The sequence below is a fragment of the Clarias gariepinus genome, chromosome 16 (genome assembly GCF_024256425.1).
Source record: "Clarias gariepinus isolate MV-2021 ecotype Netherlands chromosome 16, CGAR_prim_01v2, whole genome shotgun sequence".
Classification (NCBI taxonomy): Eukaryota; Metazoa; Chordata; class Actinopteri; order Siluriformes; family Clariidae; genus Clarias; species Clarias gariepinus.
Window position 1 is genome coordinate 6,491,712 of NC_071115.1, and position 72,089 is coordinate 6,563,800.

Below are 72,089 nucleotides of genomic sequence, written 5' to 3' on the forward strand. Positions count from 1 at the left end.
CATAAACACACAGTGGAGAACGACATGTCACACCACATACAAATCCATCTCCTTCTCTCTCTCTCTCACACACACACACACACACACTGTATAGATGAACGGCATGCATTAAAACAAGAGCAAATCACACTCAGAAGCCTTTCTTGTAAAAGAGACAGGATTAAATTGAAATGAAAAGAGTGAACGAGAGTCACAGAGGAGTGGAAGAAAAGAAAGATGGCACCGACAGAACATTTAATTAAATCCATCTCTACTATCATGTCCGAGTGTTGGCATGATTTGATACGGAGTATTCATGTTTATAGATTGTCTTCTCGATTTCACTTCTAAAAAAATGTTTTTTTCTTTATATATATATATCTAACGAACGTGAGGCGTGCTTAAAAAGTAATTTAATGAAATGAAATTTAGTATCAAGATGATTATATTGAGCAGTAAACAGTAAAACAGGTAATAAAAATTTAAATCAAGTCATTTTATGCCTGGGCAGTTTTACAATTGGAGCCCCATTTAGCCATTAGAACGATTTACTTTTCATAATTTTTTAACATAAGTCTTAAAGTATCTTAGATTTAGCCATTCAAAATATGTCTAAACCATGTCAGGCAGAAAGTCTTTCTTTTTCCCTGAGCCTTGAATTAACAAATAGAGAGCTGGGGTAGCTCATGTGCATTAGTGGCTCAGTTGAAAGTTTTTTGTCTGCAGTAGGGAAGGCCTGGGTTCAGTTCCCATCCACTGCCCAAACCCCAGCCACTGGATGCAGTGGATCCTAAGCCTGGATGTAATGGGAGGGTTGCATCAGGAGGGGCATAAAAACTTATGCCAATTTTTGTGTGACTTTAATGGCCTGTTGGCGAGCACTCGATGGGAGCAGCTGAAAGACCAACAAACAGAGCAAGTGTATCTCAGTGATTAAAGCATTGGACTGATTAAAAGGTCACAGGTTAAAATCCCACCTCCACCAAGATTCCACTGTTGGGCCCCTGAGCAAGGCCCTTAACCCTCAACTGCTCAGATATATAATGAGATAAAAATGTAAATTGCTCTGGATAAGGGCGACAGGTAACACAGAGGATACCTAGAATCATACTAATAGCACACAACATCAAGAATGTTTTTGTTTTTTACTTTCAGTGAAATCGTAGTTTGACAGCAAAATGAGATAAGAGCCATTTTTTCGTATTTTCACTCACTTTTGCAAATTATTGCCCACAGAGGAATTCAAATTCAAATTTTATTTGTCACCTGCACAGTCATACACAGTACGATATGCAGTGAAATGCTTATATGACCGGCAGTGACCTTTAAAATATATATATATATATATATATATATATATATATATATATATATATATATATATATATATATATATATACGTAAGGAATAAATATGAATAAAAAGAAATACTAAAGAAAAATAAATTTAACTAGTAAAATAAACTGTACAGTAAGGGCATAATAAAAATATCACAAAATAAAGAAATATAGAAAAAAGTATATATAAAAATTAAAAGTGCCAGTGGTTGTGCAAATATGCATGAAAAGTGACTTATTAAAGTGACTTGTGCAATGGTTCAGATGGATAGCTATGTAGTGCAAGTGTGTATGAATGTGACCATGTCTATAACAAAATATTTTCATTGCAAAATTGCTTGATGTACAAAAGACGTTTGTTTCCTTATTTCCTCTGGACCTCATGTGGGCCAGTCAGGGACAGCCAGAGGCTCAGATGTAGCCTACAGCCCGTACAGTTCCCAGGTCTGTTGTACGCTATCTGTGATCTAGTTTGTGTTCACAGTATAGAAAAGCAATGACACTGATAACATATCAGAATGACCTCCTACACAACACACAGCCCACACACAGAGTTAACACACTGATAGGTGGTGACACAAAGCTTGACAGTTTCCTTAAACACATTGTGTTTTTGCAACATCACATTGACAGTGAGGTTAAAACCTGAAATCATAACATGGTGTGTGTGGTATTCCAGCTCAATATGATGAAATCTGTTGAAACTAAATAAATTTAAGAGACAAAACGTTAAGGTTTTCTGTCATTCTGTCTCTCTTGCAACCTGCAGTACATAATACATCCAGGTAGGTGATCTTGGCATCTATGGCATGTAGTATATTGCTAAATATTTATATTGCTATAATTACATATTTAGTCATAAATGTGGTAGGCATTAGAGGAATGTAGTATTAACTTAATGTGGTGTTTGACAATGTTGCATGAAACTACACATCCTATAGGATAAGGAAATACACTCAGAAAAACGTGCTATCTGCCCTCTTCCACATACATGAGATCATAGATGTCTACAAGGATCATGTGATTGACAGAAAAAGCAGCGTATGCCCCTCCCACCTAAAAAGCACAGCAAATTTTGGAGCATTTACAAACAGCATTTATTTAATTCCAGTTTTGAAAAAGTAAACTATAAACATTAATATAAAAGTTATCATTTTAAATATATAGATCCTTGCTAATTAATGTTAATCCTGTAATTTGCAATAAACATTATTTTATAAACTGATTATTTTGTAATATTTATAACACATGGTCATTTCATACTAAGAAACCAAACATGGAAATAAAAATCATAAATTGATAAGTGTTAGAATATATATGCACACATATAACTGAGACAACTGATTTTATCGAGCAGCCTGCGTGAAAGTGAAATATGATCTGAATGTTCTATTTACACACAGCTTTATTCATTTTTTATTATTATAAAAATGCATTCTATTCATTAAACACAGCCTGCTTTAAACACAGATAAACTTTGATTGTTGTCTTTTCCTGGCTAGCCTCTGTTGAACTTTTTCCGGCCCTAACTTGCATAATGATCAAAATGTTTAAGGTTGCGATCATATCACACGTCCTTACACTAGTTTCACTAAACATAATCAGCATGTTATCGCTCAAGTTTGTTGTTTATCCTGACATTTGTAAGCCTTATATTTTATGTACCTGGATCGTTCCAGATTTTAGTGTATGATAAAATCAGAGTAGGCTATAAAATTCTGAGCTGCTGCTTTAAGAGCAAAAACAAACTTTGCCGTAAAACATCGCATTTTATTTTGTTGGGAAGATAATTGAACGAGGTCCGTCAGATCGTAGACACGACACCGATTTATTGGATTTGTGTCTCAAAATTATTCTTATTTTCATTTGTCTTCCTTCGCTTCGTTTCCATGATTCTCTTTCTATCGCTGCTCTCCTCTTTTATCACTCTGCCCTGTTTTTTTCCTACGCCAGCTTCCAGCAGCAGTACGCTCACACCGTCCTCCCTCCTCACCCATTATTACGGCTCTGTCTCATTTATCTCCTCCTCCTTTCCTGCCTGTGGAAGCGTTCCCTGTCCCTCGCTCCTGCCTTTTCTAATTAGCTTTATTTGCGACCTCTGAGCAATCCCCAAGTCAAACCGCGACGAGAGCAGGAAAGAAAAAACCAAGAGTCGCTTTCTGATTTCTGATTTTGCGTTTCACATCTCTCGTGTTGTTTTTGTCATCATTAGCAAAGGCTTGGGTTTTTTCCTCCTCCATCTCCCCCTTCATCTGTTTTTTTTTTTCTTTCTCCTCTGTGTAATCAATCTCACGTTTACTGAAGCAGCTCTCGGTCCCAAGAGAGAACAAAACTCCCTGCTAATTTTACCCCGTTTTCTATCTGTTAATTTTCCTCTTGACTTTTTCGTTGGATGATCCTCTCCTCCTCCCGTCTATCATAAGATTTGTTCAGACGTGCAGATCAAATCCCTTTTGTTATTGATGGAGGAGGCTTTAATTCTGACTTGCATGCCATTTCAAAAAAATAAGATTTTGGTTGACGAATCAGATTTCATGTTTACGGATCATCTTGCTTTTTCCTGGAAATTCCAACAACTTGATTGACTTACTCAATGTGAAATCCACTCAAACCTGTATGTTATCATTAATCAACATTGCAATCTCTCTCTTTCTCTTTCTTTCTCTCTCTCTCTCTCTAACTAGCTAACCATTCTGCACTACCTAGCATCAGACATCCTTGCCGTTGCTATAGCAACCGGTTGCTTCTATGCAAACACAGACATATTTAAGCTCTTCACACCTGCTTGCTATGCACGTCTTGTGTCTGGATAGGATCCTGATTTAAAATGTAACCTCATTGCATTAACATGTTTAATCTTCATCCTGCTCCTGGTTGCTACGTCGGATTCTGATTGGAACGTATGTAAAACGCGAATACACTCATTACACACGCACGCATATCAGACTACTTCCTGTGTTTTTTTTTTATGTTTTCAGCTTGAAATAGCTAACACTTTCATTTGTAATCCAACCGACGCACATGGACGTTGTTTAGTTTGATGCAAAATATCAGGACAGAGGTGTTGGGTTGCCAAATCATATCATTATTCATTTATAAAAAAAAATAGATCTGAAATATCATTATGAATTTATCAGACTTTCACAATACTGGCACAAAAATGGCATGGTTCGAATCAAGGTACTTTGCACACACCCACATCTCCTTGACACTATTTCAATAAGATTATTATTTAATATACACACTTTTTTTTTAACTGACAAGCGAGTATGTGATTTTTGAAATTATGAAATAAATCAATTTTTTCTTATTATTAGTTAAAGGAAATCAAGCTTGCAAGTCATACAATGACCTGTCTTTACATTTCTTTTTTCTTTTTGCATTTTAAATAATTTTTTTTTTATATATACCGTATCTTAATATCTGGATATACAGTATGTTTCTATCCTTACCCTTGAGATGCATTAAACATCCCGGTGTAAATACAGTTTAAAGCTGGATTTCATGAATAAATCAGAAGTGTGTTTATGTGGTTTTCCCCGGGCATCATATACACTCGTACACTCCTCGAGAAATAGTTCATTAAGAGTCTTTTTTTCTTCCGATCTTTTTAAATAGCGCACTAATAACTTTTAACCTTTAACCTTTGACCAGCTGTAACCTTTTTGTTCTAACATTTATAAATGATATTTTATGCTGTAAAGGCCATGAGGTCTACTCACACTCTCTCTCTCTCACACACACACACACACACACACACGTACTCCTGGGACTTCCTACGTGTGGTTCCTCACATCTCTGAAACCAACCACCATCTATTGTACAATGCAAAAATCTCTCTCCTTCTTTCCTTCTTTACTCCTTTCTCTGTGCTTTCAGACATGTATTCCCTCCGTTCCATTCCATCTCTCTAGTTCCACATCCATCCATCCATCTATCCATCCATCCATCCATCCAGTCGATCGGGCTTCTCGCTCCTCCCAACCACACCTCTCCCCTCCCTTACTGCATCTCCACTCACTCTGGATCTCATTGAGATAACCACTAAGCACACGCTAACAATGGACCAGCAGGCACAATATACACACACACACACACATATTTAAACCACTCACACAATTACACAAACACACACGCACAGATTTCCCCACTTCTCCATTCCATAACAGACATCCAGCTGTAGGGACAGGTGCAAAAAATACAAGTAAGGGTTCACATGCCTTGGGATGGTGCATTTCCCATAATGCCGAGTCCGTGCTCCGCCGCCGATGAGAAAGACACCAGCCTCCTCCCTCCGGGTCCTCTTGAGCTTCACGCCGAGAGTGGTCCACACTTCCTGTTCACTCCTTATCTTCTCCCGTTCTTGCCTTCCCTTTGTCTCTCCCTCTCTCTTTCTCTTGCTATCTCGGATGCTCTCCTCTCTCTCTCTCTCTCTCTCCCTCTCTCTCTCTCTCTTTCTCTCTCCTCTTGTGAGATGGCTTCTCTCCAGCTGCTCTTCACGGCTCTGCTCAGCACCGCCTGCACACCAGAGTGAGAGGTAGAGGGTGTGTGTATGCGTGTGTGTGTGCGTATGTGTGTGTGTGTGTGTGTGTGCGTCAAGGAGAGTGAACCTGTGTGCAAGCGTTCCTCAGCATCTTGGGAATGCTTGGATTGTTGTGTGTGTGTGTGTGTGTGTTTGAGAGAGAGAGAGATTGTTACAGTGGTCCATGCACTGCTTGCAATGAGTGAAATATATTAGCTTATGTATCTCCCTCTCTCTCTCTCTCTCTCTTTGTCTTAAAGCTACAGACTCTGCACCAGGAGAAACCCTGGGCTATTCCCTCTCTCTCTCTCTCTCTCTCTCTCTGTCTCGCGCGCTCTCTCGCACTCTCTCTATCTCGTGCTCTCTCTCTCTCTCTCACACACACACACTCATTCTAATTCCATTGTCAAAGATGTACAGCTTCCAGGGAGCCTCGTCTCTCAGGATGATGTCTATACAGAGATGTGAGACCGAGGAAGCGAGAGAGTCATGAGGGATCCGTCCAAAAACAGACCACCAAGGTAACCGTGAATAGTGAATGGTTTCCCATGTGGCATCGCTCCAGACTGCGATTTAAAGAGACGTGAATAGAGAAAGAAAAGAACAGAAGGGAAGAAGTAAAGGGAATAAAGGCAGTAACTGAATACAGGTGGAGATACAGAGGGATAGACATGGGGGGTGAAAAAGTGCAACAAAAAAAGGGATGAAAGAAACAGGTTGGGGATTTTGCTCATCCATAGGCATCAAAACTCAAACATTTCATTCACTTTTTATAAGGAGTGTAACAGAAGTAACCAGGCATTTGTGGTGTTGGTTTTTTGTTTGTTTGTTTTTGTTTATTTCAAAAAAGTTACATCAAGCACTTTTTACTTTCTGATCAATCAGATCACAGCTGATATTTTTCATTGACTTTTAAATTAACCATTCATTAGTTAAAAAAAAAAAAAAAAACAATTACGAATATGTTTTTGTGTAAAGATATGTTTTTATTTAGGATCTGTGGAAGGAGTCTCCAATATCAGAGGTAAAGCTGCACGTTACATTTTTAGAAAGTACATTTCCAGACTCAGGAAAGTCTTCAGGACAAAGAAGGTTATTCTTTTTAGTTTCCTGGTAACAAAACAACAAGCTGCAAAATGTGTTTATAATAGATCGACTTGTTACAGCTAGATCGTACGTGGTAAGAGATGTCACAGATGTTTATATATTAGGTTGTTTTGGAAAGTTATAATTACTTTTGATAAAATGATGTCGGACCAACTTCGAATACAACGTTCTGAAGGAATGACCCGTCAGAGAATGTATTTCAGGTGAGAAATATTTGTATTATTTGTATTATAACCTTGGAATATTTCTAATGCTTATACTGCATTCTTGAATTGTTAGTTTTGTTTTTATTCCATACGGGACTCTAACATAGATTCATGATAGCAAGAGTGCTGAATTCTAACCACTAGTCCACCAGGGAATCTGTTGTTGTTGGCCTCCCAGCAAAGAGGTCGCCACAGCTGACTGGTTTTTACGCCGGATGCCCTTCCTGACGCAACCCTCCCATTTTATCCAGTCTTGGGACCGGCACTGCATCCAGTGGCTGGGGTTTGGGTACTGGTTGGGAATCGAACCTATGCCTTCAGCATGGCAGGCGAGAAACCTACCAGTGAGTCACCAGTGCTTTCCACCAGGATAATAAATGAACATATCGTTTCATTCTCAAACAACGAATGCCATGGATTAACTCCATTAAGTAAAAAAAAAAATACTAGATTACTGCAATTTACCAGACCATTAATAAATAAGGAAAAAACGAAGAAAATGTTTGGGCATTATGAGCACGTACAGGATGTAAACTTATTGTCTGATATCCAATGTGAGAACGCAGTCGTTCTGCAGATGTTAAGCAGAATAAAACACTACAATTAAAAGCTGATGTTCTGTCATTTTATAGGATGTATTTGTTACATTCACTTAATGTTGTCCCAAGATCATTTTAGCGAGTTCATTGTTCATAACCAATGCTGGTCCAATGTTGCGTTTCAGTGGTTGACCATGTGATCCAGCGTTAGGGCTCCTGCTGTGGAGTCTCCAGTGTCGGCTCTGTAACAGTCAAGCTGTAAATGGAGTTTTCTGTCTCCTCCAGACCAAAATGTTTGTGCTTTTTAATGACAAGTTAAATATTTACATCATATCAATTCGAAGAGGAATTAACTAATAATTATTATGGCTAATATAACATATGGTAAGTAATAACATAAGCAAAGTTGTTCCAAGTATGAGAAGTCCCAAGACGACAATATGCTTTTTGGGATCTTCGGGGTGGTCACATCATTACAACACTTGCTCACCTATTTAATGTGTTATTATTCATCCAATCATGTTATGAAGGGCGTTCAAGTCAAACCGGGACATTTGAGCCGTGCAATCGTTTTAAAGGAACATGTATATTCGTTAATGACAATCCCAACCAAAGTGGCTCAAAGTTCACTGCGGTCGTTGCCGTGAACCTTCAGCAAGTGGAATCCCTGATCCTTGAAAATCGAGACTCATCTGTCTGTGTGAACTGTACACAATCATTCACCAACACCACTTGCACATCACAGGATCTTAGCTAAGAGCTATTGGCCACATTCTCCGTACAGTCCTGACCTCGCTCCAAGCCATTTCCCAATGTTTGGGCTATTAAAGGAGTTCCTGGGAGGCCAGTTCCAGAGTGAGTTACAGACATGATGTTTTCTGAACATGGCTCAGAGAAACAGAGACAACTTTCTACCTTGATGGTATCTAAGCACTAGTGAAACACTGGGTTAAGTGCATTAGTGTAGCAGGGGATTATATAGAGAAATAAAGAGACTCTCATAACTGTTTCATGTAGAATCAAAAGCCCAAGTTTGAGTCGAACACCGTATATATATATATATTGAGTGTATGAGTATATTGAAGTATATTATGAATCTGAGAAATTATCACACATGAATCACTTGCATACATTCAGGCTAAACGATAGTTTTAAATCAGCACAAACTCGCTGCTGTGGCTATTTTTCTCTTTCAGGTTTTGTTATAATGAAGGGGCTCCCAAATGGTTGTTCAGAGCCAGTCCTGAGGCAAATCATCTAAATTGTGCTCCTAATATATTCTGTAATGAAAAAAATATATTTTACAAGAACAAATTGCATGTCTGGCGGCTTCTTTTGATTATTTGCAATTAGCAAAAAAAAGGCCAATCAATCATGAACCTAGCTAGCTTGTAGAGTTGCATCTATATTAAAGGAAAGCGGTGATGCGCTGTGCGCACTGCGGCTCCGAAGGATAGTAAGACGAGGCTCGCCTGAAAGCTTTTTCTCACTGGGGACTGTGAAGGACAGCACGCTAGCAAATAACTCTATCCCACAGCAAACGGACACCGAGAACCAACTCAAACACGGCGTTCTGCAGAATATCATCCTAGCGCAGGTGGGAGGAAAGCACGGGGCGCACGGTACACAATCAGGCCAGCCCACGTCGAACAGTTGCCATGGAGACCATCAAGGTCGTGATAAGGTCATGCTTCAGATCATACACCAATATGTTTGCAGCTTTGGCTAGAAAGCCTACGAAAAGGCGAGGCACAATAGAAAAATATTAACACATAGACAACAGTGTATTACAGAATGTGTGTGTGTGTGTGTGTGTGTAGTGTGAACATGAGGACATTCCAAGGTCATGCTCTTTGGAATTCCATGAATAATGTAGAGTGTTCTCAAGAAGTTACCAGTGCATATGTGTGTGTGTGTGTGTGAGTGTGCATAACCCCCAAGGTGAGCGAGAAGACGATGAAGAGGATGGACACATGAAAGGTAGATGACGAAGAGAGCGAGGGAGTTCTTAATGACTGATATTATTAATAATTTATTAATTCAGGAAACACGGCCGCCTGCCTGCAGTCCATCTGTTCAACAGCACCAACCTGCTGCCCATGAATAGTTTCAAACTCAAATCCGTTACCCAAAATCAGACAAGTCGTCCTGCTGGGGAGATGAAATTCCATGTTGTTTCAACATTTTTTTTTTTTTTTCGATAAAAATGATCCATCTTGTTTTTAGGGTTTTTAGTCATCCATGTAGTCGAGTGGTACCTTTCAAGTAGTATGAAGTGATCTGCGGCGACAGCACTTTTATCATTCATTTTTAAAAGGATTTTTTTTAATTCCCCAAAATACTTGGTTAAAAAACTTGGCCAGCATGTGCTTCGAACTGCGGGTTTGGTTTTATTTCAGTGTTAATCAATGAGCTTGACAGGGAATTACAAACAGGGATTGATTATGTAATTATATTGCAAATTAACATACAACCACCACAACCACCACCACCACCCTTTCCTGCTGCAAGTAACACATGTTCAAGCATGAAAAAATACAAACACAAAAAAAAAAACATTTGAATGGATTAGGAGCTATTCTATAAGTCACAGAATAATAAGACTAAAATCCGTATATTGTTGAAAAAAAAAAAAACGTAACATTTTTGGCATACAAGTGACCGAACCAAATACGAACCGAATGCTGGCTAAGTTGTGCATACTATATGTCTGGGAACCAAGCGAAGAGAAATAGAAAGTGCCAAGAGGAATCATAAATTAAGGTTAAGTTAGGTTTAATGTCTCTTTATTTCATATTTCACTTAATTTACATGAAATTTCTTTATTTTCTTTTGATTGTTTGTATATAATATTTGTGAGTGACTAGAACAGATTATCTGTATTCACATTATTTCCTACAGTGGCCAAGAAGTGGAAAACAAAATAACAAAACCGAAAACAAAATAACAAATTTTAAAAACAAAAAACAAATCCAAAAACAAAAAAAGAAAGTGCTTTTGTTTAAACGTTAAGGTAAGCCTTTATTCGACATATATATATATATATATATATATATATATATATATATATATATATATATATAATTTTGCACGGTGAAAATCTTTCTTTGCAGTTTCCCAGTTTGGAGGCTGGGGTCAGAGCCAGCCAAGATACGGTACCCCAGGAGCTAAGAATAGGGTTAAGTGCCCCACAATGACTGCTTGGTGGAGCTGGTGCTTAAACCTGTGACCTTCAGATCAGTAACCCAAAGCCTTAATACACTGAGCTACAACTACCCCATGAAAAAAAGGTGTGTGTGTTTAAAGGTAATGGTCAAAATGCTCAAAGAAAAAAAATCTGTGCCTTATGCTTTAACTAAAGTAAAATCTGTCAACCCCAGAGGTATACCCTATAGGCAGGTGTACTAGAAATGTTGCTCGTGTGAATAGTGACATAATTTAAGTTGCAGCGGTAGATGAACTGAACAGTCTGACTATTTCTATTTCTCTTTTTTTATTAAATAATTCAGTTGGAGGAATTTGGAATTGCTAGAGTATAACAGACACCTTAAGTGATCCAACTGAAAAGGAGATGAAGAGTGGTCTGCTAGTTTTATAAATGAGAAAAAGGCATCACTTTAAATTCATTAAAAAAAATCTGTTTAGATCCAGCCTCTTGCTTGGTGATGTATGAAATTGTAATTTAAACCCACTTTGAAATCAAAGTCAGGGTTTCTTATTTAGAAGACTGTACATGAGTGTCTACTGGGTGACGTATCTTACTGGGTGACGTATCTTGCTGGATGACGTGCTGCTGAAACAAGGGACATTCAAAGATCGCTGCCATTGTTTGGATTTATGCAAAAGCAGAAAGGGTTTAATTAACATCTGAAAGGGTTGAAACACAAGTCAATGGCCATACACACACATGCATGTAAACACTACGTATTGAATTGATCTGCATTCAGTCACCAAGGCATGAATAGAGCTAAAACACACATATGTAGAATCACAATCAAGCTTTCTGATTTCACTCCAATAGAGAGCTGAGGCACCACAATGATGACAACGATGATTATAATAGCAGAGTAATTTGCAAGGTCATAATGACTATAGTGAGAGAGAGAGAGAGAGAGAGAGAGAGAAGGAGAGAGATGCTGAGGCGAGCGACTGGAAGGAAGACGAGTGATGCATGACAGGAGGAAAGGAGAGAGGTATGAGACAGAAATGAGAAGGGGGAAGGGAAAGAGAGAAGGAAGGACAGTGGACTAAAATTAGATGTAGTACGCCAAACCATCGTGCATGCCTGATCGGCAGGAAATCGAAGGCACAGAGTAGGTCTTTAAATAGACGCATGTTGCGTGACTTATTTTGAAGCCTATGGGCTAGGTTTGTCAAGCAATGTCACGATACCGTATGTAGTCGACAATGTTTTATAATAGTTATACACTGACAGACATAGGATCAAAACCATGGACAACTGAATTGATCACCATTGGTTATTGGGACAATCAAAGCTAATTAGGTTATATTAGGCAGCAAGTAAACAGTCAGTTCTCGAAGATGATCCGGAGGTATTAGGAAGTAAGAAAATGGGCAAGTGTAAGAATCAAGCATCTTTGACAACGGATAAAGTACAGGTCCTTCTCAAAAATTTGCATATTGTGATAAAGTTCATTATTTTCTTTAATGTACTGATAAACATTAAACTTTCATATATTTCAGATTCATTACACACAACTGAAGTAGTTCAAGCCTTTTAATTGTTTTAATATTGATGATTTTGGCATACAGCTCATGAAAACCCAAAAGTAGCTTAACTACTGGGTCAAAGCATCTGCAAAACAGCAGGTCCTCTAGGGTATGCAGTGGTTAATACATATCAAAAGTGGCCCAATGAAGGACAACCAGTAAACCAGAGACAGGGTCATGAGAACCCAAGGCTCATTAATGCACCTAGGGAACAAAATACTGGCAGATCTAGCCAGCTCATCTTCACAGCAGGCCATGAGGTCTTGTGGATCAATAGGACACAGCTGTTTTGATGGCACAAGGGAGAGCTATATAGGTGTTTTTTATTGATATGGCAGATTCCAAGGCTAAGTCAAATGGGATATCTACTTTATTTTCATAAGAAGCCATTTAAACAGTCATAATAGTTCCATTTAATTAAAAAGGCTACAGCCTCAAATAAGTTTAAATTTGAAATGCCTAATTTGGCAGGGCTTTTAATTAAACATGAATGCTTCCACTATAACTGCTGAAAACCAAAATCTTCCATCCTTCCATTGTCTGCAATGCTTATCGATTTTTAAACCCGCCTAAAGAAACATCATACATCATAAAGCCATCAATTATTTTTTTCCCCAGATTCTCTTCTAAATTTAGTCAAGTCCAATTCCTCCCCGTCATAAGGGGGCTCCCACATTAAGGCTACTATTACCACTCACGCGGGAGGGTCGAAGACTATCACATGTTTCCTCCGAACCACGTGACGACCACATCTTTTTACCCACCGTTGTTTGGGGGGGTGGTTGGGGGGTGGAAGACACATTCGGAGGACAGCGCTATCCGCTCCTTTCACTTGCCCCTGATTAGCTAAGTACCTCTTAACCCTCCCCTCTAAGAGAGCTTGGCTAATCAGCTCTCTCTAAACCCCCGACTGCGAGAGGTTACAGCATCAACTGGAAAACAAACTTTAGCACTTTGTACCACTGCGCCCCTCGACGGCCCAAAGCCATCAGTTCTATAGAAACTGTTCATGTACATGTATGGCGTCTCAATAATTTTTTTTTAAAAAGCACGTTTCTTGATTGGGTGGTGTTTTCCGTGAGTAGACATGTATTATTTTGTGTAAGGAGTCTCTAGTGTCAGTGCTTTGTAACTGTCCATCACTGATTATTTTACTGTAACGTCTAACCCCAAAGTGTTTTATTATTTATAAATTTCATCAGCCAAGCTGCAGCAGCTGCTATATACAGAGCAATTGACAAACGGCGGGGTATGTGTATGCGCATGTTAAACAGTTTGTTGTCCTACTTTCCCGGAATAAAACTAATAAACCTCACAGTACGGCTTATTGGAAGGCCGTACTCACACTGATTTGCAGCCTGGGAAATGGCAGAGGGGGGAATTTAATTTCTAATATGCAGGTAGAGGATAGAGAGTATGATAAGAGGTGCTGGAGTGCTGTGGGAAAGTGAAAACCCGAAGAGCTGAACCTTAACTGTCCGATAGCAAAGACGGAGAGATTAGAGATGGCCAAAGTCCCTCTCTGATGCACTGCCAGTTGTGCGTATCATTGCATGCTTTCAGATAACCACTCAGGAGCCTTGGGAGCTTCGACGTTGCTGAATTTTGACCCGAGAAATGCATGAATGCAGCCCAAATTTTAATCTTTGCATCCTCATCTGACTAGGTTGTATGAATTGCTTCCAAATTCGAAGCATGAGGATGATATGTAGCTGAGCTCACCATTATAGTTTTTCTTGAAGGTTTAATGTGCATAATTGCAAGTGACTCTTTCACAATATGCCTTTAATTTGAATGCACCAGCTCCCTACAGTGACTTCTCCGCCAACTGTTCCAGCACCAGTTGGTGTTTCAGTTGGTTCCCATGGATTAGTTCACCAAATGTCAACCACAGATTTCCCCGAACCTTCCACTGAAAATTGTACATTCTTATTTTGCTATCATTGCATGATGGCAGATCATGATAATATCTTCTCAGTTGTAGATCCTGAAATACCAATATCCATCCAATCACACACACACAAAGATTATTTTCAATGTCTGGGCAATTTAGGAAGCTCCACCCACTATTCAGGTGTAGTCCAGCCAGTACTGTAGTCCAGTGCATGGTTTTTGGGTGTAGCATTGGAGAGAGCATTGAAGACAATTTCTAAATTTGATGTCATTGACAAATCTTTAACAAGCTTCAGAACAGTGCAAGAGTTTTACACCCCTTTCATTTCTTCATATTTTGCTTTCAAAGACCGAGATTTCTTGGGAAATGGTTCTCCAGGCTTCCTTAAGCTCTTTTCTGCTTTCATTTTCAGTCCAGTATATTTGTCAAGCAAATATAGCAAATACAGAGTCTTCTATAAATTATTCAAACATTAGAAAACATTTAACTTCAGGCATGATCCAGTAAGAAACAGGTGCAGATGATGACAGATGATCAGGCCAGTGATTATTACTGTATATTGCTGATGCTGAATGCTGAGTGGTTGGAACAGATGAGAGGGGAAATGAGGTCGCTGCTGAGGTTGTTACATGAACAAACAATTTTTAAATTGTGTCTTTAGGCACTTTACAGTAAAACAGTTGTTCCTGTTTCTTTAATTATCAGTTATTTTATTTGAATTTAATTTGAAGAAATGAGGGATGGTTTAAGACTTTTCAAGGCTACAGCACATTGATGTACTTGAACATGATGTACTTATTTATGATAAAGTTTGTCATATTTAAATAACTTAAATGGGATTGCAAAGTACAATTTTTTTTTATATTTGACACGAATAAGAGTTTTGCAGTTCTTTTCTTTTTAAGTTTGTAATTTTGTACACATTTGCTATCAGACAGATGGACAATTAAAATCCAAAATTGTTTTTTTTACGTAACAACCTCAGCAGCAACCTCATTTCCCCTCTCATCTGTTCCAACCACTTCAGCATTCAGCATCACCAGTATACTAATTACTAAAAGGTCATCAGTAAAGGCAGGTAATGATTGGAGAGAGAGAGAGAGAGATAGTGATTTTTTTCCTCTGGTGGTTTCGTGGTATATGGGTTCAATTCCCACCTCGGGTCTGTGTGCATGGAGTTTGCATGTTCTCCCTGTGCTTGGTGGGTTTCCTCTAAGTATCCTGGGATAAGCTCCGGGAACCCCCCCCCCCCCCCCCAACCCCGAACCTGGGGGTATACGAGCAGTATAATTGATGAGTGAGTGTTTTATCTCCAATTAAAATAAAAAAATTAGATTGAGTAACGTGTAACACTCCGATTTATTTATTTTTTCCACAAGAGCGAAAGGGGCCTACAGAATTTTCTAACATTCTGCATCAACTATGACATTAATATAAAAAGAAGCAGAGGTGTGTTCATGCTGTAAGTAATCTGGTATTTTATGCCTGTGTGAGAGAATGAGAAATGCCAAGCGAGAGAGAGAGGAAAAAAAACATGAGAGAGCGAGAAAAAGATTCATCCTGCAAATTTGACACTTTTACCAAGTACTCAGCTCATTTGCACGTGTAAATAGGCATCATGTTCCTCTTTGTAGGTGATAAATGCCAAATTTGCTCTCAAGGACAGCTGTGGAGAATTTAGAGCAGAGCGTTTTTATCCCTTTCAGGATTAGCATGCAGGATTTTCTCACTCCGAATGCTCAGACATCAACGACTGGTACGTCAAGAGAAAACAAAAGGAGAAAAAAAAAGACGAGCGAAGAGTGACCTTTTCAAAAACTGTGCCTGACTGATGAGTCAAAATGAACGGAGGCAGCCCTTTAACTCAGAGGGGCGTTATTTAAAAAAGAATCGAAAAAAAAAGAAGGAAAGGAAAAAATAAAACTTTTGGAATAACAGGATGATGAAACATGTGTGTCAGAGGCTCATAGCGTGTAAGCAGAGACTCTGGTTTATGACCATAAATCCCAAATGGCCTGTGTACTCCCGAAATACAGTTGAGTGCATAGTTTGCACACTCAATACTTTTTTGTAGTGGGGAAGGCTGTGGTTTATGTACGTTCCTACAAACAAAAGTTGAAATGCTCTTTAATGAGCTGTATGTGTTTTATGAGGCAAGAGGACACCAATTCAAAACAACAAAATTCCAAAGCAAAGATATCTTTAAAATGGGTGGAATTTGAGTGAGCAAGATAATTCAAGCGCTTGGTGAAGTTTCATCATAAAAAATGGACAGTAGAAATCAGGGCTATGTTTAATAGTAAAAGTAAGAGCATTTCCATTAGTGAAGGAAGTTTGAATCATTTTAGTGACTCGGTTCTTTGAATCTCGATCATCAAAATGAACTAATCTTTTTTTGAGTCATTTAGTTCATTTCGTTCTTTTGATCAAAAAAACTAAATAAAGTAAAATGTTGCATTTTCAATAAACAGACCTCCAACACGTCTACTTACACAAATTTTGGCTATAGTTCCAGTAATGAAAATATTACAATGCAGCTGAGGACACATTATAATAAACAGAACGAGTAGCTCCCCTCTCATATCTTCCAGTCTGAGTCGTTCGTTCTTTTGAATCTCTTGCACTGCATAGCGTCTATGGGAGTCACGTGACAAAGGGACGAACGACTCGGACTAGAAGAGTCAATAAGAAAAAATCGCTCAATTCTGTTTTCATGTACATAACCTACTGAGGTTTTATTCCAGAACGATGGGTGCATCAGGGTAAAAAAAAAGAAGCACATGAAGTGAAGTATCCATCATGCATAGTACCCACTGTTCATAGTGCAGTGTTATGATCTGGGGTTCTTTCAGTTGGTCAGATGTAAACTCAGCAATGTTACAGTATGTGGCGATAAAATTAAGTCAGCTGACGACTTTAGCGGAGGCAGTGGTGGCTCAGTAGGTTAAGGCTCTGAGTTACTGATCAGAAGGTCAGCAATTCAAACTCCAACTCGTCCATGTTCCATAACCATTTTCGCTTCAGGACCACCGTGTCATAGCTGAGCCTAGCTTACTAACAATTATGGGTATGCAAGAATGTCTGGGACTTTTCTACCTGTAAGTTCATAATTGATTCATTCAGTGCCTGTAGTGTGATTTACAACGATAGCATGCAAATTGGTATAAATATGTCGTACAATTTTCAGATGAATTTTGTAAGATAGGGGTAGACGCTAGGGGTTGCCCAGTGGTTAAGGCATTGGACGATGGTTTAAAAGGTCCCAGGTTCAAATCCCACAACCAGCAAGTTGTCCCTGTTGGGCCCTTGAACAAGGCGCTTAATCCTGATCTTCTCAGATGTATAATGAGCTAAAAAATGTAAGTCGTTCTGGATAAGGGTGTCTGCCAAATGCCTAAATGCCTAAATGTCTGCCAAATGTCTAAATGTCTGTACCGCTTTATCCTGTATTGAGGATTGCGGAGGCCTGGAACCCTCAGGAGAATCTCAGGAGACTTAAGGCATGAGGCTGGGTACTGTACACAGAGTTATTAAGGCAGAGTTACCAGTATTACCCCAGAGACAAATTTATTATAAAGATGACATCCTGAAGCAGCAGCTATAAACAGTCATTCCCTAAGCAGATCTTTTTTTTACAAATATGACACAATATGCATATCGATATGTGGTCAGTGTATAAAAATACATTGAATTCAGTTATAAGAGTTAAGCAGGTTAGAATAGTATGGAGGTGATAACACAGTGAAGGGTCAGAGTCTCAAAAGACAATCTCCACAATCTCCATGGACTTTTTAGAGACATTACAGCCAAGAATATGTATAAAGCCTTCATCTGAGTCAAGTATAATTTGCCAGAGAGGAAAAAAATATCTGCCTTTTCAAGTCTGATCTCCCAATACCAGTAGCACACACCCAGGCAATATATATAAAATATTTTTTAAAGGGCTTTGGGATGTTAAAAAAAATATATGGAAATAAGATTTAGACACTTCAACATGTCAGGAACATCATAGAGATGGGGAGGGGAGGAATAATGTGTTTTTTTCTAATTTGGAAGGACAAGAGGGTATGGAAATAGGAATGAAGGAGAACATTTTATCTTTTTTTTTTTTTTTGATCTTAAGAAGGCTAGGTTAGCCATTTGCACTTACAGTAGCTACAACCCAGTGGCCTAGTCTTATTTGCAGCAGCTCTTAAAATAGCACACAGAAAACAGCAGAGTTGGGTGGAGTTGAGCAGAGTCTACCCTGACAAGGGGGTCTTTTGTTATATGAGGTATCTGCTTACGCGCTAACACCTGGGAATGTTTTTTGTGAGTTTATGAAAACTGGAGATCCATCAAAATGTCTAAAAATTACTATTTTTGCACAGCAGGTCTCGTTTAAATAGCCGTACCAAATAAAATATTTTTCTTATCAAAGTTAATAGAGGAGGAGGCATTATGATGCTGCTAACCTACTGAACGCTTTCATCCTCAAAGCTACTATTAGATCAAACTGATTCGCTGAAGTTTTTCTGCACTCTCATCCATCTAATGCGTTTATATGCACCAGTAAGGTTTGCCAGACTGATATTTTTATGTTTTTTGTAAACAGTATTTTTCACGTAATTTTGTCATTCAACAGCACTGTCGAGGTTTTGACATTTTCACCTGCAAACAAAAAAATCATTTGCTTTTGTGACCAGTCTCTTGGCTTGTCTCTGAATACATCAGAATAGCAGAGCAGCCATGGAACAAATCAGCAGGGTTTTGGAGTGCTACCAAGAACACCGCAATTATTCTTTATTCTGTTTTGCGCATTACAGAGGGTGAAAACAGGCATTTATAAAGCAAGGTTTTCTGGCCCCGACTTATATATTGTGTGTCTCGGTGAGTTTGAGAGCAAAATGAAAATGAATTTTTTTGCAGTGATTTTGCAAAATGCTATAACTCCATCTCCCACAGTCTTGTCAGAATGAATAAATCAGCCTGCATTTGTGTTTAGTGGGGTACCTTAAGTATGCAATTTTATATTAATAGTTTGCTGGTTGAATTTTAATGTATACGATTTTTTTTTTAACAAACTCATGCTTTGAATGTGAGACTGTAGTGGTCACCACCTACCAAAAGTGGCCCAAGTAAATATGGTTGGTGAACTGGTGAGTCATAGACGGCCACGGTCATGTAGTCCGATCCAAAAAAAGAGCTACTGTAGCTCAAATTGCTGAAAAGGAAAATGCTGGTTGTCACAGAAGGGTATCATAACACACAGCACATCATGTTTTGATGGCAAAAGAGGGGAATTACTCAATATTATATCCCCTTGGGGTTTTGGTTGATAAAACATCCAACCGAACCAAAATGGTCGTTACAAATCAAGTCAGAATGCTCCCTTCACTCATTGGTTGAATGGGTCTGGGGCAGGAATGAGAATGTTATCTCAGGGAGATGATCCATGCTCGGTACAATGAATGTTCCTATGCAAGAAATTGGTTTAGCCACATGGAGAAACGCCATAATGGGAAATTGCTCAAAACCACGGAAATTATCAGGGCAAAATACTGTACAAAACACAACTCTGCTATCAGACTACTGGATGGACTTTGGAAAAACGTCTTGAAAATGCAATACTCTTTCAAACTTTGCAAAGAAGACATTCATCCTGCAATTGACTGAGCAGAACTAGGGGGAATTGGATAATGAGAATGCTGAGCTTCCATGCTAAGGTCACTCAGATCTTTTAAACAACTTATTTATGTCCCTCATTCTCATTTAAACACCAGAGGTGACAAGGCTGTTGTCATTGCTGACCCCAGGCTCTGGAACAGTCTTCCGACCAACATTAAGTCTGCTCGAATTATTGACAGCTTTAAATCAAACCAAAAGACCTATCTTTTTTAATTGTTTTCAGCTGAGTTGCTCAGGGTTTCTTATCATATATCCACTTTTTATTGATTGTTTCTTTGTTATTTGTTTCCTTTGGTTTTGTTCCTTCCAACCCATCCAAAGGGTTTCCACATCAGATCATTTGAGATCTGGCACAGGTTTTACGCTGGATGCCCTCCTTGTCTCAACACTCCCATTATTTTAACAGAATAAATAATTAATTTACATAATTTTTGGAATCGCAATAATTTTTGCAAGCACTTTGGGTCGACTGTTGTTGTTTTAAATATGTCATACAAAATAAATCGACTTGACATGACCTAGTTAACCCAAAGAACTCTGATCTACTTGTAGTTGGTCCAAAATTTGTAGTTCTCACAACAAACAAACGACTCCAGAAAGGGTCTTGGTGCAAATGTTCTGGTCCATGTCCAAGTATGACTACTGTGTTCAGACCTGCCTATAGGTACCACACCAAGGGACAAACCAGAGTTTGAAAATTAGATAAGGTCTACATAAGGTCAGCTAAATAAATGAAAATCAAATCACATGGCTACAGGCTAGTCAATTGGCAAACTTACTATATATTTAGCAAAGTATAAGTTTACCTAACTCTATCCTTTTTAACTCAAGATTGCAGTTAATATTTTCCCTAAGAAAAGGAAAAAAAAGAAAAATCATGAAAATGTGACATAACAAAAACAATTAATCAAGTAACCCTAACACCTAGCCCTAACCCTAACCCTGTGTTATTATGTCTTGTGTGTCCAATCCTTAGACACCTAAGAATGCTCAAACTTCTTCTTCTCTTTATTTTCTTCCTGGTTGTCTAACAGTACCAAGATGGTCCCCTTTTCAAGCCCCAGTGCTGCAGATGTTGGGACACTAATGGTATTGGGTCATTTTTGAAAGCTAGATAGCTAAATTGACGTTGAATCCCATTGAAACACATATAATGCTGATAATGTTGTTCCCCCTTTGTGTTACCAACTAATATGATGCCCGGAGTGATGCTTGACCCCTGGGTTTAATAGAAAGTGTACTAAATGCTGGTCACAAGTCCACCAGGGAACCAGCTTCTAAAAGCTATACAACATGCTACTAAATGCACATGTTATTGCGTTGGCAAACAACAAGCAACACAAAATAACTAAAATTATAATAAAATATAATAAAGAAGGTAGATTAAACCCTGGGGCAGTTATTTATCTGAGACTACTTTAAAGGGAAATAAGTGGAGACAAAAAGAGAAGCTTAAGAGATTTACTAGACCGTCCATCATCTTTACGGTTTACTATCCCTGCCTTTTGGCTGCATAGTACCGGTAAGAATTTGAAGCCACTTTCTTTTCTGTGTGGTAGGGTCATTCATTCAACATTATTCCAATGGTCATTTATTAAAGTCAACCTAACTTTCAAAAGCAACATTGTACCAAGGTTATGTTTTAGGTAAACAACTTCACAACCAAATTACAACCATATGACAACATATACAATGGCAGGATTCCTGCTGGGTCACATCTCACGACCATCTTAAAATCTATTCTGTATATATTCAAAATTCCAAAATATTATTCATCCTGAGGTTGGACTACACACACACTCACTACCCTGTGGAGTTCTATTCTCTAATGAATACATATTATAGCACTCTGCACTTACCCTTACTTCTAATCTACACTTAAGGATATAATATACCTCCTACCCCTAATTTATTGAACTTAATAAAGACTCTCTGTTTCCACGATGTTGAATTTACATACCTATCCACATGTATCCCTTTTCAATGATCAGCAGATTACTAATCACACTTCTGCTTAAAATAATCCAGTACATGGTTATGTACTGTAGCATCTTAGATGTGCCAATGCATAATGTCTCACTTAATATTTTAATCAATTTAACATATTTATTTTTTGTCTAGTTTATAGCCTGCCTCATGTTTTTTGTTTAGACCTGTTGTTTTTTCCACAATATTGATTTCAATAAAACCAGAAAACTTGCCCTTGCACCTTTCTGTCTGCTTCACGGCACTTTCAGAGCAGTTATTATTATTTTTATTGTGCATCTGTCAGTCAGAATACAAGATGCATTCAGGAAACATATTTTTCTTGAAATATCAGTACATATGAAATATCACATACAGTATAGTTCATTGGAGGTAAACCAATTCAGTTTCAATGTGTCTGAATTCTGAAAACAGTAAAGCCAAGTATTAGGACTAATCTCTCATCCACTCACTCGCTTATCGTCTATACCACTTTTTCCTGTGATCAGGATTACAGAGGGGCTTGAAGCCTATCCCAGGAAACTTAGGGCACAAGGTGGCACCTGGATAGGGTACCAATCCATTGCATGTCACACACACATACACAAACGCTATGGGCAATTTGGAAGCACCAACTAGCCTAATCTGCATGTCTTTGGACTGTGGGAGGAAACCAGAGTACCCGAAGGAAACCCACCGAGAAGACCATGCAAACTCCATGCACACAGCCCCAAGGCAGGAATCGAACCCAGAACCTGGAGTCTAATCACTCTTTTACTAAAATTAAGCTGTTTCTGCCACCATTTAGTAAGATATACTGTATGTAATATACACTATATGGCCAAAGGTCTGTGCTGATTTTAGAGCTTTGGGGATTTCATATTCATTCAGCCGTAAGAGCATGTCAGTCACTGATTTTGGGGTGCATTCAGGGTTTATCTCCAAGGTGTTCCCAGTGATTGAATCATAGATGGCCAAGGATCATTGATACCCATTGGAAGTAAAGGCTGGCCCATGTAGTCCAATCTGATAGAGGAGCTACTGTAATTTAAGTTGCTAAAAATGTTCATATTGGCTCAGATAGAAAAGTGTCGGAACACACTGCACATTGCAGTTTCTTGTGTATGGGGCTGTGCAGCCATAGACCAGTCAGGGTGCCCATGCTGAGCCTTGTCTACCACCAAAAGTGCCTAACATAGGGACATGAGAATCTGAATTGGACAAAGGAGCAGTGATAGAAGGTAGCCTGGTCTGATGAATGCTATTTTTTTGTGGATGGTCGGATGTCTATGCATACCTTGGGGAAAAGAAGGCACCAGGATCCACTTTGGGAAGTATACAAGCTGGCGGAAGGACCATGGGTCCTGCTATTCATGTGGATGTTACTTTAACAAGTACTACCTACCTGAACACTGTTGCAGATGACGGAGACCTCTGCATGGAAATGGTGTTCCCTGATTGTACAAATGGTTAGTAAATGGTTAGAGGAACCATTGACAATGAGTTTGAGGTGTTGGCTTGGCCTCCAAATACTCCAGATCTCAATCCAGTCAAGCATCTATGGGATGTGCTAGTGAAACAAGTCTAAAGCATGGAGGTCCATCTCGCAATTTACAGGAATTATAGGACCTGCTACTGATGGCTTGGTGCCAGGCAACACCTTCAGAGGTCTAGTGGAGTCCATCTCTTGATGGGTCTGGGCTGTTTTGGTAGCAAAAGAGGGACCTATTCAGTATTAGGCATGTGGCAATAATGTTATGGCTGATTTTTGTACATGTTTAGCTTAGGTTAACTTTTGTCTTGACATCCACATGAATAGATCATTTCAAGAATCAGTTTGTCTGATATAGTGAAAGTCATGCTTTGGTTAAGTTATTACATAGACGCATGCTGTTGTCTGATTAGTCTGTAACCAAGTGCTGGCTGTCAATACGTCTACGCTGTGTCTGCACTGATCACATCACCATCAAAAGACATTTACTTAACGGAAAGGACTGAATCGATCAGCAGATGAACTGATAGAAGTCGAACGCGGATGGTGATGGTGATGAGGCTCGCGTGTAAACTCGCTGATTGATTTTATCTCAGGTGATTAAACAGGAACCGACATGGATGATGCTGGGAATGACGGTGAGAATTTAAACCCAGTATTGTAAATTTTATCACTCTTCACAATTTGTACAGTTGTTCAGGAAGCAGATTCGGTCATAAGTGTACGTTGGAACTGGAATTCAATCTCTTAATTAAGATTTCCATACCCTTGTGTTTGGTTTGGATTCCTGCAGAAGAGATTAATATTTTTCATATATTTCAGAAAAGTCTGTTCAAGATTTCATCCTAGAAAATGTCAAAATATTTCAAAACATACACATGGCATTATAATATATTAACATTTCATAAACAATGCATAAGGTTAGTTGTATGAGTTAAAGATTATTTTAAAATAATCTACGACTATCTCTGTGACCTGGTTTTAGTAGCAGTAATAAAGAAGTGCTGAATTCCTTCTTTCTACCTCTCTCTCTCTCTCTCTCTCTCTGCCTCAGGCACTGAGCCGTACTCAACCCTTATTCTCTCTAACTTTCTAATAACGTGTCATCCTCTTGTTAATGCACTGACTTCAGGAAAAGCCTGACGAGGACAGCGAGAGGAGTGTGTCTTTCCATAACCTTTCCCCTCTGCTGTCTCCTCTGTCAGTACACACACACACAATAGCTACACACTGATGAGATTCTGCATACTGTGGCAGGAGAACTGTCCTGCATACTGCAGAAAATTATAGAAGTAGAGCACACACACACACACACACACACACACTTACACACCGTCACATACATTTACATTCAGTTACTGTTCAAACCAGGCATGGGACCGGCAGGAAGCATCAGGAGGTGTATTGATCGCACCTCCGCCTCCTCACACTGCCTCACACACGAACGCATTAACAGCTTCCAGCAGCTCATTTGTGACGAGAGAGTTCTCATGTGTGTGATGTGTTCCACAGGACACGTTTCCCACTGTGCTCCAGGACACAAGAATCTCTCTAATGTTAATTTGTCAATATTTATAATGCATACAAACTGTAGATACTCAAATCTGATTGGTCAGAAGGTAGAGATGGTTCCTACTGCAAGGTGTAGATGTTTACGGAATATGAATGTTGATATTGTATTGGTGCTACAGTAACAGGTCTTTCACAAAGACATGTATGGCAGATGCTCCACATGATGGAAATAAACGGTGGCAGTATAATTATTTTTTATTCACATGATTCAACTGGTTTCTTATTTTCTTTTTGTTTTGTTTTCACTTGGACAATTTAACCAAATTTTGTCTTTTTTTGTCTCCTTTATAAAATAAACCCTAAATTCACTCATTCACTTTCTCATCGTCTATACCACATTATGTTCCAGGGTAGGGAATTACGGCACGATTCAGTGCCAAACCAGCACAGGGCACACATTATATACAATATGGAGGACACGGAGGAAACCCACCAAGCACGGGGAGAACATGCATGCAAACTCCATGCACACAGCGCCAAGGCTGGAACCCTGGAGGTGCAACCATGACACTACTGTGACGCCTTGACTGTCCATCACTCTGTTTTCAGGGTCATGGGGACCTGGAGGTTACACACATACACATACAGCACTCACACACTCATTCACACACTACAGGCAATTTAAAAACACCTAACCTAACCTACATGTCCTTGGATTGTGGGAGGAAACCGGAGTACCCGGAGGAAACCCACCAAGCACGGGGAGAGAACATGCTTCCGGCTTGTTCATTAAAAACAAAGCTTTACGTTTGTAAATCTATACATTTCTAACATTTTCTCCCCGGCATTTAAATTCCGTAAGTCCTTTAACGACTGACTTTAAATCCGTGTCCTGCCTGAGCCAACCATGCTATCAATTAAAACAGTATTTTTTTATCACACTGAAACATCTCTCATAAGATATATTATTTAAAAATCAGTTACAGCTACAAGATCATCTATTTTATTAATACAATTTGTTTTATTAATTATTTAGCAAATCTAACACTAAAAAATTCTACCGTCCTGCATCGATCAGAACGTATACAGTAGATATGCATAAAGAAAAAGACTGTATAAATATTAAAGCAGCTCTATCGAGTATCTCGAGCTCTCCTACAGCACAGAGCAGATCTCAGCATGACGGCCCAGAGCCCGCGGTTACCATGGCGACTGGGTTGACAGGGAGCCGGTGCTGTGTGTTTTTCGGATGGCGGGATGAGTATTGGTTAAAAAGGAGACAGGAGGTTGACGTGAGCTACGCGTATACAGTAGGAGGTGAACTTGGGGAAGGTTAACAGAGGGATTACTGAAATCTCTATTTGTATTATTTGTGATGAAAAGCAGAACACTCCAGATGATTTCATAAAAAGTCATGATAGTCATACAGTCAGTTTTATACAAGCCATATTTAGGCTGCTGACAGTTCATTAGTGCCAACAAGTGCCAATGTAAAAAAATAGTCTATCTATCTATCTATCTATCTATCTATCTATCTATCTATCTATCTATCTATCTGTCTGTCTGTCTGTCTGTATGTCTGTCTGTATGTCTATATATTTGTCTATCTCTACTTTATCTATCTCTCTGTCTATCTATCTATCTGTCTGTCTGTCTATCTATCTATCTGTCTGTCTGTCTGTCTGTCTGTCTGTTTATCTCTAATTTATCTATCTATCTATCTATCCATCTGTCTGCCTGTCTGTTTATCTCTACTTTATCTATCTATCTTTCTATCTATTTATATATCTGTCTGTCGGTCTGTCTGCCTGTCTATCTTTACTTATCTATCTATCTATCTATCTATCTATCTAACTTTCTATCTGTCTGTCTGTCTATCTGTCTGTCTATCTATCTATCTATCTATTTATCTATCTGTCCATCTATCTATCTATCTATCTATCTATCTATCTATCTATCTATCTATCTATCTGTCGGTCTGTCTATCTCTACTCTATCTATCTATCTATCTATCTGTCTGTCTGTCTGTCTCTAATCTATCTATCTATCTATCTATTTATCTATCTATCTATCTATCTATCTATCTATATATATATATATATATATATATATATATATATATATGTTTGTCTGTATGTCTATTTATCTGTCTGTCTTTCCATCTATTTATCTCTCTATCTATCTATCTATCTGTTGGTTTATGTATCTATCTATATACAGTACTAAGGTAACTGAGAAACACTGTAATAAATATTGTTTTGCGTGGCTTATGATTAACAGTAGACACAGCGTCCACTTGAAAATGTGTTTTGCTAAATTTCTTTTAACATAAATTCAAAAGACATGACCTGCTAAACTGAGCGCAGGAAATCAGTCATCCGCTGCTAATGAGTGAACACAACTCCAAGGCTAATGAGAGAGAGAGAGAGAGAGAGAGAGAGACTCTACACAGTACAGGAACAGCAAAATACAATCAGACACTTTTAAAAAGTGGTTAAAGACACAATCAAGATTTGTATAAGGAATGGTGTGTTACTAACCAGGAGTTTCTGCAGAAGCAGTGGAATCACACGAGCACACTCACTCTCACTCTCACTCTCTCTCTCTCACACACACACACACAGACACACACACACACACACAGTATGCAGTCCCTAGAGTGTGTCTCGCGTGCTTGCCTCTGGTTACATGTAGGAGTGGACATGTGACGGCTTATCTGAAGTGACAGGTAGTCAATCAGAGGGACACTACGGGTACAGTATATGTGCACACACACACACACACACAATATATAATAATAGTCATATAGCACACTCTCATATATTACATGATGTAATCCCATACATCAGATTGGTTTGAAAAAGCAGTCTGTTTTTCAATAACTTGCCCACTCGAATTTCTTTATTTCTTGACATTGTTTATGATATTTATGATGACTCATCAAATCTACATTATATTAGAATGTTTTATTGCTTTTCATGCTTTTTCACTAAAACAGTGGAATATAGATAGATTCTCCAGGATAAGTGCATTAGTGTAGCAGGGGAATATATAGAGAGAAATAAAGGGATTTTTAACTTTTATAACTGTTATTGTGCGCAATTTAAAAATCCCGGTTTGACTTGAACACCCACTGTAATTTTTGTAACTTAAAGCAAGACATCATACTTTAGCTCTGTTAATACTGTAGTTACATTTAATGTTAAAAACATCTGCATGTCACCTACCTTAAAGCAGCTATAAAATGTAATAATCTATTCTTATATATATATATATATATATATATATAGCCTATATATATATATACAGTACTGTACACTACCGTTCAAAAGTTTTAGAACACTTGCAAATAAACACTTTTTTTGTTTAGTGATTTATTTTCTACATTCTACAACAATACTGGGGATTTCAAAACTATAAAATAACACATATGGAATTAGGTAATTACATAACAACAAAAAAAACAACAGTTAGTTGTTATTTTAAGACACAGAGGTCAGCCTTTCTGTTATAGTTCTTGCAAGAACAGTATTGTCAAGTGCATTTGCAAAATCCATCAAGCACCATAATGAAACTGGCTCTCATGAAGGCCGTCCCAGGAGGGCGAGACCAAAACCTACCTCTGCCGCAGACGAGAAGTTCATTTAGAGTTATCAGCCTAAAAAATGACCAATTAACAGCACCTCAGATTAGAAGTTTTTACAGAGCAGAAGTAGCAGAAACATTTCACCATTAACTGTTCAAAGGAGATTTTTTGACACCTTCAGCATTCCTTTACAATGTAGAAAGAAATAACAATCAGGAACCATTATGGAGTTAGAAAGTGTTCTAAAACTTTTGAACGGTAGTGTATGTTCTACCAATTTTGTTATATACTGTAGGTTTATCGTGTCTGCATAATTATGTACAAAATCATTCAGTATTTCCAGAAATAACATTACAGGAGAATATATCTTCTTCTTCTTTGTCTTTCAGCTGTTCCCTTTCAGGGGTCACCACAACGAATCATCTGCCTCCATCTAACCCTATCCTCCGCATCCTCTTCTCTCACACCAACTAACTTCATGTCCTCTCTCACTGCATCCATAAATCTCCTCTTTGGTCTTCCTCTAGACCTCCTGCCTGGCAGTTCCAACCTCAGCATCCTTCTACCGATATATTCACAATCTCTCCTCTGAACAAACCACCTCAATCTGGCCTCTCTGACTTTATCTCCAAAACATCTAACATGGGTTGTCCCTCTGATGAACTCATTCTTGATCCTATCCATCCTTGTCACTCTTAAGGAGGAGAATATATGCATGGCTGTGAAGAAAAAAACATACAGTACAAGACAGACCAGTTTTCAGATGGAAACTTTTTTTTGCGTTTATGCAAAAATGTTTTCAAAAGCATCTTTTTCTTATGCTATATTTTTGTATGCGCCCAAGACTTTTGCACAGAACTATAAGTAAAACAGCTGTTAGGTTTTACTGAGCTTGCTGGAGAATATGAGTTCTTCTGGTAACTTTGACACACTCGCTCCTTTTTATTTTCATATAGTGGTGCCTAAGACTTTTGTACAGTACTGTGTGTGTGTGTGTGTATATATATATATATATATATATATATATATATATATATATATATATATAATTATTATTATTATTGTATTGTAATAATATTTTAAAGGCTTTGATTTATAACAAAGGTTCCAAGTCTTCAAAAAAGGAATAGACCATTTTTAAAATAATAATAATAATAATAATAATAATAATAATCAGCTTGTTTATGAAAAGAACTACATATTGACAGCACAGGGACAAAATAATTTTTGTTTCCATTTTTATTACCTAAATCTTAAAATTGTATGTTTATAGCTAAAATTTGTTATATAGCTCAATAATTATCATCATTGTAGAGTACCTTATTATTACTATAATAATAATAATAATAATTATTATTATTATTATTATTATTATTATTATTATTAAGATTAGTAGTTTGAGGCACATGGGAAAAGGGTTACCCAAGGCCATAGGCCCTGATGTGGTCAGTGCTGTGTTGTGCATTTGCCTTCTTATCTCCAGTCATGTCCACGCTCGGTGAATAATTGGCATTGTGAATTGCAACTCGGGGCGATACAGACATTCAATTCCGGTAAGCATGGGAGCACATTTGCTGCTTCGGTCCCAGCAATTTCCCTCTACCCTGAGCTCTTCTGCTTCTGGAATTTTCTTGTTATGGATTTATTTTCTTTAGTCACATCAGAATTCCCGCATCGGAATTTTTCTTTTTCATCTTGAGAAAGCAAGGTTGTTGAGGAGGTCACTGTATTGTTTATGTAACTGATTCCATGAACTACTTGCCTTTCTAATGCACCAAAGCAATAAATGTAACTAACGACTAAAACAAGCCATGACATGCATTTCTGTAACAAATAAAAATATCCAATCATTGCAAATTGCTGTGGTGAAAAAGAGGGGGGTAAAAAAAAAACTTTTAATGTGCTTTTACAGGAAAACTATAATATGGCTTTGCACTTGGCCACCACCACATATTTAATTACTTTGCTCGATCAGCCAACCCTCGAGTGTTTTATTGTTTAATTATTGTGGTTCAAAATCTTGTTATAAAACTACTGTAAAACAGTTTCAAAGAAATTAGACGACATATTAATTTTTCCTTTTTTTTAAAAAAATATTTTACACTTATGTTCTTTTAGGCTCTTTTAAATTCCCCTCGACCCCCCCACTTCCTGTTACTGCTGTTGTGTACGGCTCTGTCTTAGTACGTTCCTCTAGAGAGGAGTATTTTCATTAAAACAAGCTTTAAAATGAGTAAATTATGCAGAAATATTGCATAATCGGTGGCATTTGTCTTTAAATGATGTATCATATAGAAGCCAGAGGTGACAGGATGCAAACTGAGGATATTAAGGAAATCTTCTGATAGATGGTTGAAAGCCTGAGTGGATCTCTAGATGGATGGACAGGCAAATGGATGGATGAACAGATGAATGGAAGGATGGATGCACTGGGTGGAAGTGGCATTTGCCTTTAAGGGAAGATGCCCTCTAGTGGAGAAAACATGATGAAGTGCCTTAATGGCTGCCTTTCAAATAGAAAAAAAATATGTGATGCCCTCTAGGGTGCAGTTTTGTGTGAAAATGATGACAAGATGATGAAGTGCTCTAATGGGTACTTTTTCAGTGAAGAAAATGAGATGCATGAGTTTCTTTACCTGCAAGAAAATGGGATGATGTGCCTATTGGGTACTTCTACACGTGAAAAATGCCCCCTTTAGGGCACCTCTATAATCAAAAAACATATATATACATACATACATACATACAAGATAATGCTCTCCAGGTGTCAGTTTCATTTAATTTATTTTTTTTGCCCTTGCCCTACAGGAAGCCCACCCCTGGCAGAATAGATGGATAAATTAATGGTTTAGGTAGACGTATAGTTAAGTGGATGGATGTTTGGATGGATGGATGGATGGATGGATGGATGGATGGATGGATGGATGGATGGTAATTTGGTTGAATGAATGGACAAATGGATGGATGGTTGGTTCTATGGATGGATAGAAGGATAAATCTTTTGGATGTATGGATGGAAGGTGAGAAGGAAGAATGAATGGATGGTTGGACAGCAGGTTGGCTAAATTAATTGCTAGTTAAATAGATAAATGGTTGGTTGTATAGAGGAATAGTTGGATGGAAGGACAAATGGATGGATATATGGTTGGAAGGATTGATAGGTGGGTTATTGGATATATGGTTGGTGTAATTAACGTTTGCTTAAGTAGATGGACAAATGGATGGCTGGTTGGTTGTATGGAGGAATGAGTGGATTCTTAGAAGAATAGATGGATGGAAGGTTAAATTAATGGATGGTAAATGAATACAGGGCTTTATTATTACACATTATCTTGGATCTGTAATTCAGGATCTCTAAATGACTGATTATATTAGAAATTGACAAATGGATGGAGAGACAAACTCATCACATATATCATCTCATCCCTCTATCACACAGACACTGAAAGCTCTCAGACATTAATCAAGAGTTATGTTCCAATCTAGTCCTAGGGATGCCTTACCTACAGTTTACCCTTCAGCTATCTTTACCCTTCCTGCAAACACAGCTAATTCAGCTCATTAGATAATAATCAAGCTCTTAATGAGCTGTATGACACAATTGTATAAAAAAAAAAAACCTTCACCTATCGTGCATTAGATGCATCAGCGTCTGTGTGTGTGTTTCCCGTGCTCTCTTGCTCTCGGGGTGTGCTCAGGTCCATAAGGTTAATGTAGCGTTAAAGTGGAGTAGTGAAAGATGGGCATCAATATGAAGCTCCCAGAACTCCAGGACCTCAGAAAGGTCAAAAATAATCAAGTCTAGTCATGGAAGACTCAAGTCTAGGACCGTCCTCTGATTTCTTGCCTTAATGACACCCGATTCGAGCAGTTCATTATCAACTTTATTAGATGCTTTAACGCAGGGAAATCACCAAACAGTGCTGGAGTCATCAGGAGTACAATTGATTTCCTTTGCTGTAGGTTGTCCTTGACATTTCTGAGTTCTTGGAGCTTCACATTGATTTATGTTGATCTCTTGCTTAGTGTTTAATGCTACATTAATTCTTATGAAGCTCACTATCTCTTCTCAAGTGCAGAAAATAAAAGGCTCTCTGCATCTAAGCCTCAGACCTTTGTGTGTATTTTGCAATTAACTGAATTCTAAATGAATCTCCTGTAAATCAAATGAGTGACACTAAGATATTAAGATGCTTGTTATGTTACTATTATTGTTATTATAATAAGGGGATTCTATTCGCTCTCTCTATCTTTCTTTATCACACTTATTCTTTCTTACCCGTCTCTATAAATAAGTAAGGTGCTGTTTCCAAGGTAACATCTCCTTGGTGATTGGGCCACCTGAAATCTTGCTAAGCAGAAAATGTACAAGATGGGAAGACAACTTTCGGGCCACCTGATAACCTCGGATTTTCTTTTTCTTATACACTGATAAACTCAGCCGCTCTGGCCAACTCCAAACAACATAAATCTCCAGCATAAATTCATTATCATGGCCTGCTCCCTCCATCACTTTGTTGTTTTTTTTTTGAGAGTGATCCCTATTAAATGACTGCATATGGCTAAACCCTGCCTAAGTGCTCTCGAAGCTGGCAATAAATTCTCAACAAGCTATCAATAAAAACACAAAAAGCCCCGGTGATACTGTGGATTTCAATCATCCAGGGCATCTTGAATGTCTAACAGTGGTACGGTTTCAGAAGGAGAAAAAAATATATAACCATATTTCTGCTTGTCAATTGAGTGATAGAGAGGAACCTTTGTGTACCTTAAAACTTTTTGCAATTTGCATAAATTAAATGCTTTTTAAAAGGGACACTACATTTTCCTTCTCTGACATAAGACAGCTTACCCTTGAGTTGTATCCTGATTGAGTTTGCCCTCTGGAAGAACTCTTAAATGTTGTGGAATTAGAGAAAACTGAGAGCTTACTTTCCATCCATCTATCCCATCTAGAAACCTCTGTAGTCCATCTAGGGACCATGGAGGCCATTGCTGACCATTGCATTTTTCCCACTTTTATAACTGTGGTAGGACCTCCGGTCAACATTCACACACACCCGAGGGGAGAACATGCAAACTCCATGCACACAGAAAGGTTCCTCACTGGTTCTACTGTTTCCTAATTATTTCCCTTAAGGGAATCCATTCTAATAGAGATCATAAAGTATCTTTAAAAGTTTCATGCTTGATGGAACCTCTTTATTAAAGAATGTAACGTTTGTTATCCATATATTCTTAAATGAAGTTTTTTCATTGGATGGTTAATAATTTTAATCTTTCTAAAGATATTTTTTTTAATAACAAAGTTAGTCTATATGTGTTTCTTTACGATTTCTATTTTTAAGTATAATCACATAAGAGAGAATGTGATAGCATAAAAAAGTTTAATTGTGTTCCTCATACTGTATAGGTAACATCTTACACTTCCTTAACTTTCGAAATGTTCCTGTGGGGTTTTGTTGGACAGATAATGAGTTAAGTGCTTTCCAAGACGGTTGTTGTCGCTTGTGTATTGATCTACTAGCATAATGATGTTTCTTTGGGTTCGTCCTAAAGCTATTAATGGCACAAGATGGAACCTGTTTTTGTTTAACAGTGTAAGAGTGTATCAGATAACTACAAGCCGCATACTTTCCTTACAGTCTTTACTAGGAATCAATGCTAGGAAGGTTATATGTAGATTTGACCTTTTTACCCTGCCACATTAAATCTGCAAGATCTGGCACTGGTTTAAACTCACGCCCTTCCCATTTTTTTTACCTAGGCTTGGATTATCTAACCCATGCTGCTTGAAGGGGCTGGAGTGTATGAATCAAAGCATTAAGGGTCTTGCCCAGGAACCCAACAGCAGTACCATGGCTCTATAGTCCATCAACATAATTTATTTGGAATCATGTGAGAACTTGTAAGGGTTTTCTTCAAGGAATAAATTAAACAATCATTGAGAATGCTTAATGTTCAGGTTTGTTAGCACTGCACCAAGCTGTGCACCTCCAGAGTCTGGGTTTAATTTTTATCCTGGGTCTGTATGCATGGCGTGTCCATGATCTCCCTGGGCATGATGGGTTTCCTCCTGGTACTCCGGTTTCCTTGGTTCACAATCAAAAAACAAGCAGATTAGGAGAATTGCCATTACCAAGTTGCCTGTAGTGTATGAAGGAGCGCGTGAGTGTGTGTATATGTGTGTGCCCTGCGATGGATTGGCACCTCACCCATTGAAAAGGGGTTTGGAAGGGTTTTATTGGATCATCATAAAGATGGGTCATCTCCAATCTATATAATTTGGATGCTCTCTGATATCTGGACACTTCATTTGAGGATCCTAATCTGAATTCTTGGTTTAAAATACATTGCAGTGGGTTGATAAATTTATTTTCCAAATGTACAATAAAAGCATACACTAATGTAACATTGATGTTACTAATAAGAATGACAAGTGAGAAATAAACTGCATGCAAAAAGAAATAAGGATTATGCTGTTAAAAGAAGTAATAAACGACAAGTTGATGTTGCACACGATGCAGCAGAAATGCATGAGCTGGACCAGTGGAAAAAAAGTAGAACGTTGTGTAGCAGGGCACCATCTAGTGGTCATTCTATGCTATATAATCAAGATTGTGGTCTGCATGGAGTTTGCATGTTCTCTCTGTGCTTGGTGGGTTTCCTCCTCAAAGTCCAAAGACATGCAGATAAGGCTAACTGGCGTTCCTAATTTGCCCATAGTCAGTAAACCAGCATGTGAGTGTGTGTATGTGTGACCTGTGACCCCATCAAATTGGCACCCCATCCAGGACGTACCCTTCTGATTCTGGGAGAGGCTTCAGGACCCCCATGACCCTGTATAAAGAGAAGATGAGATGATAGTTTACCACCAGACATTGGTACCAACATGGCTGAGTGGTTAGATGAGTCCAATTCCCATCTTGGGGTCTGTGTGCATGGAGTTTGCATGTTCTCCCTGTGCTTGGTGGGTTTCCTCTGGGTTCTTCAGTTTCCTCACACAGTCCAAAGACATGCAGATTAGGCTAATTAGCGTTTCCAAATAGCCCGTCTTCTGTGAATGAGCGTGTGTGTGTGTGTGTGTGTGTGTGTGTGCCCTGCGATAAATTGGCACACCATCCACCTAGATATACCTCACCTAAATCTCTGGGATAGGCTTCAGCCCCCCACAACCCTCTATATAGGATAAAGACGATGGTTTACCGACAGGCCTTGTACCAAAGAATTTTTACAGAAATGCAGAGTTTGATCAGGATCTCTAAACACGTTTTTCTAAATCTATAAAAGTCAAATGTGACTCATACTGACTTTACATAACTTTAATCAGAAGAATCTAGATGCTTCGAAGAACCTCGTCAAGTGGAAGAGTGCCAGGATCTGGAATTGTCAGTTGTTGTGGGAAGTAATACACTGTAAAGCATCCCTGCTGGGATCGTCTCTCGTCTCTTTATTAATATCAATGTCGCAAAGAGTGTCAAAAGACATCACACCTCATAATTATGTTGTTACAGGAAATCAATAAGAAGCCGATGGGGATTTGAGGCCTACGTGAGCAAAGTGAACAAAAGGCTTTTATTAAAGAGCGGAGAGTGTAATGGAGCCAAAATGGTGCAGCGTGTAGTACTGTCTCCTCACTGCTCCGGGATTCGATCCTGAGCTGGCGTAAATTAAGTCTGTACTGAGTCTCACACTGTCCCGTGTATGTTTGGTTTGGTCAAGGTGTTTTTGGTTTTCTCACATGTACTGTACTAAACAGTTTGACAGAATTAAATTAAGATGGAGATGAGCTCAATATTGATAACGTCCCTTAGATAATAAAAGTACAATGCGCCCAAATGAGACTAAAAGTAGCGAGGCTAGTGCTTTTTAGAATTCGGTAAGTGAACGTGACAAATTCCAGTTAAAACATTACAACCCCCTAGGATTTGGGTTCTGCTTGTGCCATCGGGTCAGGGCTTGGCTCTGCAGAAACTTTAGGAGTGTGCTGTGGTGTTTGGCATCAGGACATTGGCAGTGGATCATTTTGAGCGCTGTGGTTTGCGGGTTGGGGACAACATGGATTAGACTTGTTCGCTTGGCACATTCCATGGATATTCAAATTGTAGGCCTGGTCAGGGGCCTTGGGCTGTTTTCCTAATAAGAAAAGCATAACATGATTTAATAAGTGGCTAGGCTAGTGATTTTATAATTCGGTTACCATACACGAGTGAAGTTGTTGGACTGCTGATCAGAAGGTCCCCAGTTCAAGCCCCAATGCTGCCGGACTGCCACTGTTGAGCAAGGTCCTTCACCCCCAAGTGCTTAGATACAATTGAATGTTAAGCTGGCAACCCGACAATGTAAGTAACTGCCACAGAAACAATAGATATATCTCCAGGGTGGGGAGCATCCGTTGCTGGATGGTACATGCACGGACTCTATCATACCCCTGGTTTTTGGGTTCTGCTTGTCCCACTGGGTCAGGCATTGCTCTGCAGGATTCCTAGAGGTGTGCTTTGTTGTAGGGCACCAGGACGTTGGCAGCGGATCTTTCCAAGTGCTGCAGGTTGAGGGGTGGCAACTATGTGGTTTGGACTTGTTTGTTTGGCGCATTCAATGGATGCTCAAGTTTTGGAGGCCTTTAGCTCTTTTCTTGCTCTGCCCTGACCGCAGAAGGCTGTGGAGTACTGGGTGTTCTGGTACCTTTTTGTTGAATTGTGTTGGACTGGCTGTTCTGTCAGATCGGTCTGGTCTTTGGTGCCCATAGGAATAAATAAGTGCCATGGGGGGCCCATGATCCTGTTGCCAGTTTACTCGTATAAGTTATATAATTGATAACGTTATTCACTTCGCCTGGCGGTGGTGGACGAGACGTATGAGTGAATGTAATTGAAGACTACAATTTGACAGAATTTAATATCAGTTGCATGTTTACTTCTTTTGAGATGGAGACGAGATGAACTCAGTATATTATTAACGTCACTTAGATGATAAAGAGAAGCATAACACGCTCAAATGTGATTTAATAAGTAGCAAGGCTAGTGCTTTTATAATTCAGTTAGCATATACGAGTAAACGTGACAAATATCAGTTTCAAATAAATCTCATTTTGGGATACAGCTCTGCATTCCCCCACCGACACACACACACACACACACACCACGCAGAGTGCATTTCTCTGGTTTAGCTGTAAGTCCATGTCAGTTTCCTCTCCTTGAACTAAGCACAGAAAAACCAGCTTGTTGCCTGACATGCATACAAAAGACACCGCTCACAAAGCTAACCCAGATCTGTCAGCTGTCCATCAAATAAAAGAATCAGGGGAGACACTCCTGCACGTGTAAGCGTGTGTATCGCTGGAGGCGCTTATATTATGAGCCCACTCTAGATGGCTGAGCCTGAGGCGTGTATTTCCGTGTCTCATTACCTCTGCTGGGTGTCAGGGAAAAGCTGATGAGATCTACGTTAAATATACCAGCAACAAACCTGGCAGACATACATACATACATAAACAGGCATGCAAGATGGTAATAGCAAGATAGGATTCAGCCTCGTATTGGATGATAGTTAGCTTTGTAGCTTAGGACGCTTCAGAGGCCATTCAAATCGATTTCTAAGGAGACAAATTGTTGTTAAAGATGACATAACTTTATCAGATGTGTCCAGTAATGTTTATTACACAGCACTGTCAAATTCCTTAATTGTTCAGAATGTGTTTATTGATTTCCTGTAACAGTAAAACTCATGTTAACTGAAACTCTTGTTTATCAGTAATAGTTTCTGGAGTACACACCGATTTGTACACAGACGCTTCTCTTAAAGTGATTACCAAAGCGCTTTCTGTAGGAGACATCTATTCAACATTTATGAAAGGAATCATTGATGTTAGCATTTGTAGGAGTCAGTTGTTTTTTTGCTACAGATAAAGACATTTTGTTCTGTAAAAAAGATTTCCCCTGTAAAATGAAAAACTTGCTTTTGTATTAAATTCACACAAAGAAATAAGTCACCAAATAATACACAGGTTAAACATCCTGGCTAATTTAAGAATTACGGCAAATCTGCACCCTGCACATGGGATTCTGCCTGATCTAACACAATATACACTTTTAGAGCTAGGTAGCAGCAAAGTCTGAACACATCAGTGATGACATCAGGTGTATTCTGAGTACTGCAATGAAAATCTGAGAACGCAGAATATTTTAATTCCTTCACTTGCTTTAAACGGTCTAAGTGGACACTGAACCAGAGGTAGGAATAGGACTAGACAAAAAATGTGTCAATAATTAGTCACCCGTTTTTTTAAGGAATTTCGCACAGACAGAGAATTAGGATTAAACAGCTTAGAGCTGTAATGTGCCTCCACATGTACAAGTATATATCACAAATAAAAATTAATACACTAAAAAAAGTTTTGTAATAGAGATCTCTTTATTATAGTGCATTTCTCAGATGTTACAAGATGGGTTAAAAAAGCTAGAAACAAAAACAAAAAAACGAGAAAGGAAAAATCTAAGAAAAGAAAAAACAATCCATATGCACACTATTTTGTGTTTTATTTTTTCTTCTTAAAATTAAAGCTTCACATCAGAACATAAGGTCGCTAAATGAAGAGACTAGCTAAAATACATTTCCTTACATGTTTTATTTATTCTCCAGACAGACAATAAGTAAATCAAATAAATCCGTTCATTTCATCCACTACAGTAGGTTTCTACAAGACTGTGGGGAGGGGGAGGGAAGAAGAAAAAGAAGGGAAAAAAAAGATGCCATTAGAGTTTTGGAAACTCTGATGAGTTTTGGTGTTGTAAAAAAAAAAAAAAAAAAAAAGATGGAAACCAAATATCTTGCGAAACATGGATTTGTTAATGTATTGAGGGTGCGCATTCAACCGTTTATATCTGAGGAGTCAGTACAGGGGTCATGACCTTAGGGGGTGTTGGTTTGTAATCAGTGTAACATTCATAGATGCCTTTGGAAAACAGATAACAGAGGAGAAGAAATTGTCAGTTTGCCGAAATCTAAGCCGGTAGCTGGTTATGATAGTAATATTGGTAAGACTTTTTTTATTTATTCATTAATTTTTTAATCCAGGTGAGATGAGTTGATCTGCCAAGAGAAGAAAGAAGTGAAACAGAAAGATGCAGCATAAAAGCAGAGAGCGGATTAAACCGGGTATGCAGACACGATCACGTTAATTTGCTCGGATTTAAACTTCCTGCCGGTTTTTGATTTATGATGCAGCCGTCCATGTTTTTTTTACTCTACTCCTCTTAACGATGAAAGTGGTGAGTTTGTTAAATTATGGGTTATTTCTCGGCAGCATTTAAAACATATGGTTATAGTTTTGACTCTTGCGAGGCTAGACGATCAGGAACGACATGTAATAAAAACAAGAAGATGACCCAAAAAAAAAAAAAAAAAAAGAATGCATGAGAGTGGGAGCAGCTCTAAAACAGCCTTCCTGCTATGTGACGAGTCTCCTCACAATCTACAAGACAAAGACGCCGAAGAGACACCTTTCACGATTTTAAAAGTTCGGTCAAGGGCGCTCTGAGGACAAGTCACAAAACCGGGAGGAAACGGCGATAGTGCTGTTATCATCTAATCGTTAGCTACAAAGTGAAATATTGCAAAATGCATTACACTTTCTGGCTAAAAGCGACAACCGTGTAAGTCTGAGTGGGGGGGGACACCGGGCTTTCGTTACCCCAGAACAGGCCTCGATATGCCTCGGGATCAGCGATGTTCATGGCAACCTCATGAGCCTCACAATTCTAAAAGAATGCAAAGAAGGATCTAGGATGGAAAAACATCACTTTATTGTCTTTTCCTTTCTTGTTTTTTTTCCCAACCTGATGCAGGTTACAATGAGTTTCATCATAAGTGGGGCAAAAAATGGTGACGACGACTCGTAACATCTCAGACATGCTTGACTGTTTTATCATCAGAGGATGGAAATCATGACTTATTTCAAGATATTCATTTATTCTGTGTGGAAGGAAAATTCATTCAGCATCCTGGGTCATTCTTTGCTTTGTGAAAAAAAAAAAAAAATCGGGGAGGGATGTGAATAAAGAGGAAAAGAGAGAGAGAGAGAAGTGAGCCGTACGAGGAGCGTGCGTGTTCAAAGGCACAGCAGGGGCTGCTCCCACTCTCATTTCTCACTCACACGCACATGCACACACACTCTTCCATAACAGCATGTGTGTACACAAGTCAGCACTGGGGAGAGCCTCTAAAGTCTACAGAACCGAACAAAAGAAGAAAAAAAAAGGGGATGGATAAAGTGGGTGACCGAGAGACTGAATCCAGCGCCGCCGTTCTGACCGCACACGCACACATGCACACACATACACACGCACGCACGCACACACACACAGAGCGCAGAGAGGGGATGAGTGGAATGGATCATTTAGCGTTTTTCAGCTGGTTGGAGAGCCAGTCGAGGCCTTCGTATAGCCCGTCTCCGCTGGTGGCGCACGTGGCCTGGATGTACCAGTTGCGGTGCCGCAGTGAGTGCAGGCCCAGTTTGTCTGTGATCTCTGCCGCGTTCATAGCGTTGGGCAGATCCTGTACGAAGCAAAAAGAAAACAAAAAGAAGGAGAAGAGAAACATGAAGTTTAATGTTTAACCTCCATTTTGATACATCATCTAAAAAATTTTAAATTTTAAATTTTAAAAAGGCAAAACAAATCGAAATCCTGTAAATTTATTTAAAAGTCCATGTTTTATAACAGAATAGAAATACAACTAAATTTTTCATTTAAAAAAATCAGAAAAATCTTCTTGGGTAAAATAAGAAAAAAAATAGCATCAATCAGATTTTTATTATTTTTTAAAAAGCAAAATCGGACAAGGAAATTGCAGTCAGTGCAACTCTGCTATGAGCTAATGTGGTACATGTAGCAGGATAAATCCCATGTTACGCATCATCTGACTACAGGTTTTTAAGCTATACACAAAACCACAACCTAGTTACAGGTCTAAAGTAATTCCGTCAAAAAAAAAAAAAAAAAAAAAAGAGGTTTGACCAGCTTCTATAATTTGTCCTAAACTTTTTATTTACTGAGAAAAAATAAAAAAAATAAATATATTTTTTTTAAATCACGCATCACAAATAGTAAAGTGCTGAAAGGCAAAAGGTTCTGCAATACATGTGTGTTAATATTGTCCAAGTATCTGCAAGTGAAAATTTATTATCATTATAATTATTTAATAAAATAAATAAAACTTGTGCTTGAAAGGTTTGTATTTCATAGTGCATCTTTAGTGAAAACCCAACACAAAACACTGCACAATTATACAATCTTGCTAAAAGCTTGATTAGCGGAGTCATAGCTGAAAAACACACAAACAGACTGACGCACCTGTTTGTTAGCGAAAACGAGCAGCACGGCATCTCTGAGCTCATCCTCAGCCAGCATCCTCGTCAGCTCCTCTCTTGCCTCGTTCACTCGCTCCCTGTCATTACTGTCCACCACAAAGATCAGACCTGGCACACAGAGAGAGAGAGAGAGAGAGAGAGAGAGAGAGACAGAGAGACGCACAGAATGAGACAAGTGCCGGACAGATGAATCCTTTCCTTTCATTTTTAAAAAAGGTGTATGGTGTTTGTTGTGTGGGACCGACCTTGTGTGTTCTGGAAGTAGTGCCTCCACAGCGGCCGGATCTTATCCTGACCGCCAACATCCCAAACCGTGAAACTGATGTTTTTATATTCTACTGTCTCTACGTTAAAACCTGAAGAGGAAGAAGAACGAATGTCAGAAAGAGAAATGCACTGGCGAGCCAAGGTAATAAAAACTAAATAAATAAGCAGTCTCAAGCCTTTTCCTGCCACACGATTCACACTACACTGATTATACTTGATTTAATTCCTCGATATTTACACTTTCAAGGTCAAGCATTTAAAATATAAACATTTATCAACATTTGAAAGCCTGCTTTGATTTACTTTTTTTTTTTTTTATTGTGCATAATTCTTAGAAAATAAACCTCGAATGGCATTGTAGCATTATCCGAGGGGCGTTCAAGTCAAACCAAAGGCTTCAGTCATACTTCTGATTATGCTATACTAATACACTTTTCCCAGTGTTTTGCTAGCGCTTGGACATCAAGTTACAAACGGTTCCCAGTACTCCAGAGCCATGACCGCACTGCCTTACATCTGAAATGCTGGCCTCCCAGGAGCTCCTTTAATGGCACTTTTCTTTAAAAGATAAACCCTGGCCTGGTCTGATCACCAAAGGCGTTCTTCTGCTCAGAGTTACTCGGAATTCTCTGAGTTATTGCCACATCCCATGTACAGTCCAGATCTCACTCCAAGTCATTTCTATATGTTTGAGCTATTAAAGAAGCTCCTGGGAGGCCGGCGTTTCCAACATGAAGCAGGCGGTCCGATCACGGTTTTGGCATCCTGAGAAAACTTTCTACCTTGATGTTATCCAAGCACGAGTGAAACACTGGGAAGTGCATTAGTGTAGCAGGGGATCACAGAGAAACATAACAGGCTTAATTACAGTCTAATGCAAATAAATATTAAACCTAAGTAACTCCACTAATGCAATTATAAATCGATTCCTCAATTCAACCAGAAAACTATAAGCATACAAAAATATTTTAAATGACAAGAAATACAATTAGCACTAACTGTGGGATAAAAATAGCTGGTAAAAAACACACACCGATAGTGGGGATGGTGGTGACGATCTCTCCCAGTTTAAGCTTGTACAGGATGGTGGTTTTGCCAGCAGCGTCCAGACCCACCATCAGGATTCGCATCTCTTTCTTCCCAAAGAGATTTTTAAACAGGCCTGCGAACATGTTCCCCATGGTGGCAGATCTGAGTGGGACAAAAACATTACACATCATATTCTATACCGTGTTACACACACACATCACTGGATCACTTTGTTTTAATCAGAGATGCTTTCTGCGATTATTCTGTACACTGATTCCAGTTTGTTTAAAGTCTGCCTAAATAAAGCGTCTCTCTCAATGCAGATACGCCAAGCATGATGCAGGAAGGGGAACAATGAGGAATTAGCAGCTATAGCTAGAGTATCGGTTCTTTTGAATTCATGGGAATTTGGTGCATTACTGCCACCTACTGGACTGGACTGTGGAACAGAAAAAATTGTCTATGCAAAAAAATGTATAGGAAAAATACAGCTAACAGGTTATACACCATGTTTAATGTTTAAAATGTTTTTTTAAGGTTTTTAAGGAATTAAAACTCCCAATCCCAATGTTTAAAATGTGTAATTAGCCCTAGAACTGAAACACTGTTTTTTTTTCTTTTTTTTTTTTTTTACTCCTATTTGTTTCTATTTTGTGCAAAGGAACTCAAAGAGGGAAAAACTAATGAAATCTTTATTACACAAAAATAACTGATCCCTTTAAAAGTCTTTCATCTCATTCAAATGGTGTTTAAATGAGCACAAACTAAATCATAAAAAATTATAAAACAGCCTTCATTATTAACCATATTCCACATCATCTTTTTGTGGAATAAAAATATTCATTAAAAATGCCTTTTAATGCCATCATACAACTAAATACTCAATGAGAATGTTTGTGTGCTTACAACACAGAACAACATAAACAAATCTTTGTGCAACATAATTGAAATGTCATCTATATTAAATACTTAAAAATCTGTAAAAAAAAATTTTTTATAATAATTAAAAAAAAAATCCAATGGCTTTACTGCAACTAAAGTGTTTCCCGCACGGTGGGTGGGCTGTAGGGCTGCAACAACTGATGAATAAAATCGATAATTATGGATAATGAAATTCGTTGTCAATGAATGCAGTTATCGATTAGTTGGGCTGCTTACGACACTGAGGAGCGTGACCACAAGATGCACAAATACACAGCTGCTCGCGCAATGGAGGTTACAGAAGCATCTGCCGGGAAAAGCGCGCGTCCCAAGTCCTCCAAGGTATGGGAGCAATTTACATTGAACACCTCTAAGAAGACAGTAACCTGCACGCTATGGAAGACCGGGCTTTCCTGGCATGTCATGCACGAACACTTAAAAAGAAAACGTGTTGGTGTTACGGATGGCAAAACGTCAGCAGGGTCAGTAAAAACTGTATCTCTTCATCGTGTAAAAGTTGTATAGTTTAAGTGCTTTTGTTTAAACTGTTTGCTAACTTCGGGACAGTCATGCTCTATATGTGGCTTTTGCATTTTTAAAAGTTTATTTTTGTACATAAATAATACCCCGATTTATGGGTTCTTTAATAGTTATAAGCTAAACATCAAATTAAAGAAGCGTTAGGTTGTATCCGATTAATCGGGGGGGCGGGGGAATTATCGCCCAACTTATCAATTATCAAAATAATCGTTCGTTGCAGCCCTAGTGGGCTGTCAAAATATTTTTGTCTACCCTTTTTAAACACCTGCTTGGGAGAACTATGCCATCTGCATTTGATTAACAAAGAGTGGACAGTTCCTGCTCATTACACCCTCTCTCTCTCTTTCTGTCTCCTGTACCTGTTTTTTTTTTAGAAATATCAAAATAAAGCAAGACGTTGTGTTAAAGGTCATGTGCATTTGCTGGTTGCTGTATGTAACAGACCACCTTTGACTTGGCAGGTAATGCCAGTCTGCTCCTCTTCAGACCTCGGGAAACACACAAACCTGGTTGTTAAACTTTATGGCCACAGGACCTTTTTCCCTAATCACACTACAGCAACCTCCATTTTTCGTGCAAAAACTTTTCAACTGTGAAACAGTCTACTGTTTTACACGGCGACCACAGTCGCTCCCCTGAGAATTCATGTAACTTTATCATACACGACAGCTATTAAACGCTACACAGCGCTGCTGTAAGGAACTAATCCAAAGAGCTGTTTATTCTTGCTTGATAAATACCAAACAACACAAGTCAAAATTGTGTTACTGAATGATCTGGTAACACCTGAAACCAAACCGTGAACACTGATTCTCAAGAACAAGTGATCGGTCACCCGCAGTACGACTAACCAAACCCGAAAAGCTAAACTAAAACTTTCCTCAAAAATGAAACAGCAAACCTGTTTACTTTCATTATGCATAGCAACAAGACAGCTGATGTAAGCAGAGTGTAAAAAAAAAAAAAAAAAAAAAAAACATGCAGCTTTTAAGAGACGAGTGCTACAGCTCTGACGACAGGCAGAGAAAGGAAACAATGAGGTCAGTGATGTGGTGAATGTAGGGCATTGCAGGTAACCAGAAACCAGACCAGGCTGTAAGAGGAGACACAAGAGCTCTGAATTAATCAGAAGGAGGGATCGTCTGTCTTCTGCCACCTACATTTGTGAAGTCTGTGCAGTTTAAAAAGACAGCTTGACAGAAAAAAATTATAATTGCTTCCACTTCCATTCCAAAAAACTAAAATAATAACCTATAATAGCGCTATAGTCATGTTGTTTGTCTCCTTCTATAGCCTCGCTTTACACTATACATGAAAAGAAACACTGCCTGTATGAGGCTGTGCATGTCAACAGGAAGAACTGCTGCAGGAAGCAGCAAGGGTGAGAGTTATGTCCGAACCAGTGCCCTACTTTCTGCATAGCGCCTAGATTTTTATTCCTTCCGAAAATTATGAGCCGAACAGAGAACAGGATACACATAATGCGCTGCAGATTCTAAACACAGGGTAGAGTAGGTACAATTTTTAACACAGGGTCGTTTGGTTTCGAGGAAAAATAGAAGAACAACTAAAAAAAAAGGCTAAAGATGACGACTAAACTTAATGATCTTCAAAATTAACAAGAAAATGGACAAAAAGCCTGCACACAGATCTGTTTAATCTGACTAAAATGAAAAGCCATGCGCTGCTACGCATCATAAAGGTTACCGCTGCCTTTCCACTACCAGCTAGTCAGTCATATCAAGTGTACTTTCTTTCCCCTGTGGGCTGTTTGTAGTGTCTGGCTGTCTCAGACGAGTAGGGGGTTTATCTCAGGCAAGGCAGGTTCACTAATTAAGCATTTTTACTGTACGTACATTACTACTTACTCCACTTGAAAACTGTCAGGTTCTGGGGAGTTTGAATCCCAAATAGCCAGAGGTAAAAGGTACCTAAAGGAGTACATTTACTTAGTTATTGTACTATAGTACATCTTTTCACACATCTGTTCTGCACTTGAGTAGATTTATTAGAAGATACTGTTTCGTTTTTTACTCCATTACATCCTCTAAAAAATATCTGTACTCCTACTCTACATTTCTGCGTTTTTTTTTAATTAGACGCAGACATGGCTGAAAACAGCAAATCCGCGATTGGGAAGCGTGGGGGGTTTGAGGCTTTACTATGAAAACCCTACTGTGAGCTAACATAAGCTTTGTACTTTACATATATAAGTAAATCTGAAGGTGACAACTTTTACTTTTTCTCAAGTGTAATGTACATGTTAATGTGGAACTTCTACTTTTACTTAAGTTAAATTTATTTGCTCCAGGGAATCTCTACATTCATTCGAGTACAGGATTTGTATACTTTGCCTACCTCTGCAAATAAAGCTAGTTTGCTATGTACGATGTACAATCTTGTTCCATACACCAAGTAGTGCAACCCTCTTGTTTAAGTGTTTGAGAGTGATCTGCGATTCAGCATTGTGCTAGAAGCTAAACGTCCTGGTGAGATTTATCCTCTATATATCACCACGCGTTGGGATGAACTGATATCCACCCACTTCAGCATGCACGAGGATTGGCCGAGCATCACTGTGACCGACTCAGGAAGGAAGTATTATTTACGCGAAGTGCATGAAAATTACGTGATCGCGGCGATCTTTCGAACTGCTTTCCTGTGCGAACTCTACTTTGACTAAACAGCATGCGGTGACACTTCACAGCTCTTCTCAGCTCATCTGTTATTGCTTGTTTGCATCTCTTTCATTCCGACTCTATCAACCAGGATATATTATTATGAGCCCTAGTCACATGATTAGACATAGCTTTCAAAAATATTTGGAAGATTTTGCATCATACAAAATTGCGGAGGGGGGGAAAAGGTTTTGCACATTTGTAACTTTCAATTTTTTTTAACTCTTACTTTGAGAAAAATTATCTAAAAAATTGACAGACATTTTATTTATTTATTTATAAATACATTTATACATAGGGCATAAAAAAATGTACGTTTTTAAAAATAAATAGCCGTTGCACTTACAACTTCTTGCACTTACAAAATAAAGAAAGCGAACAAGAAGTGAGACTGAACGCACACACACACTAGAGTTTAAAATTAGAATTGAAACTTGTATAGATATGGTTTTTAGAGACCAGACTGACTAAACCCACTTCAATCAGCACAATCAGTGCAACCCCAAACAGGATACATTTTTCTTAAAATACACGCCCTCTGTTAGCAGCAACTTTAAAAGTCACCTTTAATACTTACACAAAGGTGAGATTAGATTGAGTTGCAAAACCAGCCCGGACGGCAGAGTAAACGAGCGAGCGGCCGCGAGTTCAAACAATAAGACATTCTTGTACAGCGGGAAGACGGACATTGCTGATAAGTGGCTCAGGCAGCACACACACACACACACACACAGAATCAGTTCTTCAATGATTGCAGCATTAAACGAAGATTCTGTCAGGAAACTCATACGTGTGCAAAATTTGATGTGGGCATTTCCTTTAGCCTCCATTCTTTCATCATACTGCTAAGCAACGTGTCAAATATTAAAGTAACTATCAAAACAAACAAACATTACGAGACAGAGAGCTTTACTGAAGCTGTAGTTGTGCATCATAGATAGTAGGGATGCACCGAATGTTCGGCAACCGAAATTATTTGGCCGAAAATAGGCACTTTATAAGTAAAAAGGCAGAATAAATTTTGCAGAACAATGACGTTTTTAATGACGCGATCAAATAGTAACCCGCGCAGAGTGAGAGGCGCGCGCTTTATGCAGCAAACATTTCAGCAGTGTTGAAGCACTTTAAAGTGTCAGAGAAAGAGGCAAAAACGGCCGTTTGCAGACGCTGTTCTGCTGAATTGTCCAGAGGGGGTGCATCTGCAAAAACGTACATTACGTAAGTTTAATTTATCACTTAAAATCAAGAGACCCCGAACATCATGCAGAGTACGAGAAAGACACGGCGGCAGCTACGGCAACAGCAGCAGCGAATCCACATTTTTTGCAATATTTAATGCACATTTGTTGTTGTAGACATACAGAGTTACATTCTTTCAGCAGTCAGTTATAAACCTAACATAGGCTATTTAAGAAGGAGGGCTTCAAAGATGGCCAAATAAAAATATTTTTTTATTTTACTAATTTATTTATTTTAAGCTATATTGTGCTTTGTTTGTATAATATCTGCTGGAATGTTAAAAAAATGTTCAGTGTTAAATAAATATTTTGAACTTGTATTTTTGTTATTTGATTTATTTTTCTGAAAAGCAACACAAAATAGTAAAAAGCAAATTTTTACTATTTAGTAAATAATTAATATAAATTGGCAAAATAAATGATAAATGTCAAACACCGCGTTCGGTATTCGGCCTTTGGCCAAGAATTTCATTTTCGGTGCATCCCTAATAAATAGACATTTATAAATAAAATAAAATAACAGGCATGGCTTTCCTGAGTGACTAAACAATCACTGGTTTATCGATTATTACAATTATTAGCGTCTTTAATAATCATATAAGAAGAAAACAACAACCCTGACAACAACAACTGCTGAAAAATTGGCCTTTGACAGTAATTCGCAACTAGGATCGTGTTAGAATTGGTGTCAAATTTGCACACATGCGTTACGCGCAAGCCAAGACGTGTCAAGTGTCATCAACACGCAAAAAAAACAGTATGTCTACTTATTTTATTAACTGGGTCATTGTTTGTGTGTGTATGGACATGAGATGCTTGGAATGGCATTTTTCTACAAGCTAATGCGGGGGGGGGGGGGGGGGGGTAACAAGCAGTCTATACTGGTTTATAATTGACTCGAGTGCATAAAAATCATGATCATCTTTGTTCCAACCAATCAGAGGACGGCATGAGCGTTTTCCAGTGTCTATTTTCTTAACAAGGCAAAAAAAAAACGCAGTCGCAAGCACTTTTGCTGAGCTAGAACGGCGAAAGTAAAGGTCACTACGCAAGACACAGGAAGGCCATGATTACACACCATGGTAACACATCCGGTTCTACATTTAGCAAATAAAACATCCATTCTCTTACTGTGGCATAAAAAAAGCCTTGATTTGTTAATGGATTCAGACTCTTGCAAGAATGTGTGCTTTTTATTCATCTTAAAACCTAAACAGATTTAACTCAACTGAATAATCACACTAAACGTTTTTAACTCTCTTTATTTTGTATGTGTTACCAGTGACAGTAAACTGCCCAGTTTCACGCTCCGAACCCACGCAGTGACAAGTGCTGTTGGTTTCGGCGGCTAAGATGCCTCTTGGATGACTAAATCTTGCGCTTATTCATTACCTGGTGTTCATAGAAGCCCGAGAGCGCACATCAGCAGCAGGACTATGAGGAAGTACGCTGGAACACTGACTCATACTGGAAACACACACACGCCAACATATATGTGGGGACAGAGGGTACAAGAGTTTAGATATGCTTTACCGCATAAGAGACTGTGAATACTAAGAGATCGCCTACACAGGGGTCCACACCCTAGAACCCTCAAACAGAGAGGACTGAGTAAGAGTAGCAGAGGGGAGCTGGTTCATTTCTATACTTAAAAGTAAGGCGGATTTAATAAGCGCCAGACGTTACCAAATGTCACTGTAGTGGAACAGACTTTTGGCATGCTTAATATTGGACACAGTCAGACCCAGATCTGCTATTATTTTGGCAAAAGAAGAGTATTAAGAAAACATTAATTTTTTTTTTACAAAATTATGTTAACTTACCATTATGATAAAAATAAAACGTACTTGTATATAAAATATGAACTAATATAACCAGTTATAACCAGAAAGATTTTTCCTTAGGAATATTCGAGTTCTTTTTCGCTTTATATATTTACACGCTTTAAAGGAAATACTCAATAAGAGAGTACTCAATAAGGTGCCCAAAATATTCCAACACATTTCTACGCTCTGTATTCAAGTCAGCGTCTGAAATTGGTCCTGTTAAGTAATTGCAAAAAATATATAAAATATCTTTTTACGATCTTTCCCAAACTCTACCGTTTATTCAGGTACGTCAACCACCGCTCAACACTGACAAACTGAGCCTCATGAGTAATTCACGAGGTCAGCGAAGGATTAATTATTGACTGCAAACAGCCATGAGAAGGGAGGTGTGGTAGGTAATAATGAATCCTCTGCAAAAGTCTTGGTCCTGTGAAAACAAGACTGACCGCCTCCCATGACGACCGCAACCGCAGAAACAACCCTCTCACAACAAAGCCAAACCCACTGCTTAACCTCCCGTCTGTTTTTTTTTTTTTTTTCAATCCAGAAGAAACGTCTGATGACTGGACGAGTTAAAACAACCAGGACTGACATGTACACCTAACAGCCCTTTGTAATCCAATCAACCGTACAGCAGATGTGCCATGAAAGATCGTAATTAAGTGTTTTCATTCTCTCTCTCTAAAGAGACAAACTGACAGAAAAAAAGCTACTTAGACACATCTATAAAACAAAGAATTCCGGATTTCCAGGAATTTAACGCTGTATGCTCCACCCCTTTGGAGATGTTTGAACGTAGGGATATCCAGTGATCGTCACTGATGCACCGCACCTACGCTCGGTCTACAGGGCTTGTTTCCGGGTATCTCGTGGGATAACATCAGAGTAAACAAAAGCATGTGCAGCGTGGCAGAAGCTTTAGGATATAAGAGCTTCGGGCCAAGCACATGACACCATTTGATCTCGCCCACAATGTCGAGGTTGCATCATACTCTGAGACTAAGATAGACCAAGAGCAATGTATCAAGTAGTGTTTTTCATCTCGTTGTGCTAGATGCAAGAGACTGAGCTGTTGGGAAATGTAAGGATTTAGATTTGATGTAAACAACCACCACTCAGAGATAAAAACTCATCAGTGCATGAAACAAACAAGATGTAAAAAATTTACATTTCATCATGGATCGTTGGGACTTCTGCTGCAGCTTATCCAACCTTCGCTGAAGGAAGTCTTCCACAGATTTTATTTCACTTACTCTTGTGCAAAAGATAACGCCTTTGGATGAGAAAACGTACAATGACTAAAGACAACTAGATACTTATTCTCTGCTTGACGTTCAAAAGCGACACCTGTGACACTAACTGAAAAGTGTTGGCTCAAAGCGTTAACGTGGAATAAATGACAACCACTTTAAATAAAACGTGTCATTTAAAACCATGAACTAATTGTTAAAATGTGCCAGCCTTAAAGGCAGAACTGTTTTTGCACTAATTCAGTCACTATTCACCTGAGCAAAAAATCATAAATTTTTTAACTTCAAAGGATATATATATATATATATATATATATATATATAGGGATATAAAAATGCAAAGAAAATGCCTGTTTTCCAAAATATCTGAAAATAGTAAAACTGATCTGTTTCCATATGAATATTTATGTCTCACAAAGCATTCGTGTTGTTTTGTCTTTGGCCACATAATTTTGGTTTAGAGTGATTTTTTAAATAAATAAATAAATAAAAAAACTGAAATTGAAGTGATATTACTTCTTTGAATGATGTTACATTAGTAAATTAATAAATACTAATTTTAAAAATTTGATTTTTTTATTTCTTAATTTATTATTTTAGATGACTAGTGAATACCAAATAATTTTTTTAGGTGATTGCCTGCTTTTTTTTTTTTTTTTTACACAAACCCCTCTAAGTTACCAAAGCTAATTCATTAAATTATTACTAACAGTTACTTTCTTCAATACATTACTTCTAGTTTCACTGCCTGTCAAATCTGATACAGGATGTCTCTCTTCCTCACTGTCTGTTCCCTGAAGTTCACTGTCCTCATTATCACAGTGCACGTCCCTAACCTTCCCAGTAGAAGGCTTTCAACTATTGAATGCTCTGGGGTTCAATTCTATATGAATATCAATGCAATTTCTTGGGAAAATAAAAAATAATACAATTGAAGCTATTATCTAGCAAAAAAATTAATTAATAAATAAAAAAAAAAAAAAGAGAGAACAGTTTACCCCTAGAAAAGATGCCTAACTGCAGAACACTGACCTGGGGCAACAAAAAGAGAACAGTATTGTTCCTTTACTTTCGAAATGTTCGTGCATGTACCAGTATTTTATTTTTTTATTTCCACGTAAGCAAGTCTCTTGCTTTCTGTTGCCTCGGGGCAATGGTGTGCAGTAGAAAGTGAAAACATGACAAAACATAGGACATCCGTTCTGACAGTGCAGATACACGATATCAATTCAGTACATCCTAAAAAAATTTAAATAAAAAAGGAACTGGTCAAGTTCTTTGAAAGGAAAAATCCACCCTAAACAAATTGCGCATAAATATTTATAATTAGCGCCTGCTGTTCAGGGCGTAGAGAACAAATTATTCATGATGGAATTCATACAGCGTCTTTCAATGACGATCTTTAGTCTGAACAATGGTTTCCGGGGGCATAAACACACCGAGTTATATGGTTCGATAAACCCTTATGAAATGCAATAAAATCTGAGAACTGCAAAATCTGATGTGTATAAATGTTGTTGTTGTTATTATCATTACATGACAAAACGACATGTGCATGTTAATATTCGTCAGAGATGGGAATCACAAGGGACCAGACAGTATTCGATGTTATCACGATACCGGGGTGCCGATTCAATTTGTGTTGCAATTTTGGTTACAATTCTAAACAAACTTGAACTTGTGTAAATAATTTAGAGTGTGCCACCTTTAGGATTATAGAGGAACAGCAGTTTTTTCCCCGTCTTGAATGCGAACATATAGAAAAAATTTATATATTAAAAAATAAACTAAAAAGATTTCGGAGAAAGTGTGTGTGTGTGGCGATACATAAACTGCCACACAAAAGAATCACGATTCATAACGGAATCGATTTTCCCCCAGTCTCTAATATTCATGCGTAGAAACATATTAAAAGTTTTTCTGGCTAAAACTGAAAAGACATTGCCGGGCCACTTTAAAAGCGCATTGTTAATAAAGTATATATATAATGAGCGTAAAAAGGCTGTAATAATTTCATTATGTGATCCAGTACAACCAAAAAAAGAAATTTGCTCTCTGGAATAAGTTTATTGAGATAAAGCTCAATAAACCATTAAACGGTGTGGATTAAAACACAGCATGAGCTACGCACCCCTTGTATCGCCTGTTTTGTAAATCACTGAGTGTGATGGAAGCCATGGCAGTGTGTGTTGATGAGTTTTTGTGCATTTGGGTTGCGGATATGTCAGGTTGAATGTAAGTTATAATTATTATTAGAATAGGTACATTTAACCACTACAGGAATATGGGAATGACATCACAAAAATGTATAACTCTCAATATGACTCATAGGAAATCACGTGATTGTGTGCATCTGTGCTATTTCTTTGACTGATTTGTTTTTGTTTTTTTGCTTATTCAAGTTTGTATAGTGGGCTAAAATAAAACAAATCATGAATGAGTTCATCATATTGCCTAGATTATGCTGCCAAAAAAAGGGACATATCGGTATATACTGCACAATCCTGACCCCTATACACACTAGATGGACAAAAGTATATGGTCAAACCTGCAATGACATTGTACTCATATCCCAGTACACATGTACTACAATATGGAGTCGGTCCCCCTTTTGCAGGCCATTTCAGGTTTTCAGGCTGTCCACAAGATTTTGGAGTGTTTCTGTGGTAATTCATGCCCGTTCACTCTGTGAAGCATTTATCAGGTCAGGCACTGATGCTGGGCGAGAAGGTCTGACTCCTTCGGAGGTGCTCCATGCGGTTGCCTTTTAAAGAGCTTTGTGCGTTCAAATCAGTCAAGTTCCCCCACGCTGTGGACATCGTCAAACCATGTCTTTATCATCCTTGCTTTGTGCAATCATGTTGGAATTGAAAAAGGACTTCTCCCAAAAAAATGTAATAATAATGTTGCCACAAAGTTGGAAGCAAAGGATTGTCCAAGTTGTCTTAAAATTGCCCTTTACTGGAGATTGATTGAAACAACTAATTTCAATAAACGGGTTTGACCAAATACTTTTGTCCATAAATGTAAAAAAAAAAAAAAAACAGCAAAACAAAAATGGCGGAAATACTCCAGATTTTAAGGACTACACATTAGAATCGCGCGCGTCACGTCCTAACTTGTGACGTCATCAAGGGGAACAACTGCTAACCTCGCACACGAATGACTTAAACACAGTACTGACCCATTAACTCCCACCAAAATACTTAAGAACAAATATGTTCCATGTAATTAAGGATTGAGTTTGGACGTTCAAACCTACTGTATCTATAACGTCATGTCATGTATAATGTTAACATTATCACAAGACAAATGTATTCATTTACAAATTTATTCGAAATGGTACATAGTTATTAAGTGATGATAATAATAACTCTCTCGAGCTTGCTTGCTGTAGCACTTCATGTTCATTGACAATGCGGCTGTGAAATCGACGACGATACAAACACAAGGCCTAAACCTCACCAGCTCGCTAATTCAATTAGCTTACTCTAAAAATGAGCATTTTCTTCTCTTATTATATGACCGTCGACTTGTTACGCTTGCTGATTTAATGAAATAAACGTCGCGTGAGCCACGTAAATGCATTTCCTGTTGCTTTTTCTTCTCAGACACCCGTATTTGCTAAGCCTCAGCTAGACATAGCTACCAAATAAAGCTAAACACGACAGCTAGTCAAACATCTCCATAACATAACTCGCCTTAAGCAAATATAAACGCAAAAAATAAAGAAACAAATCACCTCAACGTTACGCTAACTCACATATTAGCTAGCTGTCTCTATTACAGGTTTAGCTTTAGCAAGTCAAATATTAGCTTAGCTAACGCAGCTAGTCCAACAGCTAGAAAACGTTGCAGTGTTGTAATTTTTGCCTCCTTAAAAATGCCACCCTTTTCCTAAATAGTTTCTAACGCGAGTGAAAAAATACATTCCGGTTTATTTTTAGTAGTAGTCTTAGTATTTAGTAGTGGTTTCATTTATTTACCTTTTCAAGCGCTGCTTTCCAACAATATCCCTGTTCTCCGCGTCACCGCTAACGACAAAATGGCGTCTTTCACCGGACTCAAGGCAGCCGCGCCATGGGCGTTGTCCAAAGTAAGATTCCAGCCAATCGTTTCGTCCAAAGTGGCCGCGACGTCCCGCCTACAATCAAGATCGTCCAATCAAATGCGACTATCCGGGTTTTTGTGGGCGTGGATTGAAGCAACCGTTCCAACTCCACAGCTTCCGACCGTACTGTAACATACAAAACGGTGCACTAACATACTACTTATACTATTCTCTGTAGGATGCAAGTATGCACTGCAGATAAAGGCAGAATGGATGTAAATGATTGTTTTACTTTAGTAAATTTGCTAGTTTTCAGCCACAACATTAAAAAAAAAAGATATGTTGGCATAGTGATTAACACAGTTGCCTCGCACCGCCACGGTCCCGGTTCGATTCCCAGACCGTGTCTGTTTGCTTGGTGGGTTTCCTCCGGGTGGTCTGGTTTCCTCCCACAGTCTAAATTCATGCGGGCTATTTGTCGTTCCCAAATTGCTCTTGCTCTATGTCTCTTGGGATAGACTCGACAGCCCAGGACCCTGTCTTGTGAAGTGATTAACATTGATTATACAATGTCATACAATGGCACCTGTCATAGGGCAGCAGGTGAACAGTCCGTTCTCAATGTTGATGTGTAACAAGGACTAAATCGTGATGGTTGGCGTGGAAGGAAGGAAGGCTAGTCCATCCAGTCTGACGCCATTTTTTTGATGTGGAGGTTACTTTGAAATGTTCCACTCACTCACTCACTCATCTTCTATACCGCTTAATCCTGTATTCACAGTCACGGGGACCTGGAGACTTCTATCCCAGGGCACGAGGCAGGGTACACCCTGGACAGGGGGCCAATCTATTGCAGGGCACACAAAAAATACACACATACACCCATTCACACACTACAGGCAATTTGGGAATGTCAATCAGACTAACCTGCATATCTTTGGACTGTGGGAGGAAACCGAAGTACCCGGAGGAAACCCACCGAGCACGGGGAGAACATGTAAACTCCATGCACACAGAGACGGGAATTGAGCCTGGCCGGTGATCGAACCCGGACCCTGGAGGTGCAAGGCAAAATGTACCAATAAAAATAAAAATTAAATATTGTTGCACACGATGTACAACAATTTGAAATGGAAAAATATTATGGAATGTTCTGGAAAATATGACAAAGAGTTTAAGTTGTTGAGAAAAACAGGTCAGAGTTGTTTTGGCAGCACAAGGAGGAACTACATACCATATAATTAGATATAAGTGATTTTAATGTTCTGGCTGATCGATATATAAACACACACACATGGACATATACAGCAAAAAATTATGTCAAGTGAGGATATTATGCCATACAAGCAGTTTGATTATTATTTTTGGCACTGTTTTGTTCCGCTAGTCTCTTAGACAGAATGATGCTTCAAACTGTGATGAAACTCTTCTATCTTAATGGGAAAGATCTATTCCAGGATGGCTCCACCCTAATTCGACTCACAGTGCTTAAAGAACAACAAAATGGTTAATATACAACCCTAACTAACCCTAAATACATCACTTCAGGTTTAATTTATAACGGTTAAGTTGGTGGAGTTTAATATGAATTAAACCTTTTTTTTTATTATTTGTTAAGCCCTCATTAAGCCCTGCCTCAAAAAAGTATTTAAGCAATATCACATGTTAGAGAGTGCTGTCGTGATGAATATCAGCCTGGCTGTGATGCAGTCATAGGCACGAGGGCGCATCCCGAGCACTGAAGATATCACAGATAATCTCTTATTCCAAACACAAAGTAGGGCCCTTAATCAAGGGTTAGAGAGGGATTTGGGATTCAGCCTTGTGTTAGGAGCTAGTTAGCTTTGTAGATATAATTAAAAGAACATGTAGCTTCAGTATTTCTTTAATATTCTATTATTATTATTACTATGATTTACAACATTTTAAAATATGCAAATATAATCATTACACTCTCGATTCGATGTCACACAATGAAACAGACATAAAAAAAAGTATTCTTTAAAAAAGAATATAAAAAGATCCATCTACACAATTATGCTATTAACCTCAATAGCTCTTTCTCTTTTTCTGAACAGACAATTTACAGATTTAGAGAGCGTAACTTAAATGTATATTAGAATTAAATGTTCAGCAAAAATACTTTTTAGAGACTAAAGCCATAGCTGGCCGTACTTCACGACCTATTATTTTCACAATATTATTCTGCTTATAAACTGATAATGATAAGCACATTCCGACCATGAACAATAACAGCTATGCAAGAGGCCTGGCCAAAAAATATGCAACTTCGAATGGGTCGAATTATTTCCCTGCAAATTATCACAGAGCAAAGAAAACATTTAAATGACTGTAAATAGGTTAAGGACTTACTTATTCATCTACTATATCGCTTTATCCTGTATTCAGAGTCGCTGGGACCTGGAGCCTATCCCTGGAGGTACACCCTGGACAGGGTGCCAATCTATCGCAGGGCGCACACATACACACATTACAATTACCCTAACCTGCATATCTTTGGATGGTGGGAGGAAACCGGAGTACCCGCAGGAAACCCACCAAGCACGGGGAGAACATGCAAACTCAATGCACACAGAGACGGGAATCAAACTCTGACCCTGGAGGTGCAAGGCGACAGTGCTAACCTTTACATCACCTAGAAGAATATCGCTGAATCATTAACTTTGCGTAGAAATGTGGTCAAAACAAAATCATGAATGATTTCGATCAAAGATCGCTTAAACGCTTGGTGAAGTTGCATCAGTAAAAATTTATAGTACAAAGCATAGCTATGTTAAGGATAAGGTTAATAAGGAAAGTAAAAGCATTTCTATATGAACAATAATGTCATGCAAACTCCAAGGATTGGGACTAAACAGCTGTGTGTCCATAAGAAAACCAGTTGTTAGTGAGGAAAAAGGCTTTAATTTGCTAGTGAGAATAAAGACTAGACTTTGGAGTGATGAAAAATGGTCATGTGACCTTATGAGTCCAGATTACACCTACTTTAGAGCGATGTGTGTTTCAGGGTGAGAAAGGAAGCACAGGAAGCGATGCATCCATCACGCATAGTGTCCACTGGGTTAGAGTTTTTCTTCTTTGATGACACGAGCATACAGTATTCCAGGACTTAGATCAGGGACTTAGACCAGGACTTTTTTTTTTACATGCAGACTTTGTGCCTGTTTAGCACAGATGATGCAGTTGGATGAAGACTAATATAAGTACATGGTTTTTATTAAAATGTAAAACCCTTTATAGCTTCAGTCCACTAGATGGCAATGTGAAATGTATTGCAGGAGGCAAATACTTCTGGCAGACAATTTTTTCAGCTTTACCCTGAAAGCTCCGCAAAGGAATTTATTTAAATAGTATTGCCATGTGCTGAACATTTAATATATATTACTGGGAAGCACCATAATTATAGAATGCCACTTTCATATCTGACCAGCTACATGTTCTCTGCTAGGTATTATTTAAAAACAGTGGCGGTTTTAGGCATGGGCGAACAAGGCAGCCGCACAGGGCGGCATTTTATTATGACACATGGGGGGCGGCACACGAACTTGGAGGAAAGGTTGACTTGGTTTAGTCTTGACTTCTGGTCGTGAGTGACAGCGTTGGGGGAGATCTGTTGATTGTCGAATCGTCAATTACAATTGTAATTTGTACAAAAGTAACAGCGATGGAGAGGAAAAAGGCCAAAGCTGTCAGGTGCCCAATTTAGGGAAAAAAAGGAAAAGAAGATGAAGACACACACAATAAAAGCCTAATATACAAACCATCACAGAAATACTAATGGTTTCTATTAAATACCATTATGAACCATTAACTTTTTCCAGTGAAACTATTACAAAATTCCTTATTCTAGTGTGTTTTGGGCACTTTTCCAATAGGATTTACCATCCCACCCACCAATAGAATCCATCATATACCAGCAGACATTGTTATACTTACCATTAAAACCAATACAATTCCCATTATAACCATTAAATCCATTACATCTTCTATTATTTTGGGGCAGGGTTCTATTGTTTTTTCAGCAGTGTATACAACATGAGATCTAATTATATTTAACCACAAAATTATGCTTAAAATAATGCTACAGTTATTTATTTCCATTGTTTATGTTAATGTTGGCTATAGCCAATATATTTGCAATATATTTACAGTATACTGTAAATAGCCAGTGTAATTTGTGTAATACCTGAGGTCAACCATGTCTCAGGAACGGCTCACTGGCCTTGCTGTCATAAGCATTAATCATTCAATAGGGGAGCATAGCTCATATGATGCCATTATTGATGACTTTGCATCTAGAAAGGCCAGAAATGGCAGATTTTAGTTTCTGTTCTGCAGTGAAATAAATAATTTACATTTCTTAAGTGTGATTTATTCTATATTTATTCTATATTTTATTTGTATATTATTCTTAATAATTGAAAATATTATTTCCAAAATAATATTTGTTTGTACAAAGTATATTTATTTAAGTATATGGTTTTGGGCTCCGGGAGGGAGTCTCGCCCAGGGAGCAATTCAGTGTAGAACCGCCACTGTTTGAAAATGACTAATTACTGTTTAAGCCTCACACTGTTCCACTGTGGACATTTCCACTGTATAGTGTTTTATAAAGCATTACCACACTCCTACACACCCACTGTTTTACTGTACAAAGATGATAAATATGTTATGATCACAGTTTCTCTTTAAAGGTCCCATATCTTACTATTTCTTGACGTTGATCTTAGAGTTCCAACAAAATGCATTTTAATGCTCCAGCTCAACTAGACCTCAGGTAATGCATCTTTTCTCCCATGAACTCCCTCTATTTCACTTCTCCTTCAAATCTATCGTTTCAGTGTTTACATAAAGAGAACAGCAGAGCAGAGCAATGAGCTGGGGGGAGGGGGCCCTTCTTATATGAGGTCACAATAGGGGAAAAATATTATACAAAATATTAAAAAGTACAAAATGCAGAAAATCTCACACTTTGGTATGTACATTTAGGCATTTGGCAGACGCTCTTATCCAGAGCGACTTACATTTTTTATCTCATTACACATCTGAGCAGTTGAGGGTTAAGGGCCTTGCTCAAGGGCCCAACAGTGGCAACTTGGTGGTTGTGGGATTTGAACCTGGGATCTTCCGAACCGTAGTCTAATGCCTTAACCACTGAATAATGGTCTAAAATAAATACAAAGTGAATTTTGAACAACAGGTGCCTTTAATGGCTTTCATCATACTACATTTACTGTTTTTTTTATTATTAAAATATATTAATAAATATTCTGTCTGTAAATTTTTTTTGAGGTTTTGTTTTATTTGGGATATAATTTCAGGGTGCACCCACTAGATGGCGCCTCAATCATTTACCAACAGCAACTCTGGGGTTTCATTCAGGTCTACACTCATTTATCCTGTATACAGGGTCGTGAAGGCCTGGAGCCTATTCAAGGAGCACACCCTGGATGGGCAGCCACACACACACACACACACACACACACACGCTTATTCATACCCTACGGGCAATTCGGGAACACCAATTAGCCTGAACTGCTTGTCTTTGGACTGTGGGAGGAATCAAAGTACCCGGAGGAAACCAGAGTACCCGGAGGAAACCCGTCAAGCACACAGACCGGAGGCGGGAATTAAACCTGGACCCTGGAGGTGCAACGTGACAGCGCTAACCACCAAACCATGATGTCGTCTTCAACTCTACACCTTGAATGTTAAAATTCGACGCAACGATAATTCTCTTTTTTGTCTTGAAACAAAATCCGATCTACAGGTTTTATTCAGACAGATCTCCTTAAATGCTGAATAAAATGATTATTATAATTATGTTTTAGTTTTGAGCCAAAGCACACATGAGAAGCACAGCAGGCTTTTGTTTTGAAAGGTTAGGTAGATCTAAAGGACGCACCATTTTCTGCTATTACATTCACCTTTCACATTTGTACTCATCAGTCTCAATTTCTAAATGAAGTGTTTAAAATCGTCTAATGATACAAACATGAGAGGTTTCGGGAAACTGATCATTCATTTATTCATTCATTCATTCATTTCTTCTAATCAGGAGTGTGGTGGATCTGATGTGGATTTCTGGAGCACAATGGGAGAATACCCCTGGGTTGGCACAATGGACCATGCACATTCATTCACAGCTAAGGGTAGTTACAGTACATCCATCTACAGCATGTGCATATTGTTAGTGGGTGGGAGGAAACTGGAGAACCAGGAAGAAACCAACACAAACACAAGGTGAAGATGTATAAAGCTGATCAAACCAGGGTTCCTCAAGCTGATAGTCATCAACACATCATTTAAAATTTGGACGCTTTAGACATTATTGATTTTGGTTATGATTTTCGTGCCATCGATTATTCTGACACAATAGATGAGCTTTGAATCTCACCTGCATGTTGTATGTTTGGGGGGTTTGCATGTTCTCCCCGTTTGGCCTGTTTTCTCCAGGTACTCTGGTTTCCTCCCAAATCCAAAGACATGCAGAGTAGGTTGACTGGCATGTAGTGTGTGAGTGTGGTTGGCACTTGTTCACTAAGTTCCCTGGGATTCAATTTTCTTTATCTGTAAATCGCTCTTCGATTACTGAACAGGGAGTGTATTTGCCTGATGACGAAAGAAGTACAGCTTTGCGTAAAAAGATAAACTTTTCTATATCCTTTCTTTCCCATTGATTGTAATAAGATGAAACGACAACAGATTCAAAATATTGCCAGGAGCTAGATGAATTTTGTACCATTTGATAATATTTATCCATCACTCCAGTCCCTCCAGTGGAAACCAATACCGTATAATGTTGTCACGCCAAACAAAATTTTGTGAAATTACAGTTTTCAAAAACGATTAATCTTTGATGCAGGCATGCATGTACATGAGCTTCAACCTGAAATAATAATAATATCACTGATTACATTAACTCTTTTCCCATCAATGACAGGTACTTCACCCAGTCTGATATATAACTGCGATTATCTGTTCAAACTTTTAAAACCTTAGCTCATTCTCTTTATCCCACCCTACTGCAGAAGTGTAATAGTCACTCTCTGTTTTTGTTTTTGGTGGTTCCAGCAGGAAGGGCACCTGACACACCTCCAGATACGCCAGCCAGAGCGGCGAACAAAGAGTGTGACATCATCCTGGAAATGCGGAGTCCAGCTGGTCAGACTCAGAGGGACAGAGAGCTGAGATAAGCCGAGATCCCAGCTGCGATTAGCCGACCAATCGTGTGAGGTGATGACAGGGCTGAAGTAACAGCATCAAACGGGCCGTGTGTTAATGATGCACAGGAAATGAGAATGGAGCCACGGTTTGTAAGCATGGCACTCAGATAAAAAACTTTAATACGTAAATGATGAAAAGGATGACATATGTCTTACAGCTGGAATGTGTCGCTGTAATCAACCGGCAGTTGCTTTGTTATGCAAGTCGCCCCTCTTTAGCATAGGAATGAATTAATCGTCAAAAGTTGAATACTACCAGTAGCCTTCAAATTCACTGTGTTTAAAAAGTATGAAGCTGTTCTGATGTTTATTAATTATCTCCTGTAAAAGTGTTATTTATCAAAGGAAATCAGGAAATCACTTACACCATTAAGTGTTCTGTAAGAACATATTCCTATATTCTATTTACTTGAATTCAGTGTTTTGTAAGCCTTAACAGGTTTTCAACAAAGGAATTTGTGCTTTCCAAGATTGATTTTCTTATTATTGTTAACTTCAACTTCAAGCAAAAGAAAGAGAAGAGAAGCTGCTGAAGAAACACATGTTTGTCACTGCTATAGATTAAGTAATTCATCTCCATCCATCAACACTACAGGAACCTCTGTAGTCCAACTAGAGACCGAGGAGGCCAATGGTGACCGTTGTACAACCGTGGTGGGACCTTCACATGCACATTCCCACACTACGGGCAATTGGAAACACCAATTAGCCTAATCTGCCTGTCTTTGGACTGTTGGAGGAAACCGGAGAACCTGGAGGAAACCCACCAAAAACACGAAGAGAACATGAAAACTCCATCCACACAGGGATCAAACCCGGGACCTGAAGGTGCAAGGCGACAGTGCTTCCCACTACGCCACTAATAACAGGAAATAAATCATCTTAGAGACAAACCCAAACATTACATTTTACTCACAGGAAGCCTGTCCAGCCAACCTAGAGCACAAGGCAGGGTACAACTCTGGACGGGGTGTCACATGTGATTAATCTATATATTATATGTTACTGGATTTATTTCCAAGCTCTCAATCCGCTTTCAGTTTCTTCCCCTGACTCTTCCTCCTAAGAACACTCCACAGATAATCTTTATTCCGGCATGATGCAGAGAATAAATGTGTGGTACCAATTAAAACAAGAACAGTGTGGACTATTTGGGGTCACTGACCAGACTGTGAACATCTGCACTAAATAAAACTGCACAATCTACATTAATTAAATTAATTGGCTCATTATGATTATTGATTAAATGGCTTTTAAAAGAAAAACAGGTGTAGATCTCTGATGTTGGTGTGTCTATGTGTGTGTGTGTGTGTGTGTGTGAATGCATGAATATCTCCATCCTTCATCAGGTAGATTCACCTCTGGAAAGGCAGTGGATTCTGGAAATGGCAGGGATCCAATCAGTGAGGCTTGCTCTGCTTGTACAGGGTTGCCAGATTGATGAAATCCCTCACATCTCTCTTTGGAGGGGAATAGAGGTTAGGGATATGGTCTGGCAGCCATACTGTATTTAATACAGCACTAAATCCATGCCAACTACACTTTCACTATACCATATTGACCTCTTCTACCTTTTTCAAAGGTCCAAAATGGCACCCCGGTGGAGCTGGGACTTGAACCACCAATCTTGTGATCAGTAATTCAGTGCTATATATTCCCTCTGAGCCACCACTGCCCCTAAACTTATTTAAATCCTAGCTCCAGATTCCCCAGGAAGGATCAAACACACAACCTTCAGATTATGAGACTTATGTGCTACCTTGGTCTCTTTGCCTGCTATGGTGAGCTAGGTGTTCTTGTGCCTTTTTTTTTTTTTTTGTCGCCAGCATTGACAGCATGATCCTGACCCCAGTTCACTAGTGTAAAAACTGTCTCAAGCTGAAAACTGTCTTAAACCCTTCACCTATATTTCCCAGTGATGAAACAGTACAATAGTTAAATGTACCACCCACAATGGAAAGCAAAGTACATAAAATACAGTAAGTCCCCAACATATGAACGAGTTTCATTCCGAGAGCTCGTTCGTAAGTCCAATTTGTTCAAACATTGTCCTGGTACTAGGATACAAACACAATAATAAGCTATACACAGTAACATGTTCCATGATCTTGTCCTTGTTCTATAGGACATTGTTATCGCTTGGCGCTTCTTGGCTACTTTTTCACGATTGCTTCCGGACATCCCGAGACTCACGTTGCACGCCTGTGACAATGGATGCCGGGCATGTGATCTAATTCCCCAATTGACTATGGGCGAACTAATATCCTTGAAGGTTCGTAAGGTAAGTTATGAACTAAAATAAGGTAAAAGTGTGTGGCATGGTGGCTTAGGGGTGAGCACTGCCATGGCATGGTGGCTTAGTGCTATCTAGTGTCGCCTCGATTCCTGCCTCGGGGAGGTCTGTATGCATGGCAGGTTTCCTCCGGGTACTCCGGTTTCCTTCCACAGTCCATGTGTTAATGAGCATGTGTGTGTGTGCGTGCCCTGCGATGGATTGGCACCCCATCCAGGGTGTATCTACCTGTAAGTCTCCTCGGTTAGGCTCCAGGCCCGACCGCGACCCTGTATACAGGATAAAGAGTGCTGAGGTGGAGGGTTTTTATGTTTAGTAGGAAATATATTTCTTTTACTTATAACATATAAAAAGTGCAGCTCTTATTCACAGGAGTGTGTGCGGCTAGCAGTTTAGGCTGCGCATTAAATCTGGCAACCCTGCGAGTCCCGCGCCAAACCGCATCCACCCCCCCCCCCCCCCTCCCTCTCCCTCCCTCCGTCGCTCCCACCTCTTTCTCCCAGGGGGGCTGTAATGCGCATCTGCCCCTTTAAGAGGTCGCGGTTGTCCAGTGCAGCGGGGATTTTTTTTTTTTCTCGGTTCCTTTTTCTCCGCGGCCCCGGAGCGCGATGAGGAGCAGCGCCGAGGCGAAGCCATGCGCGCCGGGACCGCCTGCCTGCTGCGACTCACCGCGCTCTGCATCATCCTGCTCTCACACGCAGCAGCGGCTTACTTCGGGTCAGACACCTTCTTTATTTATGCTTCTTTTTTCTTTACTTTTATTTATTTTTCTTTAAAAAAAAAAAAGATCTAGTGTTTATTCTGGGGCTGTTTGGGGGGGAAGTTTTTGGGTAAAGTTCAGTTTGGTTTAAAGGTTAATAATTTGAAATATAATTATTAGTTATTCTATCCGATATAATTTTCAGCAGGGATGTTTAATATCATCCAGGATGTTGTCTGGGTTTGGGTGCAGGCTTTCAGTCCAAACCAGGCAGCAGCCACACCTGATAAGTCTATTGAAAGCCAAGAAGGACTAATTAAACAGGTGCCTGATTGGAGTGAAAGTCCGCACTCACACACACACACACACACACACACACATGGATGAGATTTGTAACCCCTGGTGTATAAGTTTCAGTTTTTTTGCACTGTTTTAGAAGCAGGAGTCATGATGGTGCTGTTGTGCGCAATTACGCACGACTTTGCGTCTGGAACAAAACATCTGTCTATCTGTCTACTGAAATCCTTTAAATCCTCAGAGGAAAAAAAAAACACAGCTTCTGCTTATTATTATTATTATTATTATTATTATTATTATCTTGTAAATAAACAGCAACAACAAGATACAAAAATACTGTTAAGATTTTACATGACATAAATCATTAATAACATGATTAGTTCCTGTAATTTGTACAGGATTATTATTATTAATAAGGATTACAGGATAATAATAATAATAATAATAATAAAAATGTGATGATTATTAGTAGTAGTGGTAGTATTAACAGCACTCTGAGTTACCTCCCCTCATCTATCCATAATCTTTTTGTATAAACTTTTAAACTGTCCGGAAAGACACTTTAAACCAAATATCCAAATGACCTACCCATGCTTATCTACACAACCCTTGAACCACAAATAGTGTAAAAAAGAAAAAAGAATTGACTTGCTATCATTATTCCAACTTGAAATGTCATTATGGTGTATTTGCCGTACTGTATATGAGTTCTTAGTTCAGTTCTTAGATAAGCTTTGAACTTACACAAGATTAGACACTATATAGCAACGTAGTGTTTTGACATCGTCGAAATGTGCACTAACACCCAGGAGCACTTACTATAGCTTTAGTGTGTATTCAAATGCACGTATTCAAATGCAAGTTGCATTGAAAGACAAACCTGTAGGTAAAGCATGCAAATAGTTTACAGACGGCAGCCTATTGGTCTCGGTGAATGTCAAAATGTAGGCTTGTTAAATACAAGCCGATTATTTTTGTAAATAAAGTCGAAAGGTAATAAACATATTTAATTTAAATCATGATTGTGTAAAAAGTCCAGTGGACGATGTGTCCTCGCATTCACGGATACTGATTAGAGTTTGTGTTTGTTTGTTTTTTTCTAGCCTTACAGGTCAGGAGCCCTTGGCTTTTCTGTCGAGTCCGTACAGCAGTGAGGCCCCAGGTGGAAAAGCGCACGTGAAGCAGTGCGAGCAGATGACTCTGACTCGGCGCCAGAAGCGTGCCTGCCGCCGGGAACCGGGCCTGGCGGAAACGCTGAGGGAGTCGGTGCGCCTCAGCCTTATGGAGTGCCGCTACCAGTTCCGGAATGAGCGCTGGAACTGCAGCATGGACGGCCGGGGGAGCCTCCTGAAGCGAGGTAGGGCTGCTGGAGCACTGACTGTATAGGGGAAGTCGAAACTGAATCAGGTGTCGATTCCTCTCACTCTCACCAAACCCTGACTGCGGGGTTTATAACCTGAACGATCAGATTTGTTTCTTTGGATGCCAGTCAAGGGTGCATCGTTTGTAGTATTTACATCATCTATAAGTATGTATCCATTACCTGGGAAAGTGAACCTGTTCATTTAATCAGCTTTTAGAGTCAAGCTTTAAAAGTAGCCCTGATAGGTTTGGGCATGCTTACGTACAGTATTCAAGGGTTTTTTCTTTACTTTAAAGTATTTTCTTCATCAAAACTATGAAAAAGTGTTTAGTAGCTGTGGACCTTCTGTATTGATGACATCCACCTCATAAGTGTTCCTCATATGGGAATGTCATCATTGGACTACAAAGCAAGATATGATACCCTCGGTGATACCACAACAACAAGAGACAAAAATACAGTTTTTATACTGTTAAATTAAGGTTTATAAATGACATAAATCATTATTAACGTCTCTTTATGCATTATTGATATTGTCGACATACTGTAGGCTGCTTTTAAAAGATGAAAGGCTTTTTCAGATGTATATTTATATAAAGCATGCAGAGTTGTTCCCAAGTTGACTTGTTATCTTTTTCACATCGTGTGTAACATCTCGTAAGATCAACCACCGAGTGAAGCCTTCATGTCTTTTGTTACAGCGGCGGTGTGAAATCTGTGAAGCTGTTCTGAGGCTACACACCTACACACTACACTGCTTTCATCAAGTGTTCGTTTGTGTCTCGTATAAACACTGGTGTGAACCCAACAATGGATACTTTGATGTGGGTTTGGACTTTTACCGCAGCTGAGTTTCAGTGTGGGCCAAAGCAACAATGCAGAACATCTCTCTAGATCATAATGCTGTCGCCTATAACACAATATCCTGTACTGTTACGTTGTGTTAAGAGCTATGCAATATTTTACGTCACTGTTGCTCAATTCCACCCCACAGTTGGACAACCTGAATATAGGGGACACAAATATCGGATGTTTCTAACCTATCTAACCTAGGGATTAGTTTTAATTAATTTGTTTGTTTGTTTGTTTGTTTGTTTGTACAAATAATGTCTTTAGTGTTGTTTTTGTGCTTTACATCCATTTTCCTATTATCTAAAATTGTTTACTATAGTTTAAAAAAAAAAATTTCCATTTCCTGAACAGTCTACTTGCTGCGAAGACATAGTCCAGTTCAGGGACTCAGACCTCTAACACACTCAACAGCTGCTTGAACTCTGGGCGGCCTCAAAATCCTGATGTTTCTAGGGGGAATATCTTTAAAGCATTAACATTTTTAAAAGCTGGCTATTTCAAGGAGGATGTGTATATGTCTGTGTAAAAAGCTGGTCACCGGAATGGGAACGTGAGATCCATCCGCAGGTCTGCATGGTAATTACGGGCTCTAGGGGAAATGTGGCAGGGCCTTTTGCGAGGGCTGTTTGGCTATTTTTAACTACAGCATGAGCACTCGGGTTCCGTGAGGAAAAGGGCGGCGGACTTTCATCTGAGGAAAGAGGGAAAAAAAAAATGTAGTCAAAATAGCAATTAATTGAATCAAAATGCAGCCGTAACGCCAGCTGTGGGTAAAACCAAATGACTCGGTTAAAAAGGCGTACTGTAGACTTATATTTCACAAGATAGATAGATAGATAGATAGATAGATAGATAGATAGATAGATAGATAGATAGATATTATGACATACTCTGGAGAAAAACAAAAAAGATATAGTGAAGTTTCCTAATACTTGTCCAACTCTTTCCACAGCTTTCAAGGAGACGGCGTTTCTCCTGGCGGTGTCCTCAGCAGCTCTGTCACACACTCTGGCCAAAGCGTGCAGTTCGGGCCGTATGGAGCGCTGCACATGTGACGACACGCCGGGTCTTCAACAGCGCGAAGCCTGGCAGTGGGGAGTGTGCGGAGACAACCTGAAGTACAGCACCAGGTTCCTCAAGAAGTTTCTGGGCCAGAAACGGGTCAGCAAGGATCTGCGGGCTCAGGTCGATGCTCATAATATAAACGCCGGCATCCGGGTGAGTGATACCGATGCCTATGCAGGTTTTCTACATCTAATATAGTTCAGTTCTTGAATCAGGTCGGTCAGAAGGTCACTCTGACCGTCGTGCAAGCTCAAATGGAAATGATAAGTTCATGCTTGTTTATTGTTTGTTTTTATTTGATGTCAATTATCAAAGAAAACCATAATATTTAATATGATGAAAGGCATCAGGAGGAGCAGGAGTATTCAGGACAAATCATTTCTGATCTCTAATTAACATGACATGTTTTTTTTCTTATTAATGTTTTTCAAAAAAAGAGAGGGGGCTAGTTTCAAGAACATTCCATAACGTTAAATTTAACCACAAACGGTTAAAAGCATCATGCTCCCAAGAGGGTTGAGCTTCCGCATCGTTCCTGGATAAAGAATTTCCAGTACAATTATGTGATTTCTAGCTGACTTAATCAGCGAACTGCACTGGACTCTTGGTATTTAAAGTTAGCATAAGGTCCAGCCATCTCTCTAGGATAGAACCTCTGTAGTCCAGCTAGGGATGGACTAAATGGGGACATTTATTCCCATTTGTACTGGAACGTGGTAGTCAACATTCACACAGAATGTGGAAACGCCAATTAGTCTAATCTGCATGTCTTTGGACTGTGGGACAAACCAGGGAGAACCCTAAGGAAACCCGCCAAGCATGGGGGGAACATGCAAACTCCATGCACACAGACCCCGAGGTGGGAATAGAACCCGGGACCGGGACGTGCAAGGCGACAGTGCTGACCACTGAGCCGCTGTGCCGCCTAACATAAGGTCCCATGACACGTAAGCTTATGGCTGTCACAATTTAATTCCTCTTTCTCGCAACCTTTATCTAAGAACTTCTAAAAATCTTCTCTCCAGCTTTCCCTCTCTCAAAAAAACTAACTCTTTTTCTTGATTGGGGGGGATGTGACCCTCCTTGACAGGCGCCCGAAGCTCACATTTTTGGCCTGAGGTGAGGCAGATAGAAAGATAGACAGACAGTCACGGTTTGGCCCTCTAGAGCCAGGTGTTGTTTCTCGCGCCCAGGCTTGCTGTGGGGGATTTCTGAAAATTAGAGGGTTTCCATCTAGATAAGTATACTCAGAAGAAGTCTGTTTAATATACGAGCATGCCATACGTTTACTACATGGCCACACCAAAGATGTCCATAAACTCCTATAGAGTAGGTCGGAATATAAGCAGCCCGAGGTGGTGAGAAGGAAAAGAGTGACACCATAAGCGAAGATAACCGTTATCAATCTCAAGTTAACTAACACTCAGAGCCAAAAACCAACTGCTCGTCTAAATGCTTGCTGTCCTCCCCTCCCTTTTCTGTCTATCAGTCGATCTCGCTGGATCTCGATAGCGAGAGAGAGTGTGTAAGGGGAAAGAGGAGGAAAACATGGCCCTGGGGGGAATTTCATACCTGTGCTGGGTGGAATAACGTGTGTAGACCCCCCTCTCTTCTCAGATTGCCCCTGGGTCTCAGTCTCACCCCGTGACCCACTAATGAAATGACCTCTTCCTGCCCTCTTGTCACATTCTTTAATGGCTCTGTGGTAAAATTCTTGACCATATACGTTCAGGATATTGGTGATTTAACTCATCATCCGATGTGAGAAGAGGTTGTTCTTGAAAATTTTAACTGATGATAAATAGACACCATGCCGGTGCGGATTCAGACCAAGAGGGATCCATGATCTCTACCACATGCCATACTTCTTGCTTAGCAATCCCAAAGGCATCTCAGAATACACGTACACAAACCTTAGAACCCCCTTCGGCGAAATAGTTCTGTCCCATTAGAAGCCGAGATAAGATCTCCACTAATGAATCAGCCTCTTCTAGCTGTCAGCAGCCTTTTCTGTATTTCCTCATATCACTTAAACACTCATTTACACTCTGGGTTTCTTTCAGGCTGTAAAGAATGGGCTGGTGACGACCTGCAAGTGTCATGGCGTCTCCGGCTCGTGTGCGGTGCGCACGTGCTGGAAGCAGCTCTCTCCGTTTTACGTGACCGGCCAGCTGTTGAAGTATCGCTACGACACGGCTGTGCGCGTCCTCAGCGTCACCAACGCAGCCACCGGGGACACCGAGCTGGCCGGGCCGGCACGCCGAGGTGACACGGCTCCTCGGCCACACCCCTCCGAGCTGGTGTTTCTAGAAGAGTCGCCCAGCTTCTGCCGCCCGTCTCTGTACTCGGCCGGGACGGCCGGACGCACCTGCACCAAGGACACGAGCTGCAGCAGCCTTTGCTGCGGACGTGGCTACAACACAGCGTTGCACCTCGTCACAATGTCCTGCAACTGCCAGGTGCGCTGGTGCTGCCACGTCGAGTGCCAGACCTGTGTCCGTGAAGAGGAGGTATACACGTGCAAGAAGCACAGAGAGAAATAGAAACGGGAATAAAGAGAAAG

General features: G+C 39.1%; 2 protein-coding genes across 2 annotated transcripts in view; one reads left to right on the forward strand and one right to left on the reverse strand.

Annotated features, from left to right (window-relative positions):
• Positions 1–38,931: 38,931 nt before the first annotated feature.
• On the reverse strand, positions 38,932–55,732 carry arf2a (ADP-ribosylation factor 2a). The gene is made up of 5 exons (XM_053514674.1): positions 55,645–55,732; positions 43,207–43,364; positions 42,152–42,262; positions 41,890–42,014; positions 38,932–41,092 (listed from the first exon to the last, which is right to left on the reverse strand). The coding sequence occupies exons 2-5, from the start codon at positions 43,352–43,354 to the stop codon at positions 40,931–40,933; spliced, it is 546 nt and encodes a 181-aa protein (XP_053370649.1). The 5' UTR covers positions 43,355–43,364; positions 55,645–55,732; the 3' UTR covers positions 38,932–40,930.
• A 10,126-nt stretch (positions 55,733–65,858) lies between these two features.
• Positions 65,859–72,089, forward strand: part of wnt9b (wingless-type MMTV integration site family, member 9B) — a 7,533-nt gene continuing 1,302 nt past the window's right edge. The window contains exons 1-4 of the mRNA XM_053515097.1: positions 65,859–65,966; positions 67,350–67,603; positions 69,414–69,679; positions 71,590–72,089. The exon at positions 71,590–72,089 is cut by the window's right edge and continues 1,302 nt beyond it. Of these exons, the coding sequence (XP_053371072.1) occupies positions 65,884–65,966; positions 67,350–67,603; positions 69,414–69,679; positions 71,590–72,069 (1,083 nt within the window). The 5' untranslated portion in view covers positions 65,859–65,883 and the 3' untranslated portion in view covers positions 72,070–72,089. The remainder of the gene's footprint in view (positions 65,967–67,349; positions 67,604–69,413; positions 69,680–71,589) is intronic.

Bases quoted from the DNA above. Each gene is read 5' to 3' on its own strand.
- arf2a (XM_053514674.1), bottom strand. From the start codon at position 43,354: ATGGGGAACATGTTCGCAGGCCTGTTTAAAAATCTCTTTGGGAAGAAA. The intron at 42,263-43,206 runs GTGTGTGTTTTT...CTTCCTCTTCAG, and splicing joins CACCACCATCCCCACTATCG to GTTTTAACGTAGAGACAGTA. The intron at 42,015-42,151 runs GTCGGTCCCACA...TCTGTGTGCCAG, and splicing joins CTACTTCCAGAACACACAAG to GTCTGATCTTTGTGGTGGAC.